Below are 60,948 nucleotides of genomic sequence, written 5' to 3'. Positions count from 1 at the left end.
CCACAAATCCTACATCTCCTCCTCCCCCTTGCTTTCCCAGCCCCTGTTTCACCTTTCCTATTTCCAAATTAAGCTTTTGCTTTACATTTTCATCATCACACATGACAGGAAAATAGATTGCTGCAGTCGTATATGAAACCTTAGTTTGTTTATTGCAGGTGTGAGCTCATAGCTCTTGGAAAGCTGCATTGAGTGTAGTTCATCACCAGAATACAACATATTTGTTCTGGAGCAATAACCTCCAAAGTGCATTTTCATGTGCACAGCTTTTGTGATTTATGAAGCACCTGCTCTAAAAATGCTCCTGTCATACAAGAACCTGTACCTCACACATGATCTGCAAGAGAGAGGAGAAGTAAGTCTCCTTAAGATAATTTTGTTGAGGCAGAATGAAGGGCGCCACAGCTGTTACTCCAAGGAAAAAAATTAAAGGTGAGAATATCAAACCTAGGCTGTTTGGTATCATTGGCACAAATGAGGAGAAAACCAGAGAACAGCTGACAAAACAAATACAGGAGGCCTTGTACAAAACATCCATTAATGCTTTGTGTTAGAAGCTCAGGAAATGCAGTCAAAACCACACTATCATGATAGGCTGTCTTTCACATGTAAGGAAACTAATGAGCCATTTCTTTACTATCTGTGTGTGCTCCTGAGCTACACAGTCAGGTCCTCTGGTTCACCTGAAGAAACCACACTGAGTTCAAACAGAACAGCTACCCTCGGGCAAAGTCCTGGAAAGGATCTGCTCTCTTAAAGTTCGTCCTGATGCCTGTGGTCATGACCAACATCCATACGATCCAGAGATCCCAGGGAGAAAGCTGTTGGTGAAACGGGTCTCGATTCAGGGATGTGCTCCCTCCTGTACTTTTCAATGTAAGGTTCAGCCACTTCCCACACCTGCAAAACAAGAAAGTGAAACAGCAGTCAGAGGCAAAACAAAAAGTCAGGTGAGACATCAATGCACAAGTTCAGGAAACCCTGCAGGAAAGTTATTGGGATGGATGAGAATTACAGGCCTATGCAGATACATCATATGTGATCAGCAGAGCCAGAGAAGCAGCCAGAGTGAGGTTTAAGGAAGCGCACGTGGATGGAGTTGACAGGAAAAGATACAGCCTGGGGGAGGGGGTAAGGTGAAAGGATTAAAGGTGAAAACATTGTGTCTTGTCTTGCTACCAGGTTGATGTTCTGTGTGCAATAGTTGGGAGAGGATCACTGTCACTTCTTACAGAACTACTTGGTTACGAAGGGGATGGGGAAAGAAAACAGCAGCTGGCATGGACAAATTAAAAGGGGAGGGACGGTGGCTGGGGTTTAAGGCAGAAAAGTGGTGTTCCACAGCCTCCTCAGTCTCTCCTTCTGTAAGGGCTGCAAGAAGGTAAAAAAGAGGTGGTTTTCTTCTCCCATTTGCTTACTCTCTTCAATTCTTCTGTTATATTTTACAAACAAATAAAATAGACAGACCCTATAGCAATACAGACACTTGGCCCAGGTTAACACATTTCACCGCTGCTATTCTCTCATCCATGTCTCCTTGCATCCAGACCATGCCCAAGGGCCTCAAGGCTAGGGAACCTTCATTGGCCCAGGAATGAGGATCACCATCTGGAGAGGCTGCTGATTTCTGTGGACATCTGTGGGTTTATAGGACCCTGCCCTTAAGCAATTTGAAGTTGGACCTATGCCTGGACACTGCTGGACTTAATAACATAATCTATCTATTACACAGGGCAAGTTTAGGAACTGATTCCTAAATCTATCCCACTAAAAACTAAGGAAAACCAAACACCAGAAATCCAGTGGGTTTGCCCCAGGCAGAGTCCTGCTTTAGTGATCTCATCCAGTGAATATACGTAGGGTTATTTCCAAAGCAGAGCTGCCGTGTGCTCCTCAAGACAGTTGTATCAGTTGTGCCTAGAGTCAACACTCACCTGCTGCTCCACGAGCAGCCTGTGAGCTGCTTCAATGTCTGGGGCCATGAAGCGATCCTTTATCCAAGGCCTGTAATGAGACACATTACAGACATTGGCCAAACATTAACCACCACTGATAGCAGCTGGGGAGACATTTACCTGATCTTACCTCACAACGGACCGCACAAGGTCATAGACCTTCTCCAATGGGGTGGTTGTTCTCAGAGGGCGTAGGAATTCAATGCCCTGGCAGGCTGCGAGCAGCTCGATAGCCAGAACTAGGAAATCAGAACAGTGGAAGGGGTACTTTGCAGGACCAGCTCAAGGCAAGGTTTCCCTCATAAAGCTATTGTTGGCATTTATTCTGGATCATATGATATGGTTTTAGGCAATGTAAACAGACCAGTGGATCCACACACCTGAGAAAGGTGGCCCAGCAGCAGGATTATGTTATGAATGGTGCTTGGAGGCAGTTATCCAGCATTTTAGCAAGTTGATTGTGAGTGCTCTGCAGTTCAGTGTGCCAGGAACTCCTGGTCACCACAGTCTTAAATCCATATGAATCTCTTCCAGGGTATTTTGAATACTCAAATTAATGGCCATTACAAATAAGAAAAATCTCTTTAGGACTGAGAAGAATGGGGCCTGAGCTATTAAAGAAAGTTCTGCCTATGAAGCTTGCAAGAGCCCACATGGAAGCACCAGGAAAATTACAGAGGTTTGGAAGAGAGTCTTTTGTCTGGAGAAGTTTGCACCTTATCTACTCACCTCACACCTGATCATTCATTATTGACATTAGTTCCTCACTTTTACAAGCCAATTCACCCAAGGATCTGAATGAACCAACTGGATCTAGAACATGCTGTTTCTCAGCACACTGCTGAAACACACAGTTCCTCAAAATCTTTTCTTTACATGCAAAGAATAGTTTCTACAGAACTAAGTCTTCAGAGCACTCAACTGTATAAACTTAGTGGGTGAGTTCAGTATTTGTGTGCCATGTATTACTCATACTACCAGCTGACACAGTATATCTAAGCACATCATCTGCCAAATAAAGAGACAACCAAGACAGCAATCTGTCCCTGTAAGCAAGGGATGAAAATTTTGCTGAGTGTCCTGCAGTAAGAGATTTTGTTTCATAAGAAACACTTAGTACCAGATTTTCCTGATTTCTGGTAGAAATGTCAAAATGCTTGTAAAAGTATGTAAACATTTTTGAGATAGTTCTTCCAGGTGCATTAACTCCTTTTTTTCTTAAAATATATCTAAAAAGAATGGCACCAATATCTTCATGTAGTTACACATTTAAGGTCTGTCAGGAAATCAGTGTTTTAATTTTACCTTGTTCCACATGTTCAATAACTCTCAAGGCTTTTCTTGCAGCCCATCCTCCCATGGACACATGATCCTCTGTAGCAGCACTGGTTGAGAGAGAATCAACAGAAGAGGGGTGGCACAAGGCTTTGTTCTCAGAAACTGCAAGAAAACAGTGCAATGAATTTAGGACAGAAGGGGCATGAGACAGCAGAAGAAATGGCCAACCTGGAGCAAAGAGCCTGTCCACCACCTCAGGTCCAACTATTGCTCCTCTTCTGAGGATGCATCAAAATTTGTAATAAGCACCTTGAAGACTACCACTGCCTCTGAAAACAGTAACCAATATCAGCCTTAGAATCATAGAATAGTTAGGGTTGGAAGGACCTTAAGATCATCTGGTTCCAACCCCCCTGCCATGGGCAGGGACACCCCACACTAAACCATGTCACCCAAGGCTCTGTCCAACCTGGCCTTGAACACCGCCAGGGATGGAGCATTCACAGCTTCCCTGGGCAAATCCATTCCAGTGCCTCACCACCCTCTCAGTAAAGAATTTCTTCCTTAGATCCAATCTAAACTTCCCCTGTTGAAGTTTGAACCCGTTACCCCTTGTGCTGTCACTACAGTCCCTAATGAATGGTCCCTCCCCAGCATCCTTATAAGCCCCCTTCAGATACTGGAAGGCTGCTATGAGATCTCCACGCAGCCTTCTCTTCTCCAGGCTGAAGAGCCCCAACTTTCTCAGCCTGTCTTCATACGGGAGCTGCTCCAGTCCCCTGATCATCCTCGTGGCCCTCCTCTGGACTTGTTCCAACAGTTCCATGTCCTTTTTATGTTGAGGACACCAGAACTGCACACAATACTCCAAGGGAGGTCTCACGAGAGCAGAGGAGAGGGGCAGGATCACCTCCTTCGACCTGCTGGTCACGCTCCTTTTGATGCAGCCCAGGATACGGTTGGCTTTCTGGGCTGTGAGCGCACACTGAAGCTGGCTCATGTTCATTTTCTCATTGACCAACACCCCCAAGTCCTTCTCTGCAGGGCTGCTCTGAATCTCTTCTCTGCCCAACCTGTAGCCGTGCCTGGGATTGCTCTGACCCAGGTGTAGGACCTTGCACTTGGCATGGTTAAACTTCATAAGGTTGGCATCAGCCCACCTCACAAGTGTGTTGAGGTCCCTCTGGATGGCATTCCTTCCCTCCAGCGTATCAACCGAACCACACAGCTTGGTGCCATCGGCAAATCTGCTGAGGACACACTTGATCCCACTGTCCATGTCACCGACAAAGATGTTGAACAAGACCGGTCCCAACACCGATCCCTGAGGGACATCACTTGTTATCGGTCTCCAGCCAGACTGAGCCATTGACCACAAATCTTTGCATGCGGCCATCCAGCCAGCTCTTTATCCACTGAGTGGTCCACCCATCAAATTGATGTCTCTTCAATTTAGAGACAAGGATGTCATGTCAAACGGTTTGCACAAATCCAGGTAGATGACGCCAACTGCTCTACCCCTGTCCATCAGTTCCGTAGCCCCATCATAGAAGGCCACCAAATTGGTCAGGTAGGATTTCCCCTTAGTGAAGCCATGCTGGCTGTCACCAACCACCTCCTTGTTTTTCATGTGCCTTAGCATGCCTTCCAGGAGAATCTGCTCCAAGAGTTTGCCAGGCACAGAGGTGAGAGTGACTGGTCTGTAATTCCCTGGGTCATCCATTTTCCCCTTCTTGAAAATGGGGGTTATATTTCCCTTTTTCCAGTCATCGGGAACTTCACCTGACTGCCATGATTTTTCAAATATGATGGCCAGTGGCTTAGCAACTTCATTCGTCAGCTCCTTCAGGACCCTCAGATGGATTTCATCAGGTCCCATGGACTTGTGCACGTTCAGGTTCTCAAAAGCCTTGAGATGCAAATATTAATCAAATATAGAAGAACTACTCTCTCCTCCCCCACCTTCAGGGTTGTGTTGCTTTGACTCAAAGGCTTGATGGAAACTGAAGAAAAAGAGCAGACAGCATCACTGAAATACAAGCCTGGCATGCCTGTTACTCCAAGGCAACCTCTGTTCTCGGCCACAGACACTGCCCCTCCCTGGTTTCAAGAAGAGAGATTGAGATCAGCATCTGGTCTCTCCACATCAGAGCAGAGGCGCTTGCAGAACTTGCTCCGGGAAGATGCAGGAGCATGACACAAATCCTCTCCCACCTTCCTTGCCTTGCTATGAGGCTGCCCATGTCCCTCCTCTGGGTACATATACCCACAAGTTGGAAGCACTCCGGCTTTGCAAGCCAGGTGGGAGACCTGGAGTAAGTCTCTCAAGCTGTGCTCAAAAGCAAGGGGAATTTGGCCGCAGGAAGGACTGTAGGCACCATCCAAAACCAATTTGAGGTTGAGCGCTGCTCTTTAGAAGAGCAAAAATGAAGTCTGCATTCACAGTGCTCTGGGTGCACGCAGATCTTTTCTAACCCATGGAGTCCTGGTGCCAGCTCAGTGATGACTTAGGAGGCAGGGAGGTCATTTTCATTCCCTTCAGGAAAGACCATAAGCACCCCAGAATATCTTACTCCAGATTGCAGACGTGAGCTGCAAAACCTGAAGCCAAACAACAGCTAACGCCTAGAGCCGACCTAAACTCTGCCCAGCCAAAAGGAAAAGTTTCCATCCTTCAAAAAGGGGACAAGCACTTCAGCTCCTTTTCCAGATCCACTTCCAAAACCAGCCTCTAGGCAGTGCTCCTTTATCACATTGATTAAGTTCACTGACTATTTTTTCCTGCAAGATGTTTATGTACACATTTATATGTTATGTTTTGTTCCTTTGTCTATCTGCATCTCTTATATTTTACCCTCTACACTCACAGCATGTTTAGGTTGGCTCTTGCTTTCCTGAACCTATGAACTGTAATATCCCAGGGCTCTTATGCTGGTGATTGTAAACGAGAAAACTCCCTGCCAATCCCATAAAGATGAAACCAGGCAAGTGTTCTCACAAAAGTCCACCTAAGGGTTTGCACGCTCAGAGCACTAAACTTCTCCATGGATCAATGCAGAATAAAGAATCCTGAGCTGAAATAACTGTAGCTGGACTGAACTTAGAACTTTGTACCCAGCACATAGAGAACAGATGGAAAACAGGAGCGAGATGCCTTTGTATCTACTACCAAATTACAACTGCCTTGACATAAAATGGTCTTTCTAGCTTTCTCTTGATATTGCTCAAGCACTCACCCAGGGCAGCTGCTGTGCAGTGTGCTATCATGAAGCCAGAGTTCAGACCTCCTTCAGTGACTAAAAATGCAGGCAGCTCGCTAAGCGAGGGGTTACAGAGCCTCTCTATTCTTCTTTCACTAATTGCAGCGAGTTCATGCACGCCAATTGCCAAGTAGTCCAGAGCCTATAAAAGAAGATCTCATTAAACCAGATGACAGGAGAAACAAACGAATAGAAAACCGAAACAGAAACCAATTTTTAGTTTTTCTTTCTCCAAATGCTTAATTACCTTTGCAGGATATTCACCATGAAAATTTCCTCCAGAAATGGTCTCTGCTCTTTCAGCAAACACCATCTTTAAGGAGAAGTTAAGGCAAAAATATGAGTGAAAATTCAGATATCTGTTACTAATCAGAGTATCTTAACTGAAGGAATGTTTGTGCTAGCAGGTTTCTATTTGCAAGCACATTATATTACATCTGTGTGTTCACTTTTGAGAAAATGAAGACCCAATCTTGGTTCTCCAAACTTACAGATACAATTTTGACATCGATTTTTCCAAATAGACTACATGAAATGAGGTCTTTGATCAAGGGTGAGAAGCGTGCAAAGAAACACACATGTTTGGATCCTAACATAAGTTTCTCAGTTCTCTGGTAGATTCTCTCCATGCTAGATACAATTTTAGACAGGTTACAAGCAGTAATGCTTATTAGCAATTGATATGATGTTACATATAGCATCATTATACTACTGAGGGGAATCCAGCCTTGCCCAGTGCCAATGCGAGACATGTACATAGAGTTTATGAGGCTGAGCCACAATGAGGCTTACCAGCCAACATGTCTTTTGTCTGCCTTCCCAGAGCGCAATTTAGTACAGGTTTCACTCATGCTGCACCAACAGATGTTTCATATGACAAATCACCACCTGTCTGTGTCCATTTGGTTGCCAAATCCCATCTATCTACATATTCAATAGAGACATATATAATCTAATCTAGGAAACATTTAACATGCACTAAACCACATGCACGTAATTTCCTCTCCCCAACACACACTTGGATGCACCAATGCAGACATGGGGAAAGGAAGAGAAGTTGCTATTGCAACTTCTTGACTGTAGTAGTTCTTGACTGAAGGCAGTTACAATGTTTTTTCCTCTGATGCAAATAATTATATAGAAGAAATGGATAAAAAAGACAAAACAAAATTTTACATAGTAATAGGTCATCAAAAGATACAGGGTTGTCCGTGGCACTATTGATTTCAGTCATCATGATGTCCTTCACAAAAGCAATTGTATCGTTTACAACTCCATGCACCTAGAACAAAGGACATTAGCACTTGACCTTAGTATCCATACTTACTTCATCTTCAGGATGCTGACTGAGCTGCAGGTACTCTCCCATCCTCCCAATCTCTAAATCCATACATGCAGATGGTCTTGGATTTGCTCTTAAAATAAGCTCATCCTAGACACCCAGAAGACTATATTTACTGTTACTATGGCAGTATCGCTGAAAGGGTTACTTGAATATGTCATTCTTTACTTGTCTGGGTTGGTTTACCCGAAATGGAAGATAGGATACTTACTCAGTGGTAGAAGTGTTATTAGGGGAGAAGTAGCTTCATAAATCTCCCACAGAAACAGTCTCATTAATTAATTAACTTCCATTCATCCCACTGATTTAATAGCTTTGAGCATGCTAAAACTTATGGGATCAAGTTTTTCCACTATGTTTGAGATACTGCAGTCTGGCTGCTTCTGGAACCACCTTTCCCCAGTTCATGGTCTTAGCACCAGTGCAGAACAAATGACCTGCAAAGCCCTCAAGCACAGAAACCAGTAGCTTCCCTCTGCTTCAGACACCGTGGTCTCTTCTAGATATGAACATAGCTTTGTTAGATGCTGCCCAATGGATGCATGCATGGGACCGATGAATTGTGTCCATTAATACTAACTTCAAAGTGAGGGAAATGCAAAATAAAACCTCTAATGGAGTCAGACAACATATAATTGATGCATTTCTGAGGTGGGAACTTCACCATCATTTATGAATTGCTATGAAAAGAAATAAAAGTAAGTTTTACCTGAGGGCAGCAGCGCATCGTGTATGCATCCTGAACTCGGTCACAGAATCTATGGCTCTCTAGAAGGAATCAAGAGAGGAAAACTCAAGTATTCCCCCATACAAAAGCATACAGGCTACTGTTGAAGAACCCAGCCTGTCCTGGTAACCTGAGAGAGTGAAGGGCAAGATTGTTCACCTGCTATTTCTGATGGATGATGGTCAGAATCTAGAAGGGACCTGAATCGAAATGCCACTTCAGCCTGCCCTCGGTGTGGGCGCACTGCATGGATATCTAGTAAACCAAGTTACACTGTCAGGTTTTGTTTCTCTTGCCAACAGCTGTTAAGTGAACAGACAGGAAAGGCTCAGTACCCACCAGTGTCAAAGGCCCTTGTTGTACCCTTCAAGACTTCAAGCGTAAGGGCAGCAATTATGTCAGCTTGTCTAGCTATAGCACCAGCCCTTTCAACTGCTTCACATCCCAGCGAGGTGATCATTTGTGTCCCATTGATGAGAGCCAGACCCTTCAAAGAGAGGACAGATGTTAAGCAAATTCATTGTGGCTATTCCACATGCTGTGATAATTCCCCATCCCTGTGATAATTGTTTGTCTCACACGAATGAGTTAAGACCTTTGCTCAGCTTCCTGGATTGTCCTGAAATCATAAAACGCACAGCTTGACCTGGCATCTTTGCTACATAAATTGCCAGTGTTCACAACTACTAAGTCACTTTAGGCAGCATTGGAGCTCCAATAGTTTCAAGCAAGAGGTTTATTTAATGTTTTTTCAAGTTTCTTTCAAGCAAGAAAAGCACAGAAAATATTTATTCTTTTCCAGTCCTTTGGAAGTGGAATCCTGTTCTTATTGTTTCTTCTTAAATTATTAAACCCAAAAAGTTATAAGCATGGGGGGTGCAATGAGGAAGTAGTATATTAAAAGAGCATTAGAAGTTATAACTGCTTCAAAAGATTTGTTCTAAGCAAACATAAGGCCCACGGGAGCCTTCATTTGCCTTTAGAAGACACTGTATTTGGCTTGCTCCTGGTGCTGTTTAATAACTACTGAGGTCCATTATCAAAGAGGTCCACAGCCCTCAAACCTGTTGTGTTCCCATGTAAACGTTAATATTCAGAGTGAGATTCGTCTCACCTAGTTTTAATGATCTAGAAGTCAAACACCTGGTTCAAGTCAGTCATCTGAGCTCCTGTTATGGTCAAAGGGCAAATAGGTACCTTGAGAAGGCTTCTTAGATAGCTGTTTCAGGATGATAGAAAGTGTTTTCTGAAGATGCCTATGTCCTCCAACTACAGAGCCAATCTAAACATGAGGCTTGGGTCTGACATTTCAAGTCAAATAGGGTGATACTAAGAGAGGTGAATCCCACTCTTGATAATATTTCATTAATATCCTTCTGGAGCTTGATTTAAAATGACCGTTAATACATTTCATGCTCTAAATTGTAAGCATAGTGATCAACTATGCTTGTTTTCCATCAGCTGGCATCATTATATTTTATTACCTCTTTTGGTTTCAAGGTAATTGGTCTCAGACCATGGGCTTCCAGGACCTGTGAAGGAGTTTAATGAAAGGGTAATTAATACAAAAGGTTTCCAGTAATTCAATCACAAAAAAACTTTTAAATCTTAAATGTTTCCATAGATAAAAATATTAACAAATCCCTTAAGCAATAGGTGAAAAAGACCTTTCTATACAAACATTTAAAATACTGTTTTTCTGCTGACCTAAATAAAGGACAGCATTTTGGGGCTTTTGAACTAGCACTTCATTTCCCAGTGCCAATAGAAGAAAGTAGTAGGAACTGTCACAGCTCATTAACATTTACCATGTATTAGCTGATGAAGAGAGTAATTGTAGCCAAGGCTGGAAACACCTTGGGAAGGTAGTTCCGCCTACACCCTGCCTCATAACAGGTTTGGCTTCACATAAACTACTCTTTTATTAATGATTCCCTAACCATTTCTATGGAAGATCTCCAATGATCGAAATCCTACTCAGTTTATTCTATACATGTCTATTCCATACGGCAGTCACTCTTGTGGGAAATAGAGGAATGGTATAGCTTTGACTCTGATTATAGTCTTTTCAACCTTTCCAACTGAAAAGGTAATACGTCTCAGAGGTGTACAACCATAATTTGTGGTCCCAAAGGTCCAGAACACACCAGCCTACTTCCTTCTTACTTCTCTTCCTGTGTAGCTCTCAGCACTTCCCCAGCCTACAGCAACGGTACAGCTACCAATCCATGAATAAATCTGGTGTTCAAATATCCATGGATAGGAGTGACAGATGTATCAGAACAAACTACGACAAAAGACTCTGGAGGGGCCAGACTTGGAGATACTCAAAGCTAAATCAATCTGCTGATATATTAGTGGCAAATTCACAATTAATTAAAAATTAATTCTATTGTAAAGCTTCCATCTTGTAAAGGAGAATGTTATAAATGTTTCTTGGAACCCTAGTTAATTTATCAAAAATGAAATGTCCAAACCTGTGTGTTCACTTAAAGCCATTATAAAATCAGTAGAAATGTTATTCATATAAATTACTGCCTCAAATAATCTCCAGTTGCTCTCAGCATTTTGAGGTTTGAATTTGAGGTGATCTTGGAACAGTGTTTTTTGGAACAGTGTTGATGTCCATGGAGTTCAAGATGTAGTAATTATACTTCCATAGCTGGTATCATATTCTGTCCCTCTCTCCAGGTCCTAAATTACATCACTATGGTATCTTGTATTGCAATACTATGGCATGATATTTCTTTAGGACTTAATAACATGCTGCATATTCGTATCTGCTCCACTGAGTGTGGGTCAGATACTCCATTCTCACGGATCCACCTTCCTCAAGGTAGAGAATGAGTTACTAAAGGCAACTTAGTCCGAGTTCAGACTGGTACAAAAAATGCGAAATCTTTTACATACTTTTAATCTGAGTGAAAGCTCTCTTTCTCTCAAGGCTGCGCACAACTTGGCAAATGAGCTAGCAAGTAGAAGAAAAAGCAATTAGCCGCATGAATCTTACATATTTAGCGTCAGCCCAGCCACTCTTTGGGGACCACATTTTTCCTTCTCCAATTAATCCCAGAGCAAGATGAGAGAGGGGGGCCAAGTCTCCGCTGGCTCCAACTGTCCCTTTTTCTGGGATATAAGGAAGGCAGGATGCTAGGAAGAAAACGAAAATGACTCCTGTTAGAGCTGCCTCTTGATACTCCTTGGAAAACAGAGAAGCCAGCATATGAGTGCAGTCACAATAACATCCTTTGATTATAGTCAATAGCACCAACATGATTACTCTTGTTGCAGGCTGGGATTTGTCCCTGCTCACAGGCTAGCTGTAGTTTATACAGAAATTAATCCTTTCTGCATTTAGCCTTGCATTTAGTTTTGGAGTGAGGTGACCACAGTCCAGGGTGACTGCAGGTACAGCCACACAGCCGGGAAGGTAAAACATCACTCCTCTCAGCTCTCCAATGCAGGGTGACCACTGAAGTGGACAAACCTACCTCTTCATTCTCACTCCACTAAACTCGTAGAAATCATCTTATGATAGAATGATAAAATGGTTTTGGTTGGAAGGGACCTTAGAGATCTCTTCCTTTGTCCTAATCCCACTGGTCAGTGACACCTTGCACTAGGTGCAAGGTGATCAGGTTGCTCACAGACCCGTACAGCCCGGCCTTGAGCAATTCCAGAGATGGAGCATCTCTGAGTCCTCTTCCCCCCATCTTAGTCCTCTGAGCACTGAATGGGTGGAAATGAAGAAACTGAGCCCAGGGAACTGCAGAAAAAGCAGGGAAGGAACCAGCCCAATTCTCTTCTTTTGCAGAGCTAAACACTAAATCGCAGCTCCTTCACTCACTGTGGGGGGAGGGGGATATAACAGAGGGCAGCACAAAGCATGTATTGTTTGGGCCCCTTGTATATGAATATGACTCTTCTCTCACATGCATGATCTATAGTTCCACAACAATCTTCCAATCTATAGTTTAGGAAAAAAAGAGAAGGAAAGTTGAATGTAATACCTCTAACACAGGGAGAAGGTGCTTTTTACTCATCACTGCTGTACTGGCATGCCTTGCCAGAGGGACCATCAATAGACATCAGCTGACAAGCAGCACAGCCACGCCTTTGGTTTCCCTGCCACAGCATCTGTGGCAAAGCAACTTTAACTGCTTTTACAGTTGTGGCCACATGAGCTGCTGACTAGCCACACACTTCTGCATGGCTCCCTTGTAGCCCTTGATTACAATCACTTATGTGTGTGGGGGGGTGCTACTCGCAAAACCAGGTGCTGCTTAAGTGGATCTGCTTGACGAACACCAATACACGCAGTTCTCTACATGGTAATAGCTATCTCCCTCCCCAAAATCCCAGCATTCCTAAAGATGGTGGCACACATCAGCACACACCCAATAGGACAATAGACTTGAGCCCTTGATGAAGAGATCACTCAGAATCAGTCATGCTCCTAGTTAAGCCTAGTATTGCACTAATTACCTAACCTCTCAGAGGCTCATTTCCTAAACTTCTGTCTATTGAAGTTCATCCCTTTCTCTCAGCCTTTCCTGTCAGTTCTTCTCATAGCCCTCTTTTTTTCAACAGAGGAACAGTCTCTAGTTGTGAGCTTGTCAAGACAACCTCTGGTCCTGATCTCTCACCACTACCAAGTTGAAAGAGCAACATCCATAGATTGACCCATTGAGCTGCATCATTTAATGAATCAAAAGAAAAAGATAAGGGAAAGGGGACTTTCTTTAAATATCTTTTTACCATTAAATGCTTCAATAACCTGCTGGAGCGTTTCTAGGGATATTCCACTGTATCCCTTTGCCAGGACGTTAATTCTCAGGGCCAGCAGCATGCGAGATCTCTCTGGGCTCAAAGGTTTCCCCACACCTGAAACAGTAACCCTTTTGGTTACTAAACTGCTACCAACAGTGGCAGAAGAGGGAAACATCAGGTAATTCCTTATTACCTGCTGAATGTGAGCGAACCAAGTTCACTTGAAGCTCCCTATGGACAAAAAAAGAAAAAAGTAAAATCCCAAATAAGTCTCATCAGGGTTTATTTTGCACGGAACAGAGCGAAATACTGAAGCAGCCTTCTCATCTAAACACAGAATATAAATGTACAGGGTCAAAATGCTCCCTCTTCTTCCTTTCCTAAAAAGAAAGAATGGAGCAAGCTGCACAAACAACTTACCTCAGCTTACTGTTTGGAATGACTGTCCTGGCAAACTTCCCAAACCCTGTGGTGATTCCATAAACAACTGCAAGAAACATACACTGCTGGTTAAGAAGGGAACACGATTAAGTTTTCTGAACAATTAATAGCTAGACTAAGAATATTTACCTGTCTGTTCCCTTACGATCCTTTCAATCACTTCTCGTGATTCACTGACTTTTGCTTCAGCTTCAGGTGTGAGCTAAAACATGAGTAATTTAAATATTAGTTTATCTATTATTATTTAGATTATAAAAAGATAAACATGTAATTTTTACCCACATTTATTCAGAATCTTTACCTTGATCTTGTAGAGCCCCTTTCCTAAATTGACCAAGTCCTCCGTTGTTAAACTGTTGCCATCTAAAAAAATATACTACACCAAAGAACCACCTTTTAGTCTGGGATATGTATCAAGTCACTTCATAATCAGAATTAAAACAAATACAGTTAAAACTCAGCAATGACAGAAAGGTTGCTCATGCTTATTTACAAGACAGGAACTCACTAACAGAAACATAATAAGCACATTATATGATTGAATTTCCTGGGCCCAGCCAATCTAACAGCCCCTGCACTTGTGAATGCTGCAGCGGCTCAACTCTCTGCACGTTTTGGTGAGTAGCAGATTTGTTACTGAGTTGTAAAATCACTGGTAATTCCTACCTGTTCTGGTTCTCGGTATTTGCTGTATCTGAAGGTTGTGTAAAGGAAAATAAAGGGCAGACCGGATTTCACATGTAGGGACCATTTGATTACAGCTGTTAATGTGTTTTAAGAATGAAGGAACACTAAAAGAACAGGGAAATCTAAAGAATTACAGATCTGGAATTATAACTAGCTCACATAGCACCCAGAAAAGGATACAAATGAACTCCTTCTGGCTGAGACGGTATGAAATCTGGAGACATTATATCTCCTTCTATAACTAGGAGAAATAAGCAGAATAAACACATGTAATTAAATTGCATTCTACATATAAATTAATTTGTTATTCATTATAATACAACTTCAAATTAGATTTCTTACAGCTGTATCAACCCTGAATGTATTTGTATGCTTACAGGAAAACAGCAAGCAAATATGTATTCATTTAAGGTACCCTAAAGGCAAAAGCAGAACAGCCTAACCCAAGCATATATTATATATGACATCATGTGCTGGTGATGCATCTAAAGTCCTGTACATTCTAAGCTTTATATAGTTCTAATATTCTTAAAACATTTTGCCATTTTTCCGTAAAAGCCATAATGCCCTCTCAGATGTAATTTTAGATAAACTAAGACAGAGTTCGCTGACACAGATGCCAACATGGTCACTCTGCAATGTGTTGCTTAACACTTTGCTTACCAACTTCAACAAATTCATTATCCTCCAGAGCATCCTCCACTGTATCTTCAAGATCCAGCAAGCCAAGTCCCTTGCACCTTCGAACATAAAATTTTACATCTTCCACTGAGGCAAATCCCCCGTTGTCGGGTTTGTTCTTCATGTACCGTCTCACAGCTTCCTTTCCTAGCCACCCAACTGTGTTGGTGCTGCTGTGACATGGCACTGCCAGCCATTCTCCTCGGACATGCACTGTGTATCTCAGCATGCTTTCTCCCCCAAACTGTCCCTTGATCAAGAAGGGCTGCAGGGTGCAGCAGCCTTACATTTACCATGTGATGGCCTGAAGACAGCTTCTAGCTGGAGTCCAATGTTGCAATCAGTGAGAGGCAAAAATCCACCCTCAAAATCCCCACCTTTGTAAATAAGTGAGATCAATGTATTCAACTGACTTCATCCAATCAAAACAATCCCAGGGAGAACTCCCTTTTCATGGAAAGGCAAGTCCCCCAAACTATTGACACAGGACTTTTTTTCCCCAAAGATCACATCAGGGATACAGAAATGAAAATCCAGGGGCTGGATCTTAAGTATCAAGAATAGATAAATAAATCAGACTAAGCTGGAATGCAACTTTCTAAAAACTTCAAGGTTCAACAGGAGTTAACAAAGTTGTCACCTGGCAGTAGATCACACTGACGAAAACCTCCATGATGGTCAGGGCTGGAATAGTCACCCTGTTAATATGGGTTGGTCATGGCTACTAGGATTGGAAGGAAAATGGATTATACTACTTTCATACCTCTATCTACTGCACGATAAAAGCAGGCAGCAGAGGAAGCAAGCCCACTTTGCTCAGTCCCATGCTGAAGTCTGAAAACATAATACTGTATTGTAGGTGAGAAAAACACTCATAAATTTTCATTACCCTTTCATTTACAATCTGGAAGATGTTGCTACACCAGGTAGCAAGAAGCATTAGGCCACAACTGCACGCTACCAAGCCTGGTGCTGCTATATCATGCTTCTTTTGCTGGCAGATGCAGAGGAAAAGAAGTGGAGAAATACCTATTAAAATGGTGCCAAAATAAAGTTTAGCAATAACCATGTCCACACAGAGGCTGAAAATACCTTTGTCTTTAAAGACAAAAAAATAACACCACTTGTAGTCCGTACTCTCCACAATAGTGTTACCAGACAAAAGCACTACTATAAAGTGCACTTACCTGTGGTTGAATTATTGTAGGCAATTTTAAATGGAGACCCCCAGGTGGGAGTCTCTGTGTGGGAGATTAGACAGACAGACTGCCCCAGCAGAGCAGGACACTAGTGAAAACCATGCCTACCACCAATTTTTTTTCTAGCTCTGACAGCAAAAAGCCAGGATTATCTGGCAGCATGAACTGCCAGATCATTATGTATGATAAATGGGCTTTTATGACAAAGTATTATCCAAACTAGTAATATAAAACATTTCTAAAACAAAGAACAGGAGTTTTCATTGCAATCTGATAGCTTGGACCAGAACCTATTAATACCAGGTACCCCCTTCTCCTACCAGAGCCTTGCCTGAGGGAAATCTCGTTCGTTCAGGTGACGCTGTAGCAGAAGCCTGATTAGGTTTTGGGAGTAAATGAAAGGAATTGCATAAATTTCTAACCTGAAAAACAGAAAAATTCTTTTCAGTGAATTTTCCAGCAGAACTTACCACTTGTTCAGAGGAGCGGCAAGAAGAGAATGAATGGCCCATTAGGTCCTTAACACAAGCCTGTAAACACTTCACATACATGGAAATTACACTATTATATTTCAAAAAAGACAGGATTTCATTGTGTTTATTAAAAGCTGAGTGTCACAACATTCATAGAAAGAATTTAAACTCACTTTTGAGGCTCATGGACCTAGGAGTTAATTTTTCAACCATTTTTATTTAAACTACATAGATACATAGGTTAAAATTGCATGGAAGAACTCAGGATGTCTTGAATTAACAGAATCCAACAAGATCTCTTCATGCCTTAATTTATATTAGAGCTCTCAGCATGAAAAGATTAACTTCTTGGTAAAGTACATAACTTCATCTGCTTGAAAGCTTATACTGATCAAAACTCAGAACAGAAATAAATCGATAGGCTCTCCACTCCCACCCTAAGTGAAGTAACTAACCCTAAGTTATTAAATAACTAATCCTAAGTAATTAAACCCAAGCCTTTTGCCACAACCTGTATTTGGTAGCTTCCTCCTCTGAAACAGCACTTTTTGAAAATTATTTTTACTCCATGACATGGGGTTATCTCTGCGTTCAACAGATGCTAGCTGATCATCTCCATGAAAAGCAGTTCTTGCCAAACTCACTTCAAAAAACAATCTACAGATGGCAGCAGTCACAACAGCTTCACTTAAACCATCCACTTGAACTCCAGTGCTGTAAAAACCATAAGGAAAACAGCACCTCTGACTGTTTTCAAATGTATCTCTAAGTTGTGATATTAGCATAAGGGGAACTGCCCAGAACTGCTTAAAAATGCAACCATTAAAAAATTCAAACACGGGAAGGAAAGACTTGGGCTTTAAACCCTCCTATACAGCAGGGTGAAATCCATTTGCATCTTCACAGTCCTCTTGGACCTGTAATAAAAATTGCTCCCTCAACACGGAAGAGCAAAAAAAACCTATTATTTGAAAACTTTTCATACAGATCAATACACAGACAAGTAGACAATGAAAAGATTTATTTTTTAGTCTTCAAGCATGCTGCTACGAAAAAGAAAGCTGTGCACAAAGAGCCAATCACTCACCAATTAGTTTTTCTTGTTTTTAAATTCCATGACTGACAAATGACTACACCTTGGAACAGCTTTCCTGTGTGTTCTAAAAATCGCTTGTAACAAAACCATTCTCCCAGATACAGAGATTTAGCAGTTTTGCTGTTTTACTTGTAAATGCAAAATAGGAAGTACTGAACTTGATTTGGAAAGTTCATTTTAAGCTAAATTAGTACCAAAGCAGCAGAGCATTTCATGGTGTAATCAAGCACGCATATGAACAGTTTGTGGAATCAGTCTCCTCTTCCAGCAGCAAGAAAACATCAAAAACATCAGTAAATTTGTCACTGTTCCTGTTTTAAGTCTTTGCCCACAAGCATTGAAGTGACTGGGTGCATAGAGGTTCTATGCTCCAGAAAGGTCTTGACAGCCAGATCTCGACACTTGTCAAAACTGTAAAGGTCCCTGCAAAAGGAGGAGAAAAAAGGCCCCATTACAAGAATATAGGGAAATAGTACAATGGGGATTTTATCTCGGTTTTACTTTTCCTTTGAAAGCCTCACATTAAGGTCTAACGTGAGGACACTAAGCCGCTTTCTACTAAGAAACATCAGCAAGTAGAAAGTGACTCCGAAGATAAGCTTGTTCACAGTATACAGAAAATTCTGTACTGTATCACTTTGAAGCATAACATACAAATACTATGTCAAGTATTATACATTCCATTACACTAAAAATGCCGACAGCATGAGCTCCTACGATTTGATAATTGCTTTTACCTGAACAAGGGTCGAGTAAACTTCATCCTGCCCTGATCTGTTGCCATTTTTAGAGCCAGAGGAATAGCTTCTTCCCACTTGGCCTTGAGGCAGAGCCTCAGCCATCTGAGAAAAAAAATAAAACCAAAAAAACCTTATACTTTTCAAGATTTTTATTTGCAGTGGTTATCTTATGATTCTGTCCCCATAAACACTCTGGGCAGTGCTGTGTCATCACGGGAATGAGATTCTAGACAAGTTCAACATAAAATATTCAGTGTTTGACTAGCATGCTACAAAAGTGTACTTTTCTATAAAATAAGAAAAACTGCTTCAAGCTTTCTCCAAAATGGTTTGATCATTTTCTGCAGCTATACATTTCTTCTATATTACAGTGGTGTCTAGTTGCATCACTCAGAATTAGAGCTGAATTATATAGCACTTGTCATATTTGACCAAGTGATTAAAAAAACCCCTAACAAAAGCCCCCCCAAATGCCACCAAGCAACTGACACATGCTTGTTTTGTTTTAAAGCTATTAAGAAATCGTTCTTGTTACAAGAAGTAGAAACTATACTATATATTTCAAATACTTAGGGCTTTTGATAATAAACAAAGAACTCTTAAGTTCATTAAGGCAGAAGTCGTGCAACAGTCTAAGATAGTTAAAGCAGAATAATAATGACTATTGCAAATGTATCCAAGTATGTAACAGTAGCAAAACATGCAATACTTTAAGATACTTGTAAAGATTACTTATGTCCTCAACAGTAGTTTTTTTTAACAAGTGACATGTGGGAACACAATGCATAAATACAAACCAGAATTGATTAGGATGGCAGAAAAATCAAGCCATTTAGTCAGGAGCATTTCCTACGTGATTAGAAACTTCCTTTGATATGTACTTTTTTTTTTGATGTGACAAAAAGTTTCAAGTTGTGTCGAAAAAAACCCCACTGGCATCTCAGCAGAAGAACTGAGTAGCTTAGTCCAGAGACCCAGTCCTGAATAAATCAGTATTAGAAAGATTTTTCAGGCATCTGTGATTCACAGAAAGGCTCCCTATTCTATTATCCAATACCACCCCCAAAATAAGTTGTCAGGTTCCTTTGCTAGCATGACAGATAAAAATAAAACACAGCTAATCCACTGCTCACTTCCAGTTCTTCTACTGCACTGTATTTACCCAATTTGTAAGTAACAGAATACCACTCTGGTAAGCATGTTTGCACGTGCACTTGCAAAAAAGCCCACAACAACAAAATACTCCCAAAAAACCTGCACCAGTTCTGTACAACAGTATGTCTCAGACCATTCATGAAGCAGGACACTTTGTTTTATGAAAGCATTTAAGATTAGAAAAATGCCCATACTAGAACAAACCTGAATCTTATTTCAGAATTGTTTATAGCATTGAAGTCATATACTTGCTGCATTCGTTGGACATGTGACACTGGAAGAGGAGACTGAAAAAGGAAATTGCTTAGTCAGAATAAGCCAGAAGCACACTTCAAGCCACATATTTAAAAAACAAACAGGTTCACCCAAGCAAATTGATGTTACAAAGGAATTAAAAGGTTACCATAACAGATATTTGTTATTTGTTCCTTTCACCTTCTCATTGTATTAGGGAAGGGACAAAGAATAAACCTTAGCAAATTCCCACATCCAGTACTAACAAAACATTCAAAACACAGTATTCTGTTGTATTTATAGCTTATTCGCTTTAACATCAAACACAGACAAATTCAAGCACCTTATAGTTTTGGTTTTACCTTTCAATCCCAAAATACTCTGTATGTTGTTTGTTAGCTTAAGAGCCAGACATAATCAGGGAGGCACAGCTGAAGGTTTTAGTAACTATGTATACTGAGAGCAGATTATCTTTGTGAAGCTTAAAAGAAAATGGACAACTTAATTCCAAAGCACATTGGTCTCCGTGTCTGCTCTTGTGATACCAGACTAAAGCAAACCCAGATGTGCATTTACCTCCAGAAGCAACAGGGCCAGGAACTCAATCAACTGATGAGATGACATTTCCTTCAGGTCTGCTGAGCTAAATGAGCCCAAATCACTCTCTTTTGCCTAAAAGAGAATGGTTACTTAAGTTTTTAATCAGTATTTCAAAGTACAATCAGGTGTAATTTTTTGTTTGGACTATTGAGCCATTCCACATTTTTTATGATATTGATTTGTATTCCTGAAGGATGTTACAAGAAGGGAAAAGTAGGGACTTGAGCTACTATCTGATGTTTGGTATTCTTTATTTCAATTCCCACTTGTTTTCTCTCCACTGTCCTTCTGTTACAGCTAAGTGAAAAATCAAATACTTTTAATAAGAAAAGAGAAGAAGAAACCTAAGGCTAACATACATATTCAGTGAAAAGCCACACAGCTAGCTAACAAAAGGAAGATATGCTGAATTCTCTATTAGCTGTATGAGTTTTATGGCTAAAATTATGAGAAGATTGTATGGTATTAGTTGCTTATTATGATTTATGTATTTCAGTTTTTGATGAGAAATGCATACTAGCTCCAGTAAAACATACAGGAATTATTGCTAATAGAATAAAATCAGTAACGTAGGGATACTTTGGCATTTGTTTTTAAATCAAACCACAATATCAAGGTTTCAAAAACAATATTCTCAATTTGATTACTACATACAATAACAAAAAGCTGGCTGTGTGCCCCTTTAAAATATGTACTGCATTTCACATACAGAAGTCATAGGAAGTGCACAGATTCTATGATGAAAGGCTACTCTATGAAATGCAAATATCCCCGACAGTCACACCATCACCATAAATACACTTTGTCTCAGCAAACTATGTATTTCAGAACAGAATGGTTCACTTTGTATAAAAAGAGCTAGCTTTTCAAGATACAGATACCTCAGCATTATTTAATCACTCACTTTGATCCATCTTTGGCTCAAGGCAACACAAGCATTTGCTAGTGTCATGTCATACCTGTCAAATATTAAAAATAAAGGATCACACTTTAGAAACACAAAAAGCTCCTGTAATGTTTTACAAGAATGCTTACAAATTATTTTCAAATGGCTCCATATTTGTCTGTTGTAGGCTTCAAATCCATATTGCAATACAATTTACAAAATATCTATTATAATGAAACGTATTTCAGTTTTAGTTAGAAGCACTTTGTGCACAGATGATACTTGATCCCATGCACTCCTAAAATAATTGGTACTTCTGAGCATATAGTCTAGTTTATAGCTGAAAAGAGAATACTGTTTTAACAAACTGACAAAACAAAACAAAACAAAACAAGACTCTTTCCTGGCAACTTTCAAAGCAAAATGAATTTCCATCAGACTAAAAAAAATCAAAACTATTAACAGTGACACCTTTTTCTCCTGTAAACACCTATATCAATTTCCACATAGTAGTAGGACATTTTCTAATCAAAAGTTTTTGGGAGGACTTTTACCCTGTTTACAAACTGTAATTTATGGCTGTTTGGAAAATCACGTGCAATCTGGAGAAGGAAAACATGGATTATAAAAGAATGCAGCTTACACAGGCATCACTGGTGGCATTCCTGGAGCATGAAACCACGAGTTCCAATCAACTTTATCAAGAACATCTACCTACAAAGCAACACAAATTCTTACTTGGTTTGAAATGTTGTCTATAGATAAAAGCATGCCCTATGAAAACCAGTATCAATATTGGTTTTGGTTTTTGGGCTTTATTTTGTTGTGTTTTTTTTTTAGCATCCCTCCAACTACTCTGGAGAATTCTATCCTTCAAAACAAAATACTCCCTTCTAGGAAAAAAAACAAAACAAAACAAAACCAATAACAAACCCAAAACACATTCCCTCCTCCTCCCCCCAAAAAACCTCAAACAAAACCAATGAACCAACCAAACAAAAAACAACCCAAAAACCCAAACCAACATCAGAATGCAAAGCCATCTTCATAAGATGCCAAACAACATCATATTAAGGTCCTAAGATAAAGAAAACTAAGGAATTTGCCCTTAAATAAGGTAATTCTTGAGCTATGCCATAGTTTCATGTAACTAAAAGGTTTCAAGCAGTTAGTTTTAAATATTATCCAACCTTATCCTTGAAGTAGGAGTATAAGAACTTCTTCCAGTCCTCTGTTATTACACTCTTATAAGCGAACTGTTGAATGTAAGCCTTCAAGAAGCCAATGAAGATATCTAGCAGTTACGAGAAAAAAACCCAAAACAAAACTGTTTCAGTTTTTGAAATTAAAATGGGAAGCAATAATATATGAAGTTTCACTAACACTTACCTGGTCCTCCAAGAAGTTGTTCGAGGTAAAAAAGCAAAGCAAAGCCTTTCTCATATGGGACAGATGAATAGGCAACATCAGGATCTACTTCATTCAGATTAGGGATGAGGTTAGTTACAGGATTTTTATCTCCAAGAGTATTTATCTGTGGCAAAGACACAAGAAAATATATTCATCTAGGAAAACTAGTACTCCTGCAAATCACTACTAATCCTATTTATAAGGGTACAGTCCATCCAAAACTTCCATCCAAAACTAAGATGACCTCATTGCAAAGCATTCTTTCTCATTCTTTTTCCTGAAGTTCTGAATCTGCACAAAACACAGTTTAACTGAACTCTTTCTCATCTTGTTTTATTAGTGTCTGATCATCGAAGATGTTAAGATAAATCACCCTTTGCTCTAGCTGTCTCAATGCAGTTAATTATTGTCATGTCTGCCAATCATGAGCACCTAGTAAACTATCTATATTTATCCCTTCATTAACAAACTATTTAAACTACTTGATTTAAATGAGTGCTATAAAGAATAAAATACAACAAGAAAATATTCATAGCACATCAGGTAAAACTACATCACAAAACTGAATGAGAGGGCTGGAAATATCACAGGCCAGAAATCTGAAAACTAAGTTTAACTATGCTACCTAAACACAAAACTAAATCAGACCTCCTAGACATTTACAGATTAGGAATATGCTCAATTATAACATAGTACAGAGGAAAAATTTGCATGAGGCACTGGAAATTCTGATGGTCATGCTTGCAGATAATTTTGATAAGCTTTCAGCTTCAGCTGCTTACCAGTATGCTAAGAAGTATTACTGTAATTTAGCCATACCCAGAACAACTAAGAGAATCTGCAAAGAACAGCTTCAAACAATTTAAAAAGCTTTATCTAATCTGAGTATAGTAGGCCATTACCTTGGGAAGAGCTCCTATACCTTGGAAACAAAGATGCTCATCCTCCAATTAGCAAAGTGTTAGGAAAGCTGAATATACAAGTCTTTGTGGGAAACACATGAAATTAGTTTTGTTTTATTTAGGTATATGCTTAAAAATACGTACCGTATTCTGCAGTTCCCTCCATCCTCCTAGGGCTTGAAAGTGTCTGAACTGCTCACCAAACAACTGACCACCAATCCTGCGTTCCAGGTATACAGTATGTCCCTCGTTCAGCCTGGAAATATATTGATGAAGTCAGAACTACTATAATGGAAAAATTAATTTAGTTGGTTTCTTTACAGATTAATTTTAAATTATGATTTGCATTGCACTGAACATCACACCTACCAAAAATGCTCCCATGTTTTATTTGTTACCAAGTTTCCCGTCCAGCTGTGAGAGATTTCATGAGCAATAACCTAAAACACAGAAAATAGTGACAGATCTGCCATTTAGACTCCTCTGGAAAATGAACATCAAATCTCAAGAGAAAAACAAAACGGATCTCTTTTACTGCATTACATTCCCAAAGCTGGTTAGCATTCACAGCTCTATAAACTTATCCATATGAATTTTATTTAGAGGATTAACACTATCATACTGAACCTTCTCCAGTAATAATTTTGAATGTCCAGCCTGCAAGTCATAGAGCCACAACGATCAACAAAATTAACTTCTCTGATAGCACAATGCAGGCACTTGTTTGTGAAATCACATTTCAGAATACTGGATCCAAGTCAAGTGACAGACTAATACTACCTTCCCACCTTAGCAACTTCTGCAGTGCTGAGATGATATAAAATACCAAAGAGGAAAAAGAACGGTCACCCCTAGAAGCATAGGGATGCATGATACATTAAAAAGCATCCATGTCAGATATTTCAGTTTTCTTGGGATAAGGCAATCATATCCTCTTTTTTCTCCAGCGCTGCATCAGTCTAGTAGAAAGACATATGAGATAAAACAGCACCTAGAGTACTCAACTTTCCAGAAAAATTAGAATTTACTCAAATCATACTCATTATTTCCACTTTAAAGCTGTACACAGTTTTAGTACTGTTCTGTACTAGAACTGAGCTCTAGTGCACAGACATGGAGAGGAAAGAAGTTCCCTACAAACAATTTCAATTAGATCAATTCAGTTGTGGTTTTTAAGCATATCTATACACAGGAGAGAAAAAAAGCTATTAATCAGCTAACTTCAGTCAGACCCTTATGCATACAGGCACTCACGTTATTTTCATCTGTTTGTTATACAAAATAGATACATCTACAGTTTTCTACAGCTTACTTAGAACTAAAAGTCACTTTGTAAGACTTCTTGAGTTACTGCCTTAATTTTTAATTCTCACAGGTTATCTATTACAAAGGAAGTTAAGATAAAACTTCAAGTTGTGTTCTACTTGAAGATATGAACTTATTTTGCACTTACATTTGATAGTGATCGGTCACCTGCCTGAAAAGAAAACAAACAAAGAAAAGGCAGTCAGTTCAAGTAAACCTCAAGTTATACCACTGAATGCATTTCCATGTATGATTCCTAACTCCTGAGGGGCAGGAATCTTTACAGTTCTTTCTAGGGGAAACATTAATCCCATTTGTGGGTTAATATGGATAAGCAAGCCCCAAGAAAAAGCTGACTTTTATCAGTGTTACACTTACCAATAGTGTTGGAGTTACAAAAGTAAGACAAGGATTCTCCATACCACCGTAAGGAAAAGAAGGTGGCAAGACTAACAAATCATACTGTCCCCATACATAGGGTCCTGCTAAATCTTCTGCTGTTTTCAGCATAGCTTCAGCCTGAAACAAGAATTCACATTAGCTTCTAACATCACTTCTGGCTACAAACACTGAACAAGTAATAAGCTATGGATTCCATACTTCATTCTCTTTCACCTTGGCATGTCCTACATGCAAAATGAGCACAAGACTGTACCAATATTTATTTTCAGTAGCAGTTTTGGGTGATGATAGAACAGCAGCATTTTTTGGGGTGGGAGGAAGAGAAAGGAGAGCTACAGATGAACAAGACATGGAAATACAGCCTGTTCTTTTTCCAATGCTACGTGAAACAGTTAGCTTACAAAACACTTTTTTGTTAAAAAAAATTACCCACCTCAGCAAATTCATAGGCTGATTTATCCACTAGCTCCTTTTCAGCCCACACTAGTGTCCTTGGGCCAATCTTTCTGTTGAAAGTAAAAATTCCACTAAGACACTATCAACTAGAAATAATTCTATGGGAAGCTAACACAGGGGCAAAAGTGAATCAAAATACATGCAGTCTGATAAAAATAGACAGGTTCATTGAACTTCTAAGACCTTTTAAAACTAGAAACAAGACAAAGAAACAAATAAGCAAAAAAACCTCCAAAGATTTATTATGATTCCTAATATTTTTACTTTGTGCAAATTCACTCACCTGCTTTCTAAAGCTCCAACCACTAAAGCAATCAAATAGCAAGGTATGGGAACCTAGTGGAGAACATGGGAAAAAAAAGGGATTTCTTTGTAATGTGAGCTATCAACACCACTTATTCAAAGAAAAACAAAGGTATGTAAATAAGAAGTGTGCACATTTCGTCCATAGTTTTCTGCCTTATGTTATAACAAAGGCATTGTTTTTCCTCCTCAAGTGATACTCCTTTATCTACAAGTACTCATTTCACAAATGTTTCATACCAGGGCCACAAAGTTGCAAGTATCATTTCTGTTTGAAAAAAATCTGCATAAAAAGATGCCACTGCTTTCACCACTGTTCAAAAGAAAGTCAGTTTTCCACATTCATTCCAGCTCTGCTAAATGTTACGGAAGAAGGAGTTGAGAGATACTGCTCAGATAAAGGGCAGTTGTATCACACAGAAAGACATGGAAGAGCTTTAATGAACTGAAGTAAACAAGAATATTTTTGGATGTAAAAGATTCAGCAAAATCAAAAACTATATATTTGATGTCCATGCTTGAAATTAAAATAAATGCTAAATATTTGTTATCTTAATGAAAAAAACCCCAAAGCTACAGTTTCTTTATAGAGAAATGCTTTCTCCCGCTGCTCTGAGAATAAAAGGAGAAAACACAACCATCCCTATAAAAGTTCCATTTATCTGACTAAACAATGTTGAATAAGTAATATCATATATGTCAATATATGATATATATCTATCAGCATCAATATAACAATTACTTCAAATCTCTATGGCTGTTGGGTTGTAAATTCATTTTTACAGAGGCTGCTCTTCACTACACCTCTTACTAGTCTGGACATGCAGGATCAAATAAAAAAGGTAGTTTTAAGTGAGCTCAGCACACACAGCTATCAATGAGTTTTATGTGTTTCCCTTCTTTGCTAAGGAAACACTTGCCTTTTCTAATGAATCAGTCTCATGGTTTTGTATGTTCGATGATGTGGGTGCCTTTTTTAATGCATTTCTCTTTTTTGATTTACATGTTTGGTGTTTATGCATTTTACTTTTTTGTTTGTTTGTTTGTTTAATGAAACACATGCCTTTTCTAACAAATAGATCTAATGGTTTTCTATATTAGGAAGTGTAGTGTAATTTCAATTTGACTAAATGTTATTCCTTGTACATGTCCACCAAACTTACCAATAGTGTATTTCTAGATAACATACGGCCCTGGTGTCGTGGTTTAAGCCCAGCTGGTAACTCAGAACCATACAGCCACTCACTCACTCCCCTCCCCTGCCTTCTTCCTCCCCCGCCTTCTTCCTCCCCCTACTCCCAGAGGGATGGGGAGGAGAATCAAAAGAATGAAACTCCCATGGGTTGAGATAAGAACAGTCCAGTAACTAAGGTATAGCACAAAACCACTACTGCTACCATCAATAATAATATTGACAAGGGAAATAACAAGGGACACCTGGATAACTTATAGAAGCCTTATGCACTAGACAGAGGCAAATGTTTTGGCTCCACAGAGAAAGCAGAACTGCACACGTTGGGAATAAGATGCCTTAGGCGTCTGCTTACTAGGACAGAGCACTTACGTTCTGACTGAAACGGTATATCTTCCGACTGCTGTCCTCTGGGTCAGGCATCTCTCCATCACGATTAGCACTCATAAGAGCCACCAGCTCTTTAGGAACTGATATCTGAAAGGTTACCCAACTATGAGGAATTCAACTGCCACAAGGGACCATGCAATATACTAGAAACAGTGATAGCAAAAAGAATAGCACAGATTTGTTGTTCAGTCCTCTCAGTCAAGTAGAGTGTATGGCATATAGAAAATACTGTCTTAAAGGCTGGCAATATTTAATTAACCAGAAGGATTACCTCTGACAGAAATTAAATATTTCACTTTCTTCAGACTGATTTGTAATATCACATTGCATATCTCACTTTTTGCTTCCTTAAAACAATCAGACTGCTTATACCAGGACTACAAAGATCCCCTGACTATGTACTCTATGTAAACGGGACATAATACTTAAGGCATATATGAGAGTCATTGAAAGTATTTTTATTTTACAGCACTCTTTGTTGTCTTACTGTCAGCTTTTCCTGATTTAAAACCATAATTCTTTCCTACTACAGCACTTACTTTTTGATTTTGGAAAGAAAGATACATGTGAACGAAAAACGAGATGATGTATCTGAAAGAAAATGGTAAGGCTACAGAAGTGCCACAAGGAAGATAAGTAGGTTTTGGCTCTTACATTAAGCTAAAAGTCAATATTCTCTGGTTTTATATTTTTGTAGCTGCTGGAATGTGGCCTAGAATAATAAGTCACCCATTGTAGTACTTGTCTTTAGTTAGACACATGACAGGTTCATCTACCTCTGCATAGTAGGTTAGTTTCACAGCAGGTGTGTCCTGGCATGGAAAGATGGCCCTGCAGTGGATAGCCTGGAGAGGAAAAAAAAAGAAAGCTAAAACATAACAATGCTTCTGATGCGGAGGATTAGAAATAGATCAAACCAATATACTGCATTAGGAATAGAGAAAATTCGTTATCTGCAAACCAATTCTTCCTATCACTTATAGCTTATAGTAGTTTTCGTAGTTAAGACTTTTCTGAAAGAAATAATGGTAGGTAAGGCAGATCAATAGCCACATATATTGATCACACGGACTGTACGTGCTTCAACAAGAATACGGGAGAGGGTAAAGCAGTTCTGGAATTCTTAAATTCCAAACATATAATAAAATCTCAGCAATGTCCTGACTTATTAAGTGCTTTCATTTAGGACCTCTGATACACATGCAATTAGAGGTTATGTGTTACTGTACTTATCCCTACCAGTCCTCCTCTATGACTCTTTGGAAACCTGGGGGAATTACAGTGGTATGTAAATAAAAAGTGTTAAAATAAAAGTAAAAATAAATAATTATCCACTCAACCTGACACTGGCTGAAGAGAAATGGGTGTTTCTTTCCAGAAGTTTGCTCTGGAGTAAACCACTGGAGAGCTGAAGACTTTGGAGAGCTTTCAAAAGAGATTTCAACAATAGCTTCTTGTCCCCTGTGTAATAAGGAATACAATCAGACTGTTTTGACACAACTTCTGATCGCTATGGAAATTCCTCTACAAAGATTTCTGGAAAATAGGTCTGCAGCGTTGTCTCAAAAGCACTAAAAATAAGATCAAGTAGCATACTAAAAACAACTGTTCCCTTTCAATTACAACAGTAACGATTATCTGGTTTATTTGAATGTCCTAAGACACTTCTGCTTTTTATTAACTAGAAACTTTTCCTCTCCTCTCTTTAAGGGGAACATGGATTTTTTCTTTAAACCATTTGGACCAGGTATATACATATACTTTTGTCACAACTACCTAACATTGTACAGGTAAGTATAAGACCAGCTTGCTAACAAAAGAACACACACAAACCTGAAACTTTCATACTTTAATTTTGGAAGGACATATCATAACCATCACTGCTACTAAAAGCACACAGACGTACCGGCTTCTGTTATCAGTACATTCCAGGTTAGGCATGCAACTCTCTGGAATTAACAATCCAGCCACAAATCAGAACACACTTCAGCTAATCAGAAGAGTTGGACACTAGATAAGCTGCCTGGTATATGTATCTGCTTTATAACCAGCATGCCAAAGTACATCTTTGACAAGAAAGGAGAAAATAATTTGTATTGCCATAAGGCACACTGCTTACTGAATAGTCAGACTTTTAGTTTTAACTCCTACTCTTCCTTTTTCACTGATTCACTGATATTTAATGAGTACTACATCTCACACAAGATATAATTTCTTATGATCACAATTCACAAATCCCTCTTCGTAGCTTTTTCCCCTTACAAGGAAATCTAGCAATAAAATTAAAAAACAGAAGGTTGAAAGTCAACCAAAAGAAGCTATGTTTCTGCTGCAGCCTGTTTGTTCACGTACTTCACTTGTTCAGTTTCGTATCAGATCATAAGCATTTCCCCAGAAGGGACTGACACTGTATAACATCCCTTTCTCTTCCACATTACATGTGGTTCTAAACTGCACTAATTCATAGGACAGTGGCAACACCAGAGGTAGTAGTTTGTAGAGGTAGTAACCAGTTTTGGAAACAAAATGGTAAGAATCAACATAGTATCCTATTTTATTCAAACAAGGGAACTTTCTGATACAATCACAGCTCTCAGCTTTGGCAGGCAAGATACCATGGAGTTACAACATACCTAGCAAACTGCCGAAACATGTACTGTAATTTGACAACAACTTTTTTATTCATGCAACTTGGGCGGTAGATTATGATTTCTTGTCTCCATCACGCTGCTGAAACTCAAGTTCCAGTTTTGAGGGACTTGGTTTAGCATAGTCAATACAATACAACCTTTATTGTTTGAAAACATGTTTCTTTTTAATCCTAGTGCTAACCTGCAGTTCTACAGAAATACAGGATCAACCCTTGCATGAAAGAAAGGCAAAGAGTGTGTAACTCCACATGTGAAATACTGTAGCAATTCTGAACATGACAAAATTCACGTAGTTGAAGCAGAAAGAGTATTACTGATGAGAAGCACTGTAAAAATTGTGATACACTGCACATAATTTCGCTGCTTACTTTAGCAACTCATTTTGTACATGGTATAAGACTTGGGGGTGGCTACAAAAAATCCTGAAGTCTCGGCTAATGAAAGCCAAATATTAAAGTAATCTACAAGATCACACCAAATAAATGCTAACCCCTATTTATGAGTCCCTCTGCAAGCTTTACACAATGACCCTACAGGCAGACAAGCAGTTTACTCAGTGTATTCTGGAAAACACCTAAAGGAAGAGGCAACAGCATGTACCTTCTTAGTTGAAAAGGAAGCGTGACCTCCAGAGGGGTCCCCTTGAAACTGTGCTTTTCTCCAAAAGCAAATGTTGCATCCTGTCCATTCACGATCACTTTAAATACCTGTACGTCTTTTGTATCCAACACCTGTAATGAAGCAAATATTACACGCTTAAGTAGTGTAATAACCTTAAATACATGCCTCTCTGAAGGAAAAAGTATTTACTCAGTAGAATCAGAGAAATCAAGTACCTATGTTGGGTACTGGGAACCAGCATTTTAGGGGAGCAGCAGGGAGCTTACAAAACTGGAGGTGGAAAAGGGAGAAAACCAATTTCTGACCATGAAAGTGGAAACAGGAGTTCACTAAGAAAACTACAAAGGTGAAAGACTTCGCAGTGCTCAGAAGACGAGTTAAATAATGCAGCACTCTCACATGCGGCACGAGTGAAGTTTCACTCTTTATTGTTAACAAGATGTTTGGGGTTTTTCTTTTCGTCTAAAAATAAGTGCTAATCACAAAAAGATTTTATGGAGGCTGCATGAAGCAAGCCCACAAACCCCAAGCTTCACTTTGCATATAAAGCAACGCCGAGGAGGTTCACACGTTTATGTGCATCGGTAACTGAGAAAGAAACTGCCACAATAAAACACGTGTGGAAAAGCCAGAAGCACAGATTTCCTTTATTCCCATTTTTTCGGCAACAGGCTCTTCGCCCTTTTAAAGGGAAAAACACATATTTAAATACATATTCATATCCTTCTTTCTAGGCACAGGAAACCCGGGCCGCCGAGCGCTGCTGCCCGCGGGCGATGGGCCGACCGCTGCAGAGCCTGCAGCCCAGCCGGGGGCAGGAGCGGAGGGTCCCGGGAGGGAGCAAGGACGGCCGGGCCGGCCGAGGGGAAGGAGGGGATAAGCAGCTGAAGAGAGGCGGCTAGGAGGGCGGGCCCGGCCGCGGGCAGCGCGAGGGTCGCCCCTCCCTCCTCCTGCCCCCCACCCGCTGTTACCAGGCAGCGCAGGGCCTCGCTCTCGGCGCGCGCGGTGAAAGCCGCCGTGCCCCGCAGCGCCCGCGCGCTGAAGTCCACGCGGCAGCGCAGGTACAGGTGCCGCGTAACGCAGCACGAGGGCGACGCGAAGGAACTGCAGTCGACCGCCGCCATGTCTCGAGCGCTGCCTGCCCTGCGCCTCGCGCCCGGCCCCAGCCGCCCCGCCAGCCGCGGGGAGGGAGGAGCGTACCGCGCGCCGGGCCCTGGAACGTGTAGTCCCGCCCTCCCCGGGAACGGCGAGGGCAGCGCGTGGAGAACTACAGCTCCCGTGGTGCATTGCGGGGCGCGGCGTGTCGCACCGACAAGCATGATTGGCTATGAGGGGCCAGGGCAGCGTCACCGCCGAGCTGTCAGCGACTAAATACCATGTAGGGAATGCTATCAGGCTTTCGGTCGTACAGCTCCTCGTTAGTATAGTGGTAAGTATCCCCGCCTGTCACGCGGGAGACCGGGGTTCGATTCCCCGACGGGGAGGTGCAACTTTTTCTTCCATCTCCCTCTTCCTAGCGTAGACTCTACCTTAGACGCAAAGCCTAATTCTTTGCGAAATCAAACCTGTTGCCACAAAGCCTTAGGAAGAGTAGAGCGACTTTGAAACAGGAAGCACAAGAGAAAACCACTGGTGTCTCGGGGCTGCCCATCTGCTCCAGGCGTCAGGCAGCATGGGGTCAGCGGGGCTGCAGCAGCACTTCACAAGCTCACCTGCTTAACTGCCAGTATGTGTGAGGAAAGTATTCTCGTGTTTAAGTGGTTCAATCAGCTAAACAGGGGGGTTCACTAAGCCTTTCAAAAACATTCACCATTTCTCTTACTCCCCCCACAAACCTGTGAGGTCAGAACAATGGAAAGAAGGACAGACAGAAAAGATGGGCACATTAGAAGAGGGAAGGTAGAATGCCAAAGGCCATCTCTTGGGCTGTGGTAATGCAGCCCCTCATTTTAATCCTCAAAGTGAGAATGTGGGAGACCGAGAAGCTCTGAGCATGTCCTTACAGCCAGCAGACCCCATGCCATCTGCTGCACTAGCTAAGAATACATTGCAAAACAACTGTGACACTTTAGCATCCCTGCTTGCATTTACTCATTATCATCAGAAATTCTTTTTTAAGCACTCCTTTACTTCCCCCCTTTTTTTTTTATTCCTAATCCTTCTGCCAAAAGGCATTGTTTATTTATTCATTCATCTATTTATTAACATTTCAGCACAAGAATGCTAAAGGAGACCTCCTCCCTTCTTCAGGATGCCGAGCAGTAAATGTGATCACCCAAATCCCTTCAAGTCAGGCAAGAACACCATGGCTGACCACACATAAACGGGGTGAGGAATTAGGATCAGAGACAAGAGGCCAAGGCTGTGTGCCTGGTGCTCAGCACAGGAAGCCCGAGGGCTCTGCTCTGACCCTGGCTTTGTGCACTCAGACAGTTTCAATACAATTAATGTGATGCTCTGACCTGGGCATTGAAAGCAAATTTCTGTACCACAAGTGACCTCGCATCAGCCACACAGATACAGCAGCAAGCAGCCAACTGAGGACATACACAAGAAAAATGATCTCTGTTTAATAAGATCTAAGATCCAATTTGACAGCAGAGTTTCGCAACTAAAGGGTGATCACTCTTGACAAAACATTGCCAGAAGCCAAGGACGTGTAATGCAGAATGCAGAACCTAACCTTTGCCACCCTTAGAGAGCAGTTCTGAGACACCATGTCTTCAGCTTGTGTACACACAGCTGTGGAGAGCAGTACACCAGGGGCTCTGGGAGCTGTGGGCACAGGAGGGATGCAAGGCTTGAGATACAGTGCAAGATTAAGAGATGCTTTCTGTGGGCTCACCAGCTGGTGGGAAAGCCCATGGGCCTCCTGAGAGTATCCCACTGCCCCAACTGTCCCATCCAGATGTGACCCTGAGATGGGAATGTGAGTAGCACATGAAGAAAAGGGAGTGTGACAGTGAGCATCATCCACAGGAATAGTGATACCTTGGAGCTTTGTATAAACTAGCTGGACTAGAGCCACATGCAGGTAAGCCCAGATAAACCCAGGCAGAAGAGGAAAGGAGTTTCAGTAGGTCTGTTGCTACATTAGAGAAAGAAGAAAAAATAGCCCCAATATTTTCCCTTTTGCAATTTCTGAATTCCCTTACATGCCCACTTCCTTCTCTCAAAACCCACATATGTGTCAACAGAAACACAAGGAAACTGATTAAGTAGGCACCTTATTTCAAAACAGAGGATGTACTATAAAATAAGATGTAAGAATCATTTAGAAGTACATATGTGCTGGCATCCAGTCAGGCAATTTCAGCTGTCATAAAACAATAAGGGATTAGAAAAGCAATTAATTAAAAAAAAAAATGCTGTCAGTGTTTTGCAGGCATAAAAAAGTCTTGCAAGCAACTCCATACCTGCTTACTCAGTGTTTCTGTTTTCAGCTTAAGCTTTCACAGTGCTCAACAAACTACCTAAGAGGCAGAGTTTTGCTATAGATGTGCAGGTTTGAGAGTCCCAGAAAGTCATTCTCATTTGTGTGGGGCAAAGGTAAAAGGAAGAGGAACAAGGAGCTCAGGGCATTGAACAGGGTGTCTCCCCCAGGTCATCTTAACCTGTTTCTCCCCTCTTGCAGCAGCAAATCCTTCCCACACAACCCCTCTGTGCTGTTGTACCCCACCTGGCAGTGTGGAGCCAGCACTGCTGGAACACCAGCAGCAATGACAGCAAGCCAAGCCACAGCTGCCTGCACCGTTTTGGTTCTCTGTGAACATCCTGGTGTGATCCAGGCTGGCTTCTCTCTGGGCAAAAGTCCACAGGAGGCACAAGGTAAAGAAGCACTGGCAGGAAGCCTTCTGCAGTGTTTGCAGAGGAAAGTTTGAACGAGGGGCAGCACTGATGAAATGTGGAGGAGCAAACTCTGCTGTATTACTAGCAGAAATCTTGCCTTGAGTTCTTCTTCAAATACCTGTTTAATTACCCATGTACAGCTTTCAGACGCATCTCTTTTTATGCTTCTAGTCATTTCACTCAGCTTGCCATCATGTGTGTGTTTTATTATCCTCACCTTATCAACAGTTCAGGGTGAGCATGTATTAACCTTAGGGCTGGCAGAGAAAGCTGTGGCCCAACCAGCAAGACAAAAGTGGACTGGAAAGTCAGCTACTGCTTGCAGCCTTGCTGATCACACAGCATGGTAGCAAAGCAGTGCTGAGGGAAGGTCTGGGCTGGAGGTTCAGCCTGAGCATGTTAGCAGCATCTTGTTAAAAAATCTTGTTTGAGCATGTTCAAGCCCAGTGTAACTCTGTGTATTCTGTCTTCTCTGTGCTGTAGCCGTGTGTGTATTTAACTAAGTGTGGTTTATGTATGCTTAACTCTGCCAAAAGTTTTAATTAACCTTTGTCAAGAAGATTTTTGGAAGGCAAAAGATTACTTGCAAATGTTGGAGACTGCTTTATGCTATTAGCAATGACAAAACCCAGAGAGGAGCACTGAGAATTGTGGAAGTTTCACATTGGTAGTTACTCTAAGGAGAAGGAAAATAAGAGAGGACCCTCTTCTTAAACTTAATAACTATAGCAATAAATTCATATTTTAAACCTACTTCAAACCTAGTTCTCAGCAATTGTTCTGGGCAGTCCCAATGGGAAAACTTAAACAGAACCAGCTACTAAAAATACACTAATATTGTTCTCATTTGGAATGAAACTTGTCAACAAATAGGGAGATCAGGTAGAACAGAGTAAAAAATGCCTCTGTAAGTGCTCAGCAAGGGCTAATAACAGGAATAGGCAATAGCAAATTGTTCACAAGTTTTTTGCAGGACAGGACATCCAACATAACTGTGATAAACTGACAAATTAGGAGAGTACAAGTCCTCTACTCCACCTTGATTCTTCTACTGAGGCTTCTGGTGCCAAACTTTTTGGATGGTCAGAGAGAGGAACATGGTTCTCCCTCCAAAAATGATAGAACAATTTATACCAGTAGCTGCTATATGCTTCTGATCCCTACTCATGGTGAACCATCTGACCCTTGAAGTATCTGACCTTTCTAGAACTTTTAGCCTGTTGTTGTTAGTATTCATTAACGATTGGCCCAAAGGATCCCAATGAGTCTTCTCCCTGCAGTGAAGAGTTTGGCTGCTGGTGCCCCAACCAGGTCTGTGATGGTGTCAGCCTTGGAGCAGCAGCCTGCTCCCACAGCTCCCGGGCACACCCGCCATCACAGAGCAGGATGTGTGTCTGTGAGCACAGCCTGCCACTGAGAAGCTGGCAGTTTGGGTCCTTTCATTGAAAATTGCCTTAACACAGGTCTGGGTCTTCAAGCGCTACACATTTCTGCAGCCCCACTTGCGTCAGTGGAGCAATGCTAATATAAGCCAGATGGGATGCCGACCTATCTGCCAATTAAAAATACCCAGGCCACCATCAGGCATTCAATCCCAACATGCATGCTGTGGTTTTATGACTCCTCCAGACTAGCCTGGCATCTTTCTACATTAGCTTATAATAAGGGTAAATTAGATGTCCACTTTTTCTCCTGGAACTCTTAACATACTGAGCACTTAATACTTCAGCACAATGATTTACAAGGAACTGTTCAGTTTTGTACATGAACAACTAGAGTGGATCCCATTTCTTGGGACAGATAGGGTGGAAAATATTTTAAAGCAATATCTTATTAATAGTTTATTCTATTTTTGAGCAGCTTTAAAGCATCTATTAAATTTCTTTTTTTCCTGAGATAGTTTCTCAGTCCTGAATTCCCCACAGAAGTCAGCAACTATTTCACACAGCTGTGTTGCTATGTGTCAAATGGTCTGTTAAATGTAACTTCCATCATACTTCTTTTCATTTGGAGGGAATCAGTTTTTTCAGTTCCTCCTTTCTTCTGACTTTTAAAATACTTCTGCATAGGCAGTCTTCTTTTTTTTTTTTCTAACTTCCATGTTGCTAGACATGCACACAGCTTACACCTCTCCAGAGGATGTTATTTAATCATATGAAGAGGTTTGGCACTCTCAGGGTACCATCATGACAGGCTCAAGTAAGGACAATTCTTGCCTCAAAACCAAAATTCCAGATGATGAAAAGTTAACTCTTCTATTAATTTGATGCTAAGCATATATTACACCACTTAGCCTGCTCAGCAGTTTAGGTTTTTCTCAGCTACTTTGTTTGTTAAAGCTTTTGAAATCTTCTGAATGGCAACACTTCTTTTTGGTCATGATATTCACATTTACCAACAGAGGGTTGCAGCATCCATCCTTCTGCATCTGAGAACCAAAACACACACAAAACATATACCTTATACAGCCAGAATTGTAGTATATGAAGAAATCATCTATGTGTTCTATGTATCTGCAGTTATTATTAGCATCATAATCTTCTCAATTATAAATTTAAAAAAACTTCTGCTCTGGGGTGTCTGGGTCCTTTTTGTTCCATGGGGTGCAAACAAAAAAGCTCATACTAAATTTAAGCATCCAATAAATGGCGTTGAAACAAAAGGTATGGTATGTATGTTTTGCACAAATCATGTTCATAAGCACCTTGCTTCAAGAGGATGCAGATGCCCATTTTCTTTCAGAATAAACTCCATGATGACAAAAGGGATTTTAGTTTCTGTGTTTAATATCTAGAGGTTTGCAAGATGAGGTTTCATGTTTGTTTTCAGAGGATTCAGCTTTCAGTGACCCTTTCCTTGGAGATCAACACAAACTGACCTCTGGATAAACTCTGTGCATTGTTTTAGGGGCAGGAGTGCTATTGAATTGCGCTTAGATCTGGTGGTGACTTTCACTAACAGATGCAGAGAGATACATCCATTACCTCTCACTTCCACACAAGGCAATGGCTTCTGGTCAGTGTAACATGCAGTAACTGGCTGCTTTTGAGTTCATTGTTGGGCCAATAGTCTATGACTGTAGATCTGTCGGTTGGATTGACTTGATTTTTTTTTTTTTAGTTAGATTCACTTCTTTGAGCCTTTTTTTGACTCTTCAGAGAGATGGTGCAGAGCTTTTGTATGCAGTTATCTGGGTATTTGTCCCTCACATCCAAGTTTATAGCAGGAATGCAAACCAGAGCAAGAGCACAAGTAAAACCAATACAACTGTGCAGGAAAATACCATATTACCCAAAGGCTTCAGCAAAAAGCAGAAATCTCATATATCTCAACTACAGATGTCTTTGCTCAAGAATGGGAGAAGAAATAGTTACTAAACAGCAATAACTTCTGTTACAGTTTTGGAAGAAAAACTTAGTCATGCTTTCCTCATTTCAGTCATTGTGACAGTATCTCTTTATATAATTTTTGAGGTTGCAGAGGGTTTGCTTGTTTCTCCTGCCTGGTTTACTACATTCACACCACCTGCAGCATTCTGCTCTTAACACAGCACCAATCAATGGAGATTTTGCAAACCATTTGATTTTACATTTCTGCTCCCTCTTATTTGTAGACTTGGAGTGTTTCTGAAGACTTGGCATTACAGCAATGTTTATATTACTACAAATGCTTACGTGTTGTTGCCTGTCCCTCCAAATTTCAAAGAGTTTGTGTCAAGCACAGAATAATCTTATGTTTTTAAATCAGAATTTGCCTTTGTGACTCTTCTTCTAGGTTTTGTTGGGCAGCAGCATTGGCTTCAGCTTGTAGAGACCAAGCTGGGGAAGTGCAGTTGTTCCATGCCAATGCTTAACAAAGTCTGCTTTTTCACAATAAGCAATGAAAGAGCAATGAAAGAGGTTTAATCAAACAATAATTTATTGGAGAGAAGGGGGGAAGGAGAGAGAAGAGAAAGAATACAAAAGAATCATCAAAAGAGCCAAAGAAAATGCTTTCTTTAAAATCACTGGATGACAGTGTGAATTTCCACCACCCTTAATGAAGGGCTGAGGGTGTGAACAGCGATCACTTGTTCACAGTTTGTTCTCCTCTCTATTTCTCAAACTCAGGTGTGCCTTTACTTATCATCATTTAGGCTATTGGTTAACAATTCCACCATTTACTTTGCAGTGGTGAGCTTCTCCCCACAATGCTCTTCATTAGTCATCTCTGTTATTCCTTTCCCCCAGAGATCTCAGCTGCTTTGCAGGAATAACAATAAAGCCCATACAATGTTCTTGCAGTGAAAGGAAGACTCTAAACAGATGTACTAGCAGACTTCTTTGTTTGTTATGGGGATGCCCTGAGCCTGAGAGCAACTGGAGATGATCACTGCAGTCATAGTCAGTTTTTCACAACACAGGCAGTAACTTGTGGACGGCAGGATGACCATGAGCCAACACTGTGCCCTTGTGGCCAAGAAGGCCAATGGCATCCTGGGGTGTATTAGAAGGGGGGTGGTCAGTAGGTCGAGAGAGGTCCTCCTCCCCCTCTACTCTGCCCTGGTGAGACCGCATCTGGAATATTGTGTCCAGTTCTGGGCCCCTCAGTTCAAGAAGGACAGGGACCTGCTGGAGAGAGTCCAGCGCAGGGCGACAAAGATGATTAAGGGAGTGGAGCATCTCCCTTATGAGGAAAGGCTGAGGGAGCTGGGTCTCTATAGTTTGGAGAAGAGGAGACTGCAGGGGGACCTTATTAGTGTATATAAATATATAAAGGGGGAGTGTCATGAGGATGGAGCCAGGCTCTTCTCAATGGCAAACAATGATAAGACAAGGGGTAATGGGTACAAACTGGAACACAAGAGGTTCCACTTAAACTTGAGAAGAAACTTCTTCTCAGTGAGGGTGACAGAACACTGGAACAGGCTGCCCAGGGGGGTTGTGGAGTCTCCTTCTCTGGAGACATTCAAAACCCGCCTGGACACATTCCTGTGTAACCTTATCTGGGTGTTCCTGCTCCGGCAGGGGAATTGGACTAGATGATCTTTTGAGGTCCCTTCCAATCTCTAACATACTGTGATACTGTGATACTGTGATACTTCCGTATTTCTCTGATGGCTGTTATTTGTCATGGCAATTTCATAAGGCAGAAGTACCTTTCTGCTTCTCCCCCAACTTATTTTTTAACATGACCCATAGCATGCAGACTGATTATGTCTGCCATTCAAGTGACACTGTCCTCACTAAAAACCTATGGAGCAATCCCATCCTTCCAGGTTTCCATGTCTATGGTGCTCCCAGCAGAGGGATTGACCTTCTCTTGGCCCACCATGTGTAACCTCAGCCAGGTGACGTCCCTACACGAGGAGGCCTATAGCTCTGCATTTTCTGTGCATGGATAGCTCCAAAACTGTGAAGCAGGCTCTTCTTGGGAAAGGACTCATACCCAGAGGAAATGGCTCCTGTGTAGGTTTGTGCAGAGCTGTTCTGGGTCATGAACTGCAGACCTTTCCCCCTCTCCCCCTTGGCTTCCCTGCTGAAATAGGTGGTGGACATCCCCAGCTCAAGGAGAAAGCTTGGGGCTGCATTGTTACTGCTTGAGTCTGATTGAGTTCAGATGGACAAGGGCTGAGATGATTTTTCATTGTACTCAGCACATGACCTGAAGGAAATCTTTGTTGAGCTGTCTAGGACTACCTTCAGCAGAGAAAAAAGTTCAGAAAAGTCTGAGAGAGCAGAGCTGAAAACTTCAGCTGAACAAGAACAGCATTGAGGTACAGGCAGGCCCTCAGGCATATTAAGAAACACTGATGGTGAGACTCCACTGAAGATGAGGTCCTCTCATCGTGGACTTTCACTAGGATGCTTGGATAGATCCTGCACAGCCTGGACTGAAGAAATAGCATAGATGGCTCTCTTTAGCTGATCTCATTTTGTCTCAAAGGGTCTCACTAAAAGGAAATAATTGGTTTGAGGGACCTCTTCAGAAGACATGCCTAAATACATTTCTTTTGTAAGTGCCTGACTTCTGCAGATCAGTGGCTGAAGTTCCAGCCAGCCCATTTAGCTCTTGAGGATCTGGTTTCAGGCACTTCAGGGTGACCAAGGGGCCTGTGTCCCCTCTGAAGCTCTGGAGATTGGAATGTGTATTCAGGACCAGTGGTGAGACCTTCCTCCCCCCGTGCCCTCTGTGAGCCAGGAGAACAAAGAGTCTCTCTCAAAACAAAGAATTTGGTCTTTTACGAGGAATACAGCATGCACTCCAGCTCCCCAGACTGGCACCTTTCACCCTCCTGCCCCTCAAGTAGCTATGGCTGGGCTGCAGGGAGGACTGTGTGGGCTGGCAGGAGATACTTCAGCCACCCTCCAAGGAGTCCACACCCAACTGAATATTGGCTATCCCCACCGAAGTGGGTCTCAGAAGCAGTGCAGACAAACCATAGTCTTGTTCCAAAATCAGGTATAACAGCTTAAAGCCTCCACTGCATCCCTCTCCTCCTGCTTTTAATGAAGCACAGCTCAAAGCATTCTCAATGTCATTCCACTTCCAGAATATAAGAAAGAGTATTTCTACTGGGAGTCAGTAGTTGTCTCTTTTCAATGGTGGTTTTTTCCATTACTCCCCACCCCTGCTATGTGTATATATACATATATATACACATTGGTTTTTTTTTTGTTTGTTTGGTTTTTTTTTTCTGTTTGATTCTCATCCTTAGCTTACCAGCATCTCCTGGCAGGGTAAATTTTACACCAATATATGGGCTGCCAGAAGGAAGCTGAAAGTCTACCAATCACTTCAAGGAAATGAGCAAACAAGCAGGCACAGACATGCTGGGCAGCCTTTGTTTCCTCTGAGGCAGCAACATAAGTCTTGTCAAAACCAAATCATTCACATGACCTTTCACACTGCACAGCCCCCCAGATTTATTGGAAGTAAGCAGCTACACCCAGTTTTGACTTTAGCTTATATTTAATGTATAATTGCACACCATGCTTACTCACAGCTGGCAGCAAACCTCAAACCACAGGTTGATCTCTGTGCACACACAGAGGCGTTGGAAGTTCAACTGCCCTTCTGGGACTCGCACCCATTGGCAGATGAGATTTTCTGGCTGTCAGTCCAGCTCATGGGACTCACAACACTTCCCCTTCTTCCACTGCCAATATCCAGCAGGATTCCCCCTCGTCCTGAATTTTCCTCCAGTTAGTTAGGCTCTGGAGCACCTTGAGTGTCTGAGACAGTCCAATGAGGGAAGTATTCATCCAGTCTTGCTTTTAAATCAGTACTCGCTACCAAATCCTAAAAAAGAGGAAGTAATATTGCCAGACAAATACATAAAACAATGCAAGTGGTTCACCTGGACATATTTGCTAAAATATGTGGCTGGACAATAGCCATGGCAGGCTCCAACCCAAGTAATATGAAACAGGTTGTATGTTTATGTGAAGACATTGATAAAAGCTCAGGGAATGTATTTTTAAACATTTTTTTTTAAATAGATGTCTGTAAAACCACAAGTGGTCTGCAGAAGATGAACTGGGAACGGTTATTTATTGTTCCTCATAAAAGGAGAACTAGGAGGCACCCAATGAAATTTTTGGCAAGCAGACATGCAAAAGAAAGCACTTTTCTTGCAGTTAAATAAGTAAAATGCAGCCGTGTAAACTATGAAACTCATTACCACAGGATGTTGTGGACACTGAGAGTATAAGCAGCTTCAAAAGAATTAAACAGTCATGAAGCCCAGATCTAACAGTGCCTTTAAACATTTTTGAGTGGATGCAGCTTCCAACTCCTGAAATTTATAAAGTGTGGATTTCTATAACCTGAGAGATTACACCAGGGGGAAAGTCACTCCATATTTCATCTTTCTTATGCTGTTCTCCTTAAACAGGGAGAAGATACTGAGTGAGGTGGGGTCTTGGTTTGTCCTTCTTCTGGCTGGAAGGACACAGCACTGCTCAGTGTGGATCTTGTCACAGACACTGACTGGGAGAACATTGTACATGTTCAGGCTCTGCCACAGACTTGTTTTGCTAAATGACAGTAGTTTCCCCTTTGTCTATGTTGTGATTTTGACTACAAAGTTTTGTGGGGAAGGCATATGGACTATATGTAGAACCAAGGACCATGGGGCCTCTGCAGACTCTTTGGATACAACTACTATAAGAAGCAAGAGTACATTGAAAATAAAGAAAGCACTCTAGCTTCCCTCTAATGGGAGGGTGGAAGGCAGGAAGAGAAGACTATTAACATGGGGTGCTCCCACTTTGTTAAGTTGGTGTTGTTTTCCAAACAGTACAGAAGAGGTTGCCACATCAGAGAAATAACTCTGCCCACACTCAGGCCAAAATGAGCTTGCTGGCAGCGGTTAGTGTGACAGAGCACTCGCCCATTAGCAAAGATTACAAATATTTTTAATCCCACATTGTGACTCACTTTCTGTCCATTGGTCACTTGTTTGTGTTGCTAAGTAAATACTGGTTACAAGAGGAATTTTTACCTTGGATTTCCAAAGAATTCTTGTTTTTTAAAGGTATTGATTTAATTTGAAAGATGTTGCCAGTTGCAGTCTGGCAATTCATGCCACTGCCCTGGCCACTGTGCTCAGGGGGTTGGAGCTCTCCCAGTCTTCAGGGAGTGGAGTAAGGCAGCGGCACCAACAGCCAACAACTTACAACGTTTGCCTGAGATTTTGTTAGGAATACAAGCTTGCACAGACCTAATGTGGTTGATCAAGATGTTTTGGCCATTGTTTCTAGTTTATGATGAGAACTTCCATATAAACACCTATTTAGCTACATGGAAATTTCAGTGAGGATTGCTGGCCATCCCCATAATGTGACCAGTTGACAAATATTGCTGTAATTTCCAGAATCTGTGTTGCCAAGCAGATGACACTTGCTTGTCATAAGGGTAATTTTGTACTAACAGTGTTTAACTCCCTGTAGTACAGTCTCTCCTCATGGGGAAACTGTAGAGCGTTATGGTACCTAAGGCAGAGAAGAGAGAACGTTATTTCAAGTTGTCTTTTCATCATGAAACAAAACTAGGCTTGTTAACCTCACCATCACATGAGGCCCTGTGAATCCACAGATAAGAGTTCTGCTGGATAGGTGCAGATGTCGTGAAGCCAAGCCGCATCATGTGCAGGCTGATTGCCCATCAGGAGCAGCAGCAAAGGCTCACTCCCAGCCATGAGTGGAAGATGCGCCAAGGCGTAAGGGAAGCAAGGCACTCTGGAGGCCAGGCTGGAGTTTTCCTTTGCACTGTTGAGGCTGAATGTACATTGAAGTAGTACTAGACCAGACTTTCTAGACCTGTCTCCTCAGGAATCTACTGTTGTGAAGTGGTGACACCTAATGGTAGGGACACAGTGCAAGATACAGCAGGGGTACAAATGAGCTAAAATAACAGTGATACAAAATATATGTCAGGGTAGCTTATATTACTTGCACACCCCATTGTGCAGAATTTTAATACAATATCTCATTTTCAGTCTTTCCTATCTCAATGTGATGTATTTTTAAGATCTGCTTATGGAGACTCCATTTCAAGTTCTGATACTATACTAGCCCTTTCCCCTTCCTGTGTTATCTGCTGCTCTGTTGACTGTGGCCTACCCTTTTTATTAAACCCTGCAATTTGTAGCTTGTCTCAGAGCAGCTTGTTCTGATTAGACTTGCCTAGGGGCTAGTTTAAATTGCTCACATGACTTCTCATAAGAAACATTACACACATGTTAAATTCATGAGCCAAAGCAGGCTTGTGTGTGGAATGCTCTCCCTTTCCATTTGTCCTTTCCAGGTGGCTTTTTCCTCATCTTTCCACACCTTTCCCACATTCCCCTTTTCCTGCCCCCATCACACGTTCGTGTCTTTGTGTGGAAACAAAGAGAATGGCATCTCTGTACAGTGAGGTACAACAATCCAGTCTGACTATTCAAATATTCAGAATTGGAATCTGTCCCTATAAAACCCATTTGTAGATGACTGCAATGAAGTATACAAACATACCTGAAATGTGGAAAGGGTGCAGAGGGAGCCATCCACATATCCAGTGCATTAATAGACAGGGGGAGGCATTTTTTGCCTCTGGTTCTGGAAAGCACAAAGCAAAAGTGGCTGTTCCCACTTAGGTTTTGTTTCATATTGCCTGGTATTGTTCTCACTGGTGAGAACAGCAGTTTTCTGCGGCCCCACTCTCAGTATGACCCCAGCGCGTCTTCCAGAGCTGAGATTGGGAGTCCCATCAGTTAGATTACTCAGGTACCTTTCCCACAAAGAGCATCCCTAGGGTGTCAGAGATACCCGCTTATGGCTCTGTTACTCTGCTATGTTAGGAAGTACAGCCTTCTAGCTGTAGATTCTTCTAGCTCCTTGCAGGAAATCTAGTATGTGGTCAGTATGCTGGTGCGGGCAGACAGGGGTTTTTTTGGTTTGGGGGTAAGCATCTATAAAACAAAATCACTCTCAGTGTGTCAGACTAGTGACAAATAGGGGGGTAACAACCAGCTATGCTTAGCTCAGCTACTGTGAACTGAAGAAGTAATGCTCAGTAAAATTGCATGAAAATAAGTAACTGAAAGGGAAGAAAAATCCTACTAGTGCATGTATTGAAGCTGTGATATTTCACCCTCTTCAGGCACCATGGAGGAGAGCTATTACAAACTATTTCTTCTCAGCAAGAGGGAAATCATCTACTAGAGTTCATACCTCCTTAGATGCCAGATTGTTCAAACATGAGGCACTACCAGGCCTTCCTAGTGCCACCTCACAATAAGCTACACCTCCTCCTAGTTACTTCACAAACCGTGGCTACTGCAAGTGCAAGTGGCAATATGGCAATGCAATTAAGTCAGTCATCCATTCCAGCTAGCAGCACAAAGGCAGACCATATTTCCACAGTGGGGAGAACTGTCTGAAGGAATGACACAGCCGCACCATTTTTCCATCTGGATGTAATCCGAGCTGTTAAGCACAGCACTGGATGGTAAATGGTTTAGAGGCTGGTCTTGAATAACGCCTTCCTCTACAGACCTCCATGGAAACTCAGATAATTGGAGGTATTTTTCCTGAAAGTCTATAAGTGTGCACCCAGGACATGAGTAGTTTTCAGCAGGAGGACCTCAGCTGTGCAGCATCCTCCTCCCAGCAATTTGTTAGACCTTACTGGTCTGTGGTAACACTTACCTAGTTGATATCACGCCTTGATTCCCCATCTGAATCAGCTGCCCTAAGGAGGCTGGCTTTTGTGATTTTTGGTCCCTTGATCTAAAGGTCTTTCAAAGTCAAAACTCAACTCTAAGGAATTCCCCTCCTGGGAACCTTCCTGCTCTATTTCCAGGGCTGTAAGACCTCCATCAGCACCAGACCTAGATCCTAAACCTTCCAGCCCTCCTGTACCCTATACTCTCATGCTCTTCCAGCCTCCTTGCTGACCCACGGTACACCCCCATGACTTCAAGAAATTAAGTCCAGAAGAAATCCCTATCCTCCCCACAACAGACTGCCAACTGTGTAGCGCAGAACTGCAGGCTGCGTCCCCTCGCCCTGCACCAGTTTTCATTTCCCATGGCCTCTTCCTTCACAGACTTCCCTGTGATCTTTTCTGTAATCCCATCAGGGCCAAGTGCTCTCCCGTGGAGCTGTGGAGAGACCTCCACCGGTTCTAAAAACTATTCCCATAAATGATCATAACGAATGACTCTTCACTTTCCTGGCACCCCCACTCCCACTGCTTCCCACTTTAATGAGCTTTTCCTTTAAAATTAGTTACTGGGAATTATGGAAAGTTCTTTTTCACACAACCAGCAAAGGACAAATATGTTCCAAAACAACTTGCTATCAAGGACTGTGTTCTCTTGATTCAGCAAAGGTTCTTTTGACAAATTGTCAGAGCTTGGTTACACAGATAAAACAGTGAAGTCACAAGGGCTTTCCTTCGAACATACATGATGTCATTAGACAATGAGGACTCAGATACGCACATAATTATTGACAGTAAATATCTACTTAACATTAGTGTGCCTGAAAAATATGTCTGTATTTGCTCTTCCTGCACACCCACTGGGGGTCCTGGGGTGCTTAGCCACAGCAGCAACATCAGAGCAGCAGGTTGGAGCAACTGTGAAGTAGGCAGAAAGCTACTAATACTAAAGGAGGGTAGCTTAACTTCTTCAAGGAAAACAGTTCAATTTAAGGCTGATACAATTTTAACTGAAAACACATAAACCATATTCACCTAGAATGGGATTCCCATTATTTAGCAGTGAATAAAAACAAACAATAGCTTCATGCAGTTGAGGGATGCAGTAGAGCACATGCTTTCCTGGCATGCGTAGTTGTAAAAACAATTTGGTGTGTTGCATCACAGTGAACTCATAACTGTCTTTCTTATTTATTGCTGTATTAGTGATTCTTTATTCGGACTACACAAAGCTACTACACAAAACCATACGCAGAAGATCATATTCTCTTCTAATATAAATCATGTTAGAAGATCATTTCCATCTACTGACATCTTGCTCAGTCCAGCATGAGGCAAGGCTTCCTGATGACAGCCAAGTTATACCATGTAAATATGGCACTTCGTGGCTATATTTGGTGTTAGATGGTTGAGTATTTCCTACAAAATTGTGACTGCATTTGCAAAGTGGCAGAAACAACTTTTAAAGAATTTGGGTTTCCAGGTTATACCCAAAAGCTGATTGAGAATTCATTAATAAAATTAGCTTCTATGTGGAAAGAAGTCAATCTTCAATGAGCTATACATTTTGTATGGAAGTACAGGGAAAATATCCTTATTATCTTTACAGTGTAATTATTAGATGCCCCTTTGATTCACATTCACAAATACATGCAATGCAAGTTATTTTACTTAAGATTTTTACTTATTATGTGATTATTGCACAAATTACAGACACCTCCCTACCCAAACACTTTTTCTTATGAATGTCTCTCTGGAGAGACACACTGTTATAAGTTCTAATTCAGTACATATTGTTGTCTATCTCCAAAAGATTCATATTCTAGTCAAGTTTTTATTGGATGCAGCCTTGATGCTGTGCACTGTATCAAAAAGTATTTTATATTTTGATGTCCTGATGGTGGCAGTAAGAGATTTTACAACAGAAAACAACAATCTAGTTGTAAACTGCCTCATTATGTCTTGAAGAGGAAAAGCTGCCTAACACATTGTACCATTAGTTGTTTTGTTCTCTCCATTTGAACACAACTCAAGTGACACATTCTCATTTACACACATCAGATAAATAACCAGGAATCATGAGCTCTTCACAAAGCACTGATAGAAGTAAGCAATTGCCTGAAGCACAGAAATTTCCCTCTGTAAAGGTTTCTTAAGAGGAGAAAGGAAAAAGTGTAAAGGAAGAGGAAAGACAGACAGGGGACCCCTATCCATGCCCTTCAGATGGCAGAATACACCACACACCAGCCATCTCCATCAGCATTTCATTACCTGTGTCAGTGTACTCATCCTGCCCCTCCTTGAAGAACAAAAGGAGGTTGTATCCATGATGATCAGAGGCTGTCCATTGGTGGCAGTGGACAAGTGTCACCATATATGATTTGTGTAGGAGGCAGGAGCAAACCTGCCGTGTTGCAGCACTGAGCACATGCTCTCCCAATGTTACCACCTGCTTCACAGTTTGCTGCAGCTGGGCGGTGTGAAAACAAGACCTTTTCTACCTCTCTATCTCCCCTTGCTGTGTGCTCTACGCTCTGGTGCACTGTCTAACTTGGCTCACTTGACCCTGCATCCACTGGGTACACGAGATAGCTGGGACATCCATAGCCTGGACTTAGCCAGCCCTGGCTGGCTGGAGTGGGCATCCCCAGCAGCACCAACCCCACTTGGAGATGGGAGAGGAGACATACCAGGTCCTTCACCATGCAGGAGGGGCAGCAAGGTTGGATCTGAGCTGTGCTGATGACCGTGGCAGTGAGAGGATCACACGTAGCAAGGGGCACCACAGCTAGCCATGGTGGGGGCCTGGGGTCCTGAAATGCCACCAGCAGAGGCAAAGGCCCTCTTGGTCCTGCGTACCTTAGAGTGCCAATGTGTCCCTAACACAACTGGAGAAGGACTTGAAAAGATAAAAAAGCAGGGAAGCAGAGGTACAAACACACCACAGAGGGACACAAGTGAGTAGGTGCACAGTCTCCACCTCTGCTGCCTTCATTTTTCTTGCAGCTTACACAGTGGCCATGCTAACAAGGAGTGATTAATGACAGACTTAAGCAGCTCACTGAGTCTGCCAAACTTTTTGTCCTTAAAAATTAACATCAGTAATTAAAAGTGATAATACGGCTGTAAGAGACATTAGAAAGCAAAAAAAAAAAAAAAAAATCTCCACTGAACTGCCAGAGACTCCTTAAAAATTATGTTACAGGAAATGAATGCTTGAAATGAAACAGAATGGATATATTCACTACTCATATTGCAGAGGCAGACTCTGCTGCATGGATCCTCAGGAAAAGAAGTTGCAAATGCCAACAGCCTTACCCTTATCCTCCACTTACATTGGTGTAAAGAGGGAGAAGCTCCACAGGGAGCTCATGGAGCTAAACCCACTATAAAGCTGATTTGCATGAGACCAGAATCACCCCATTTTGTGCTCAACCCAGAATAGTGAGCTGAGACTGATAAAACTGTTGCTATGGCTCTTGTTAAAAAACCTGAGATAATACTGAAAATTAAACAAAAAAATTGTAGTAGGACCTTAATAACTGGAACATGCACCAGCTGCTATTTCACAGACTGAAATCACAGACCTAAATCAGAAAATGAATTTGGAGCATTAAAAATTTATAAAGCATTTTGAGTCCCTAGAAAGATCATTACTAGGCAACATGTTGCTGTAGTTCCCGTCACAAGTCTCTGAGATGGTATAGAGCCGGCTTAGTATCAGCCGAGCTCCCTCCACCCTTGTGGTGCAGAAAAGGGAGCCTACTGAACACTTCAGTGCCATAAAGTGCCTTTGTGCAAGATCTTTTCCACTGTGAGGAGCATGAAGTCAGCAGGAGTATGCTGAGGACTGAAGTCTCCAGTTTTTAGCATCCCTCGGGTTGAACCATAGCTGTGTTATTTCCCACATTTGCTAGTCAGAGTAGCTTTGACCCTTCCCCTCTATTTAGCACTCTCCCCCTCTATTTAACAGTTTGAATCTGATGCAAAATGCCCCATGGGAAATACTTCAAATAAACAGGTTTCATAAACATTCTTTGACTCTAAAATTGCTTAGTATTTCATAGGTACTGCTACTGACTACCTTCAGTGTGACTGCCCTTTTTATGGTGCATGCAGTTTTCTCATTTACTGCTGGGTGGTTCTCTGGCAAAAGGACTCAAGACTCAAGGGGCTCACAGTCTCCTCAAGGCTCTGCCTTTCTCTTTCAACCATAACACTGAATGTGACACTTCATCTACGATAGCTTCTGTAGTTTCAAATAGGGAAAATGATGCACTGCCTCTCAGAAGTATTAAAAAGCTCCATTCCTCATATTTATGAGGTGCTTTCAGTTTTCAAGAAAAGGAGTAATATGCTGTAAATACAAATTATTAGTAGCTATTACTCATGCAAATAAAAGACAATTTTTATTTGGCAGGTCTCTGGTGAAGTGGAACAGTCATGTCAAATATGTGCTGTGTTAGTAACAGATGGGTGAGAGGAAAACCAAGACTGAAAACTGTTGTGACTGCTATCAAATCTATACACAAATGTATTGTAAGAGGTCAGTGTTAGGACTAAGGCTCTGTTAAAAGTTAGATGGGATTTACTAGGCTGTTGCTCTCTCAACAAGATTTATCACCAAAAAGCTGTCTTATTTCTTATGTCCTTATATCCATTGCTTTATATTGTGTCAGTTGTTTAAAATATTTGTATGCATTCAGGAGCAGCAATTTCGTCTCTGTAGCAGAAAAATGTTGCAGCTGGCAATGGCTCTGGGCCAAAAATACACAGGATGTTAAAGGAGCCCTGTGATCAGTGTTCCTCTGCCCTGGCAATCTGGATTATGTTTTTGTAAATTTGTTTGGTCATGACACTCATGAAAATGACAAATTAACATCAGTAAGTAGGAGCTAACATGGTCCCAGCATATCCTGGGTAATCTTTGACATAGCCCTTCTGCTCAGCTCAGTCCTGACCCTCTGGGCTCTTTCCTTTCTCCAGGTTACGTTCCTCTCAAGACTGACAGTTATGGTGTACCATGTATGCTACAGATGCTGAGAGAACTGAAGGAGAATGACAAACTTTGAGAATGACAAAATTTGAGACTAGCATGAAACCTAGTCAAGTTCCCCCTAATGTGAGGAATATGAAATAATGGTACTTCAGTGCAATAGTAACTGACCAACAACAGAGATTTTTGTTGAAGCCTTGAGTATTTAAGAATATATTTAGCTACATTCTTACTTTGCAATGCATTCCTATGTTAGTTTAACCTCCTTTATTCACACAATCCTATTGATTGTTTATGCTTTAAGTGAATAGTTACTTTTGAATGTGACTGTAAGATGTGGTCCTTAGATGAAGGGAGTGTTAGTGGTTGAAGACTGATACAAGAAGGCAAAACGATGCTGTTTAAACCTGCAGTACTAATTTCACACACACAAACATAGCCCTTCAATCTTTTAAAGTGCTTTTTAACCACTTTAAAAAGTGACTCACTTATGCACTCGGAAAAATAATATTAGTCATCCTCGTGGATTTTGGCAATACTGTAAGAAAACAACAACAAAAATTTAGCATATAAAACAAAAACATTGCAAGCTATCCTCATTCTACATTCACTAATATATCTCAAGTATGCCCCAGGAGGGAGGCAGGAAAACATGAAGTTGCCTCAGTGAAGCCATTTACATGAGCAAATCATTACCTCACAGTGTGTAAGTCCAGATGACACTCATGTAACTAACCTGAGGAAAACAGTCACTTGTCCACTTGAGAACTGTTCAGTAGGACAGAGCAAGAGAGATCAATAGAATCAACTTTCACCTGCATTTTCATCATGAGAGTTTATAGGAAATTAAATGGAATTTGATAATACTATAATACTATACTACCATTTAATTGCATGGTAATATATCATATAAAGCATTCCCTAAAGGTTAGCCTGTTAGCTCATTTGATTAATTGAACATTTAGCACTTCCTCCCTTGTCTCCCTACCCTCTGCTCCCTACTCTCTGAAAGAAAAATTAATCAATTTACTCATTATTGGCTCCTGCCATAGAATAATTCATTCTCCAGTGTCAGTATCCAAGTGTCCTTATCTGTTTGAAAAAAAACCAAAACCACAACAATAAAAGGATAAAAGAGATATTTTTTTTTTAAAGAAATCAAAAGCCAAAAACCATAACACTTGCAGAGACCAGTACATTTGAAATTTTAACATTAGTGTCCATTTCTGTGACAAGCTAAACAAATCCATCACATCCAAGCATTGCCACTGACCCCTCTCAGGCTCACCTTCACTCTGCAATTGTTGTTGCAGTTGTTTTAATTGGCAGGACAATTGGCTTAATCATATTCACCTTCCCACCAACTGGGGAGGGAGGAAGGCAGCCTGGCAGCATGCTTCCAGCGTGGGGCCATTGCTGCCTTCTCCTGCCTAGGTGTAAGCCCACTCTGTGGTGTGCCCCAGCAGTGGTGCTGGCCTGCATCCCAACCCTGCGCTCCTGCTGGCACACCTCTAGACTACCCACAGTCATGGATGCCACATGCTGCTGCTTTTCCAGGAGCAGGTTAGAATGCCTTCAACCTAATCCTCCTAGTTAGTTAACAGCTAACTAGGTGCTCTGCTCCAGGACTGGAATTTTGAAAATGAAAATTTTAGTGAAGTCAGGCTCTTAGAAGAAATGAGGATTCATACAGATGCATTTCACCAAACACTTGTTTTCTGATTCAGAAATTATGCCCAAACAAATTTTAAGGCTTTTTCTTGCTTATCTCAGATTTTCAGATGTTTGATAGCTATAATTCATTGTATACCACTATCTCAGAGCTGGGACTAATAGAAGATTTGACCGTATTTCTAGATTTTGACCTCACTATTAGCAGATTGCCTCTTAAGCCTTGTAAGAGTGGTCATACGGAAATCAGCTGGAAAAGCAAAACACTGCAAAATTAACTCAACACCATAATAGTTTACAAATCGCTAAGAAATATAAGCCCTCTAAATAATGTCCACCACTTTTTGTAACTCAGAATGCTCAGCTAGCAGTAGGCAGCAGGCCCTGGAGTTGCAAAGTATTTGTAAAATGCAATCTGGGATTTTGACTCAAATTTCTGCCTGCATAGCATTAAAAGTCTCATAAAATGGCACAGAATAGAGGACCCCACACAGAGAAAGCATGACCAAAGCTGTCGAAGTGCTTGTTGCAGGTGGAAAGATGGGAGAGTTGTGCAAGCTTCACAGAGAACAAAAGCTGTCTGATTTCATGTGAGAGCACCGGTCCAGCTAGCAAGTACAGACAGTTTGGCTTATGAAAAGACATTGCCATGCTGCTCCAGCGGTGGCTCAAGCTGTGAACAGCAGCACTGTTTTTATTTTTCCTTGAAAGACCACAGTATATCCTTGCTGAAATGTAAAATTCTGTTGTAGCTTAGTTTTGGCCTCTCTTGGGAACCTCAAGACAAGACAAATATGACTACTCTGTCCATACAAGGCAGAGCAAACACATGCAACTGAGAAGTTGGAAGCTTTTCTTCTTGACCTTGGGGAGGAAACACCAAGCTTGTTTGTGTTGGTTTTCAGTTTTCACAGTGGGTCTTTCACATCACAAAGTCCTCCTGTGGGAATCCCATCCAGCTGTGACCCATTCCAGGTGGCTCCCAAGATGAGAGAGGAAGGAGTCACCAGCATCATCGTTAAGGTTGCTCCCTACGATAAGGCAGGAGGAATAACAGTCTCAGAAAGACTGTCTGTTCTCTTCCTCTCCTCGGCAACAGGACTAAGCTTCAGAACATGCAATGAGATATTACTGCTTCAGACTCCCTGGTATATGCTTAAAATGCTACTAAAGGAATGCTGACTTGCAGAAATGAGATTTGCCTTTGGTTTCCACTCACAAAGCCTACAGTTGTTCCCATCTCTTCTGTGAGTAAGGGGCATGGTTTAATCTAGTTTTGTTGATTTCCTTTTATTGGTAATAACATTGCTACTCCAAGAGGGTGCAAACGTTAAAGTAAGGTGTTGTCACGGACAGAAAGGAGTTACCTGTCTCATGGAGCACTTTCCTATCTTGAGACCTGGAATTGGACTTTACTTTTGTTGGTGACCGGTGCTGAGACAAGCATCAGTGTGATGTGGCTGTACTGCCACAGTAAGCAAGCAAAGAACAAGCAAGCAAAATTATGGTACTGAAGGGAGCTTTTTCCCATTGTACAAGTACAGGTACACCATCAGCAAACTGCAGCTAATGGATGATTGTTGATACTAAAGATGCTCTGACACCGTGTCCAGAAGTCCACTTTGTAGGCTGTTACATTTTGCAGGATGGGGCTGGATGGAGGTGACCTGGAAGAGGTCATTCACCAGCATGACAAATGCACTTGACTCTGCACCATGATCTGGCTGATAGAAATCCAGCAATGGGCAAGATGTAATGGAGCCTGTGTTTTGCTACTGTCAGACCTCTTGATGGCAAAGCCGTTTCACAGGCAACTGCAAACTTTTCTGAATGAAAGGGTATTTAATGCTCTCATTCTGTCTAGGATTTATCTGTGATTTTATCTGTGCAAATTGTGATTTTATTTTATTTTTTTCCAATGGACAGAGATAAAATCTAATCAGAAGTGACCTATTGCTATCTTTGTTATCTTGTTGGAATAAAATTTAGACCTCCAGAAGGTAACAGCCAATAAATATCATTATCTCTTTCATGGGAGTAAAGTGAAGAGGAAGAAATATGTAGACTAAACCAAAGCTGATGACTGAAAGAAAAGAAATACTAAAAAGACGGAGCATACCAATGTTCAGATGTGTTGGCTCATTTATCAAAACCAAGGGTTCTCTGATATGAAAATGTCAGATTGAAAGGTTTGTAAATCACTATTTAAAGGGGCTGTTTCTTCTGTGCTGTGATTAATAGAATGCTGAGTAAACACCGCCTTGTGTCAAAAACTAAAATATGCAGTCACTTGAAGAGTTGTATAATTTCTGTGTATCAGCATCATAGGATCAGTAAAAAGAAGAGATGTAGGAGTGCAGGTCAACAGAAAACACAGCAGAATGACCTAGATGTGTTACAAAAAGTCAGACAAACCAACAACATGCAGCTGCTGAGAAGTGGTCAGACCAACAGTTAGGGGGATCGAACTGCTTTCCCATTTGAGATGAAGATCCAGTCACAGAGACAATGGGTGCTAACATGACTGCTACCCTTACCAAATCAGCTTAGTGACTCAGGAAAAGTTTCATTTACCTTCAGCTGGCTCACATGCCAAGAGGCTACACTGCTGCAGACACTCACACACACAATTATAATGTGGAACAGAAAAAAAAGCTTGTTGAATTTGACACTTTGGCAGGGGCAGTTGTTCTGCTACTGTAAGGACATGAATTCCTTGCATGCTAGGTTATTATTTTAACGTTCTGCAGGAGGTGAATTATTCAGGATTAGGAAACATAAACTACTGAGCAATTTTGCAGGTCTGAGTGCCTCTTCGCAGTTATAATGTCCTAATTGTTCTTTAAAATCTACTGTAGGGAGGGTCACTGAATGCTGTGTCTAAAATGGCCCATACGAATGTATCCTGTAGCTTGAAAACAAAATAATGAGGGAAAAAAACCCCAAAAACCCCAACCCAAAACCCCAAGGGGACAAAGAGAAAACCAGGAGCTATGTGGTTTGACTGTATTGTTAATGAACCTTTAAATTGCAACTTTTGAAGATCACTTCCTGAGCAAAAAGTAAAATGGGAAAATGAGAAAGATTCTCTTATGACTATTTCTAATATGCCTCACTGTATCAAAATACTGAGGATTCAGACACCTGTTCTGCAGGATAGATGCCCTGTAAAATACAAATGATGATGTCTTTGTAGCAGAAGAGGTTAAGCCAAAGCCTATTTAAGGTCAATAAAAAACTCCTGGTGCTTTCAATGGGCTTTGTTTGGGTCAGGAGCAAAGTAAGTGATGGGCATCTACGGGGTCTTTGCTCTCTGCCCAGCTCTACCACAGGGGTCCCAAATGACCCCACCAACTAATTTATGGATTATGCCTCAGTTTCCCTACTTCTGAGTCTTCTGAAGTGCCTACCAAAAGGCATAGTCAGGCTTAATGGCTCATAAGGTGATTGAAAAATCTTAGAAAGTGCTATAGGACTGCAAGGTATTCCTGGTACCCAGCAAATATTTTCTTTTATGGCTGGTTAAACACTTAATGTTTAAGATATGAGGGGCTGGTGAACACAAGTGTTAATAGCAGGTTCCTGTAGATTAGGTTTTCTGCTGTGGGTCTACTTTGAACTTCATTCCCATGTTTATTTAGCTGTGTGTATGTGTGTGCATGGCCCTGCATTCAGCAAAAGGCCAGGAGGCCTGAGCCCCTCCCTGAGGAAGCTCAGACAGAGGATCTGTGCAAATGTGCTTCCTCTTCCTTTCACTCCCCAGCCCTAAGGTCAAAGGATCTGGAAAATCCTCCTCCACCCTGTGACTTGATCTGACGATTGTAAGAGAACCTCGGTTCCCCCGCGCCTTCCGCTCCCCACCCTTCCCTCTTGCAGCCCGGTAACCCTTTAAAGCCTTCTCCAGATTGATGCCTGTCAATCCTGGCCTCTGAGGATGGACACGGTGGTGCTGGTGCTTGTGTTTTTACAAGCTGAGCGGCCCTGGGTGTCCCAGGTAGTAGGCTTTCTGTGACCCTCATGGGCCAATGCAACATGTGAAAACAGTGTCTCAGAAGTTTTTCAGGAGCATTGCTTCCTGCTCTCAAACAGACAAGAGTCAAGACTGGAAAATGCATCAATTATTAACTCAGCTGAAAAGAGTTAACTCCTTTTTTATTTATTTCCATTTTTTTTTTTTTTCATTCTTAATCGCAGTTGTTTGGACTCAGGTCAGCCAAGTCAGGAATTCCTGTCTTTGGCTTCCAGCTCAGCTGCGGCGCGAGGGGCCCCCATGGCGGCTGGCAGCACCGTGGCTGGTGCTGGTGGCCAGCACAGGCAGGAGCACTGGGGCTGTGAGGAGGCTGGGTCAGGGGTGCTGATTTGGGTGGAGCTCTCCCACTGAGGTGCTTTCCCACAGTTGCTCGTACTACCCTGAAACAACTGCTTTGAGGACTCTTAGAAAACCCCTTGGGGACCTCTGGGTGGAAATCACAGGGAAAGGGACAGTTGGCCAGAGGAGTGTCTCCATGCCCACAGTATGTGTCCAAGATGGATGCCAGGCAAAACCACGAGCAGCCTCTGCACCTTTTTACCACCTGCATCTCTGTCCACTGCCTCGATGCTGCAGGGCAGAGGGGTGGCAGCTGCATTTCAGCTTAGGAAATCACAGAATCATAGAATGGTTTGGGTTGGAAAGGACCTTAAGATCATCTAGTTCCAACCCCCCTGCCATGGGCAGGGACACCTCACACTAAACCATGCCACCCAAGGCTCTGTCCAGCCTGGCCTTGAACACCGCCAGGGATGAAGCATTCACCACTTCTTTGAGCAACCCATTCCAGTGCCTCACCACCCTCACAGTAAAGAACTTCTTCCCTCACATCTAACCTGAACTTCCCCTGTTTACATTTGAACCCATTACCCCTTGTCTTAGCACTACATTCCCTGATGAAGACAAGGTGAAGGCCCCTTTGCCCCATGCAATGCAGCCACAGCATGGCCCACCCCACATTGGAGGAATCATGCGTTAGCCTTCTTTGGGCTGGAGATGTCTGAGAGAAACCCACTTCCCCCTGCCAAATCAACTGTAATTTGAGTTGTTTTCATATGCCTGCTGGCTCCTGAGCCTTTTAGTCACATTGGGATCTAGAAAGTGACTTTTTCCTTTCAGTGGAAAGCACAATATCCACAAAGAGGTGAGGCACTGTGACAGACACCCCAGTCACTGACAGACAGTACAAGCATGGACACAAAACACGTCCCAGCCCAGAGGCCTGCACTGTGGTTCAAGATGGTGACTGCCCCCCTCAAACAGTGGCCATAGGCTAGCTGAGGAGAGTGAGGCTGACTCACAGCCCAGTATGCCCATTCCTGCCACCCAAAGCTCTGAGTGCCATGGGGCTTTTGGACTGCAGATACCCCAGTGCTTGTCCTTGGCTGCCATTTTTAATGTAATTCCAGTAAAATAGGGTGCCCAGCTTCCTGGTGGAGGGAACCACACAGTAGCCCCACTCACACCACAGCCCGCAGGGCCTCACCTCCTCAGCCCTGTCCTCTAGAGATGTGGCCTCACGTCCCTCCTCACAGCTGCCTGTCTGCAGGAAGAGACCTCGCAGCAGCAATGTGATCACTGGCTGCTGGTTCAGGTCAGAGATTTGTCCCTGTCAGCTGGATGTCCAGGGTGGCTCTGCCCACCCTTGCAGCAGCTGGGAGTGCAGAAGGAATGCTGGAGATGGGATGGAATGGTGTGTCTCCGGTGACAGCCTTTGCACTTTCTTGACTCCTTTCAGTGAGAGGAGGACCATACCCCTCTAGGATGGGACAAGGAAGGTAGCAGTGTCCCACCTCCTACTCCTATTTGTGAGGAGACAGTTGACACAGCATTTCCCAGAGATGCTAAATGCTCTTCCAGACTGAAAGGACACCCTCAAACCTGATTATTTGATATTAATCTAAATGATTTCTAATCTAAATGATTTTTAAGGAACCATTTATTGACATTTGTTGCTTTTGTACACAGTCTGAGATTTCTGGTGTTGTGTGTAGACTTGGCCTCCTTAAAAGGAGCAGAAGGTACTCCCCAAAGACCAAATGCAATATGCGCCTCCGTTTCTCCACTCAGTCTAGACAGAGTAAACATTTTAGGTTCTATCAGTGTTTGTGGTCTGCAATTAAAGAAGCTGAGACAGATACAGGTTAGTCTAGTTCTTCTGTAGAGTGATTTATTACGGACAGGCAGGCCAGGGACTGCACACTGCAGCAATACATCTGACCCACAGAATAAGTGCTTTCTAATATTAGCATTGACCCAGCCAAATTACACAGAGATGCCTGCATAATTATGCCTCTTTGAAAGGCCTTTCAGTAAACATATATACATATAAAGTGTCTTTCAGTTATAGAACTCAGTGTTTAGGGTCTTACTCCACTCCATTTACACTAAGGTGCTATTACTCTTCTGTGGAAATGAAACTATACAGGGCTTCAGCCCGGGGAAAACCACAGGTGTTTGTGTCCTGCAACAAACATTTCTTGGTGCTACACTAGCATTTGTAGAGGTAAGCACAAAATGAGTTACCATGGGGCCACAAACCTAGCTATAAATATATGCACAAATTTCATGTTTCCTGAAGCAGGAACTGCTATTTATTGTGTATAGCACCTGACAGACACAATGCAGTCTTGACCTGGTTAGGGTTCCTGTGCTGTCCTGCATAACAAAATATATTTGAAAATGTACATAAAATAGCAATCATGATATTTTCTCCTTTCCTTCTGCTCAGTGTTATTCCTAGGGTGTTTTTGTTTAGAGGGTCTAATTAGCTAACTTGCTACTGAATGAAGAGGCTTTAGAAGAAGGCATGGTTTTGCCATTTTGTGAATCCTGTCTACTTCAAAATAGGGCATGGGTTTCTTGAAATTCTGTAAGAAACAAACCCATGTTTTTTACAATAGTAATGAATTCTGTGCAGTGCAAAAGGTCATGCAAAAAGCAGCAGGTGGACAAGATGCTGGGATAAAACACTGAGCAGATTGACTCCCTAAATTAACACTTTTTCTCCTTTTTTTTTATTCTCCCTGGGACTTCGTGGAATAACAGCATCTTGTGCTAGACAAAGGAAATGAAAGAGTATTAAGTACAGGTATACTGCAAACACAGTAGGCAAAATACTGGGACATTTCTAAAGAAACCAAACAAAAGAACCCAATGATGAATGAAGATTTAAGTGGAAACATACAATTCACCTTATCAGCAACTTTACATTTTATTCATTGTCAAATGTATTGGGAAGAAATTAAGTGGACAATTATATGTAAAAGCTGTCAAATATGGTCAACAAGAATGAAGTCACATGAGAAACTTGTGGCATCTACCCATGCAAGTATGAAATAAGGTTATTATAGCTGCTATATATTTCCAGATTCTGAAGAGACTGGACTAAATTCTTCTCTGCCACAATTTCATCACAATCTTAAGACATTTATTAAGCTCATGTTTGCCTGGAGTAAGTGCCTGAAAATCTAAGCTCCAATAACACTTCAATCCATGTACGAAAGATGCATGAAAGATGTATGAAAGTTTGGTTTAATAAATATAAGGCTAACAAATTCAAATGTCTGAGATGTTTGGAGAAAGTTTTAATTAAAGACAAGTTTAACTCACTGCAGCAAATAATTATTTGCACCAGGTGCTTTACTCACTAAGAAGAATTATGGCAAGGCATAAGACATCATGACATAGACTCTGAAAACCTTACTGAGTTTATGAGAAAGGCCTATATGCAATTTGTTGCTTTGCTTTACTAGCTGGGCACTTCTAACTCTGCACTCAGCTGCCCCAGGCCAGAAGGAGCACTGGGACAGGGTGGCAGTGAGACTTCCTCCCCAGGTCCTTGTCCGCTCAGTGGTGGGAGTAACTTACCTCACTGTCCAGCTGTACCTTCTGGCCAATGCAAGTCAGAGCCGTTCCTTGCCTTTCCTTGTTGTCCACACACCAAGGAGATGTGTAAAGCACAGCCCTGATATCCCTGCCCATTCTTCTCTGTTAGCCTCCACAGGACTATTTCTAATTTCTTGCCTTGCTGTCACACTTGCTGCGCACACCCAT

General features: G+C 41.6%; 2 protein-coding genes across 2 annotated transcripts; both read right to left on the bottom strand.

Annotated features, from left to right (window-relative positions):
• Positions 1 to 753: 753 nt before the first annotated feature.
• Positions 754 to 15,370, bottom strand: HAL (histidine ammonia-lyase; the record flags this gene model as incomplete). The annotated part of the gene is made up of 20 exons (XM_080628272.1): positions 754 to 900; positions 1,935 to 2,004; positions 2,086 to 2,194; positions 3,261 to 3,395; positions 6,470 to 6,635; positions 6,741 to 6,806; positions 7,695 to 7,775; positions 8,545 to 8,603; positions 8,722 to 8,817; positions 8,902 to 9,049; positions 10,047 to 10,094; positions 11,573 to 11,712; positions 13,321 to 13,446; positions 13,526 to 13,563; positions 13,753 to 13,819; positions 13,903 to 13,975; positions 14,075 to 14,149; positions 14,440 to 14,467; positions 14,641 to 14,701; positions 15,124 to 15,370. The coding sequence occupies 20 exons, from the start codon at positions 15,368 to 15,370 to the stop codon at positions 754 to 756; spliced, it is 1,980 nt and encodes a 659-aa protein (XP_080484398.1).
• Positions 15,371 to 18,211: 2,841 nt separating this feature from the next.
• LTA4H (leukotriene A4 hydrolase) lies at positions 18,212 to 32,297 on the bottom strand (the record flags this gene model as incomplete). The annotated part of the gene is made up of 19 exons (XM_080636132.1): positions 32,128 to 32,297; positions 31,136 to 31,266; positions 29,225 to 29,345; positions 28,661 to 28,729; positions 27,867 to 27,971; positions 26,283 to 26,335; positions 25,977 to 26,049; positions 25,520 to 25,660; positions 25,290 to 25,313; positions 24,206 to 24,276; positions 23,981 to 24,092; positions 22,914 to 23,058; positions 22,715 to 22,818; positions 22,168 to 22,238; positions 21,543 to 21,597; positions 20,615 to 20,710; positions 20,009 to 20,091; positions 18,647 to 18,751; positions 18,212 to 18,332 (listed from the first exon to the last, which is right to left on the bottom strand). The coding sequence occupies exons 1-19, from the start codon at positions 32,278 to 32,280 to the stop codon at positions 18,212 to 18,214; spliced, it is 1,833 nt and encodes a 610-aa protein (XP_080492258.1). The 5' UTR covers positions 32,281 to 32,297.
• Between the last annotated feature and the right edge of the window lie 28,651 nt (positions 32,298 to 60,948).

This window comes from Psittacula echo (genome assembly GCF_963264785.1).
Source record: "Psittacula echo genome assembly, chromosome: 1".
Classification (NCBI taxonomy): domain Eukaryota; kingdom Metazoa; phylum Chordata; class Aves; order Psittaciformes; family Psittacidae; genus Psittacula; species Psittacula echo.
This window is presented reverse-complemented; position numbering and strand designations above follow the sequence as displayed.